The sequence below is a fragment of the Vicia villosa genome, linkage group LG1 (genome assembly GCF_029867415.1).
Source record: "Vicia villosa cultivar HV-30 ecotype Madison, WI linkage group LG1, Vvil1.0, whole genome shotgun sequence".
Lineage (NCBI taxonomy): Eukaryota > Viridiplantae > Streptophyta > Magnoliopsida > Fabales > Fabaceae > Vicia > Vicia villosa.
The window spans coordinates 246,629,082-246,700,315 of record NC_081180.1 but is presented as its reverse complement, the minus strand read 5'-3'; the positions used below and the strand labels follow the sequence as shown (position 1 = coordinate 246,700,315).

Below are 71,234 nucleotides of genomic sequence, written 5' to 3'. Positions count from 1 at the left end.
TGATAATAGCTTTATAAGAAGCATTGTAACTCTTAAAAGAATTTGTTTACATTAATTTGTAAGTTCTAGAGTGATCAGGTTGTTGATCAATATACTCTAGCAAGTCTTAGAAGTTGTCTAAGCAGTTTGTTCCTAGAGTGATCAGGTTGTGATCAGGATACTCTAGAAGACTTAGAGTGTTTCTAAGTGGAAAACCATTGTAATCAAGTGTGATTAGTGGATTAAATCCTCAGGTGAGGTAAATCACTCCAAGGGGGTGGACTGGAGTAGTTTAGTTAACAACGAACCAGGATAAAAATCATTGTGCAAATTGTTTTTATCTTACAAGTTTTAAAGCTACACATATTCAAACCCCTCCTTTCTAAGTGTTTTTCTATCCTTCAATAAATACCTTAGCCGATGGAACGTTCTGCAGAGTTTGTAGTTGGGATTCACTTGAACCTTATCCTCAAGGTTCTAAAATAATATCAAAATATAATAAAAATTAATAATATAGAGAGAACCTCTTCTTCTTAAGATATGCCACGTGAAGAAAAATTGAGGGACCATATTTAAATTTTCTAAGATAAGACATTGTCACAATGATGGGGCCAGTTAAAGTATGGAGAGGAAGCATATTTTTTTTTCTATTGTTATTAAAAAATAAGAACCATAATGGTAATGAGGGACGGGAGTATATGAGCTTTTTTTGTGTTTGTATATCGTGAGAGAAGGGTAAAACAAACAAGGACAACAAGTGGGTGTAACTTGTGAGGACCATGTAAGGTGGCACTAGCTAGCATATTGTGGGCCACCATGTAACCAACTTTAACACTGTGTGCCGTGTGGTATCGTGCTTTGATTGAGATAGGTTAGAAAAAGATTTTTTTTTCATTCTTCTCTCTCTTCTTTGTTTCTTTCTTTCTCTACCTCTTCTCTTTCACATTTTCCCTCTGCTTCCTCTTTCTCCTCTCTTCAAACAACATGTGATAAAAATATAAATAATGGAGATAATTGAAAATGGATGGGGTTTTGGTGGTGGTTTTAGTGGCGGACGGAATTGGGGATTAGTGAAGAGTGGTGGATCTGTCGGTAAGAGTTGTAGATTCGTTGGTTTTGTCGGTGGAGGTTGAGGAGATGATACCGGAGAAGATGTCAGAAGTGTCACATAATTTTTCTTCAGGAATAACGTCAGATTTTTCGCCTGAAAAGTCGCCGGAGGTATGGGGGAAACCGACGTCGAAAAAGTGACCGGAGACAACATCAGAAACTCCGCCGAAATTGTCGCCGGAGATGACTTCAGATTCGAAAAAATTTTGATTCCTTCTTTTTCTTCTGTATGTCTCTGAACAACATATTTTTCTTTCAATTTTTCTTGTGTTTTTTTCAATGAATCTGAAATATTTTGAATATGTGTTTTCAACTCTTCTCTATATTTGTTTTTGATTTTGTAAGTTTCAGTTAAATATTCTTTTAGAGTTTCTAGTTGTGAGTAAAAATTTTAAGATGAAGGTGGTGAAATAGGGTTAGGTGATGAAGGTGTTATGTGTGTGACAATGGACTCATAAGGATAAGAGAAGGTGAATGGTGGATGTTGATGTGGAGCAGAAATGATATGTTGTTGTTGGTATGGAATACCGGTTGAAAATGGAGGATTTAAGGATGGGTAATAACATATAGGATATGGTTTACGGATGGTGGAACAGAAATGGGATAAAATTGATGGTTGTAACAATAATATGCCATGGAAGGAGATTGAGTGCATTAATGAAAGCACCAATATTAGGAAGCTGATTTGAAACCCTCACAAAACTAATAAAAGCTGGAAAATAAAAGGCAATAAAAACTAACTAGGAAAATTAAATTTCATTTCTTTCATATCTCCAATGTGTCACACTACATTATATAACATTCATAATGGATAATAAAACTAAAAGCCCAAATATAATTAGAGCCCAATAATAATAATAATAATAATACTTATAAGTAATACTATAAATACTATTATACCCCCTCTATCAGGTAGTCTCTCCCATATAATATAATTTTCTACTTAAGCGTATTTCATTTTTCTCATACTGAAGAAATCATATCGGACATTGATATACCAAGTTCACTATCTTTATTTAAATCACTTCTCTAAGTTTAGGAAGGTAAAAACAATTTAGGTAACAATTCAAAATGCAGCCTAACTAAATCAATATTTATAATATTCTGACCTCCTTCATTTCAGTCCTTCTTGTCATTGATTATATTGTTATCTAAACTAATAAGATTCAAAATGTTAGAAGGTTTTTCTTCCCACATATTTTGATGTCTCTCTACAAAAAACGCCATGTCTAATGTTTCATAAAATCATTAATTCAAATTAAAAGCGATTAAAAGATAACCCTGAAGCAAAATGTACAACGAGGAATAAAGGGCCACAAGCAGATCTAATTACCTTCGATTTCAGAGAAGTTTGCCACAACATTCTTGATAGATGTTTCCTTTGCGCCGGTTGAAGTTTACAACCGGTGCAATATATGAGATCCTAAACCTTTACGCCTGTCATACCCCAAAATTTTCCCACCATATTTCAAAGTTATTTTAGTTCAAACAGTCTCTTCAGACTCATATAATCAAGCATGCATATCTTCTCCTAAACAAGGACCTTTGAATTAGGGTTTTGCTTTCCATTAGAGATATGGAACCTCTAAGACTTCAAGTGGACTTCAGGGTATCTTATATGTCTTAAAGCATCCTCATACCAAGTTCCAAGCTCCGATTCACAAGATTGCTCAGTCAACAACTCAAATGATCAACAGTCGACTAACTTGACCTAAAAGTCAACTATGGTCAAACCACAGTCAAAATTCCTGATTTTTGGTCAACATCCTTATTTTGAGGTCACATTCATTATTTGATCAAGGGTTGATCATGATTTACCAAAGAAAGCTCATAAATCATCAAAAAGACAAGTTTCTAAATTAGGGTTTATAAGCAAAAGTCAACCAAACTTTGGCTGGTCATAACTCTCACCTGGTTCCTCAAAAATTCCTCAACCAAAGCTCATTCTCAAGGAAATTTGATTCTCTACAACTTTGATGTTAGGACCAAGGTCAAGAAATGCTTCCGCATAAGAGATATAGGTCAAAACATTACAGGTCCTTCTAGAAGCCCGCAAAAAACTATTTTTTGTCAGGAGTCATATCTTCAAGACAAAATCTCCAAGTGGAAAAAAGGTTCCAAAGTGGCTTGTAGAGGACATCCCGGGCTTTCCAAAAAGTCCTAGAACATATCCATATGATAAAAATTGAATGATTTATGACTGGTGCAAGTTGGGCGAAATTTGAAAAATGCATAAAACCCGAATTGGTGATTTTCACACTTTTAAGTATTGGGCTTATAATCTTGAGTTATCCACGTGGTAAAAAGCTTTCAAGAGGCCCATGAGTCCATATTTATTTATTATATGGTTTTATTCCAATTATTTTTTATTTTTATTCATTTAAAATCAATTTAATCCAAATAAAATCCTAATTAAATAAAAGGATATTCTATGAATCATTCTCATTCACCTATTTCAGATCCAAGTCATTATCCAATGGCCAAGAATCAATGGAAAAGAGGTTTAAAATAGAGTGGAGCTTAAAGTGGAAAGATTTTATACATGAATCAAAATCTAATTTTTTCCAATCAAGTATTTGATTCTTTCCCAAAGTTATCAAAACCTAATAGCTTCTCTATATATTCTCACTATTCTCAGCATGAGCAGCGACGAAAAGACAGCCTCCAAGAGCTTTCAAAAGCTTCACGAAAAATCAAGAAAAAGGGGTAAACCGGATTCCTTGTTGCAGCCACTTCCAAACACTTATAATCTTCTCATTATATTCCCAAGATTCAGCGCATACACAACCACGGTGCACCATCACAACGTGAACCATTGGATTCACACCAAAGCCAGATCTGGAAATCCAAGGAGCATGCCCACGGTGAACCCTCAGGGAAGGAGCGCCCTGAATCCAACGCAGCTCCTGGGCCTCCAAATCGCTGGACCACACACTGCATTTCTTGATTGCACCCCCGAGGCCCATGTTTTCTTTTTGCCTTCTTTATTTTTACTTCTTTTTTGTTTCTTCATTAATTTATTTTAATTATGTTTTTTTTAAATTAACCAATTAAAAAATGCTACTTAGGATATAACTTAATCGTAGGATTAATTTTGTTAGTTAACTTAATTTAGTTAATTAATTTAGGGTAGTTAATTTAAGAAATTTAATTTCGGTTAGTTATTTAATTTGATAATTAGGTTTAGATTAATTCCAATTTAATAATTAATTTAGGACTAGAATCAACTATTTAGTCTGGTAAATAACTACAGATTTGAGTTTTTACTCTCACTTCTTTTTCAAGATTAATTTCTATCGTGATTCTCCTCTCATCTCAGTTCCTATGAATGTCGCATGTTTGTTTAATTTTCGTCTTTTATTTAATTATTTAATTTATGTTTTATTTCAATTCTAGAAATCGATGTATAGGTTGCAAAAGGGTATTTTTTTTGTAATAGCGTAGATTTATTTTTCGCAATTTACTTTCCGCACCATATAAACTGCGATATACTTGTTTAGATGTATGGCTAATAGGATTGCATGGAAAGACTAAAACTGAACCGTTAGCCCACTAAAAAATTAAAATATCTGAAAATTACACACTTCTTTTACTTGTGCACACACTCACCTTTAGGGTTTCCCCTCTTACGTTGCCTTTCGAAAAATAATAGTCAAGTCCCTTTGAGCGTAGGGATGCCTTAGCACTTACTGCCTACGATTCGAAATCATCATTGTCCCTTCGGAATAAAACATCATAGTCCCTTCGAGTTGCCTACGATAAATGATTTTGTCCCTCGAGTTGCCTTCGATTAAATGATATAGTCCCTCCAAGCGCTAAGGTATCCCTACATGTTGCCCTTATGACTATTTACAACGCATAGGACTTCCTACCCTATTTATAGTATGGATAGTCTCTATGAAGATTCGACGACCCTTCGATAACCCACACATCCAATGTATAGGACTACCTACCCTCAAATGGTATGGATAGTACTATCTCCCAAGGAAAACTTTAAAGTATGGGAAAGACCTTTCGAACTTAGGGTAGGTAGCTCTTAAGTGCTTGCTCACTACAATTCAACTTCAAATGCTATTCATACCATGTTTTTTTAACATTGTCTTTTTAGACGTTTTCAAAACAAAAGTGTTTTTCTAAACACGCACTACTCTTTCAAACAAATCAAACATTTCAAACAAAAGTGAGCCAAGCAACTAAGAGCCCGTAGATAACTACGGATGAAAAGGGTGCTTACACCTTCCCTTTCCATAACTTCCCCCCGAACTCAATCTCTTTTCAAAGAAGGTCTTTCCTGTTCTTTTATACCTTTCCTAATTGGATAAAATAAAATTCAGTGGCGACTCTTGCTCATCGCAACATTACTTGCTTAAATAAATAAAGTCAGTTCACCATATTACAGAACTGGAGACTCTGCTGGGGATGCTTTCAATTAAAAAGAGGGGTTACCTTAAAGTTTAGGATCACTTTAAGTGTTTGATTTGTCTGCTTTATATTTCAAAGGTTGTTTTGGGTATTTACTTGTGTGAAAGATCCTAACCCGGATCTGAGTACCTTAGGTAAATGGCATGAGACCAAGGAGATTGCACAGTGTATACTGATGTGGTTGATATGGTGGCCATCGTTAGTGCGACGCATTGGTTTGTCCTGGTGTTCCTTGGGATCCGACTTAAGGAAACACTTGGCTGCTGCGTGGTGTCATAAGCACTAATTTGCCCTGGAACCTTAGTTGAACTTGACTTTGGCCTATTAGAAAGTAGCGAGATGGATGGCTTTTGTTCCGACTGAAGTTGGTTGATACTCGAAGCTACACTCATATGGACTGGACTTTCAGGACCTTCTCGGTTGGTGATTCGATTGCCGAACTGAGATAAGCGCCTTCGAGAAAGGTCAATGATATGAGCTCCCTAGAACCCGATCTTTATATAGGACAGGTTGAACCAACTAAACTTCAGTGGGGAGGGTACTTACCTACGAACTTCAAAGCAAGCCTCTAAACCTAAGGGCACTTGTGTGACTTGTTTGTGTTTGCTACTAACCTTTGTTTCCTTGCAGGTTTGTTAAATGACTTGTTTGCCTTTACTATCTCACGCTGTGCCTAATGAACTGCATTCGCATAACATTCATAACATCATGACATCATAAGCATAACATGATTTAACTAACCCTTTCAAGGATCTTAGGGATTTAGGGTGCACAATTTCAGGTACTCTTATCAAGGACCAAATTCCTAATCGAGGGGCAAGAGGATTTATTTTCCTCTTGCCACATACCTTCCAATTCAGAGACTCAGTACCTATCAAGGGAGAAGAGGATTTATTTTCCTCTAGCCATACACCTTCAAATTCAGAAGTATCCCGAATCAGAGGCGATGACCTTGTCGCGGGGAAAAATCGTATCTTTTTTTCAGGATGAGACACCTGATGCCTTCTTTGGGCTCGAGTGCTCAAAAAAATGATTTTTCTTTTGTTCCGACCAAACTTTTTATTGTTTCCAAAGTAGGAAAAGGAAAAAAGCTGCAATAACCTTAAAAGTGGGGGAGAGATCTTTGGGTAAGAGGGTTGGTTATACGAAGGGAAGGTATTAGCACCCAATGTATCTATAGTACTCTATAGGCTTCTTTTCTATGTTTTTCATTCCATGTTATTGAGAGGTTCTGTTGAAAGAGGTGGGACCTAAGGTGTTTGTTTGATTATGCTCGCAAAGATCATCGCGATCCTCTGCATACATATCCCTTAGAGGGAATCAGAGCATCTGTAGCTCGGGGTCTACGGGTGCTAAGGTTTGAGTGGTTTGAGGGAGAAGTTTTGCTCGCCAAGGATACGACCTTGTGCCTACGTATTCTCAAAGGGATGTTGAGAAAGTCAGAGCAATCGTAGTTCCCACTTATGCTAGTGGAAGCAAAGGATAAGAGACAAATGTCATCTCAATGTTCGATGTATCTAATCTATATCATCACATACATCTGTTTGATTTTTGTTTGAAAATCTTTTCATTATAAGCCCTGGGCCATGCCACTTATGGTGCTTAGAATGATAAAGATGCTTTTTTAGCCAGCCTTGTGGCAAAAACTTTCAATGAAGTCAGCCTTGTGACAAAAAGTTTTGATTAATCAGCCAGCCTTGTGGCAAAAGTTTCAATGAAGTCAGCCTTGTGACAAAAACTTTGATTAATCAGCCAGTATGGTGGCAAAAAGGTTTGATTGATTAGCCAGCCTTGTGGCAAAAAAGTAAGTTGATTATTTGTGATGATATAGAAGAGATATTCCTATCATAGAGATGATAAATGTCTAATCTCCTAGGGTATTTGATTTGGATATTGGGGATGCTTATAAGAAGCCCGTGGGTCCTTGTACGAAGCCCAAGAGGAGGCTATCCGAGGGTCCTTGCATTGTAAGCCCAAGAGGAGGCTATGGGAGGGACAATCGAGGGTCCTTGCATTGTAAGCCCAAGAGGAGGCTATGGGAGGGTCACTCGTTTGTACAAAGCCCAAGGGGAGGCGTGGTATAGTTGGTTTGAGCTCTTAGAGCAATTTCACCGAGAAACCATACTCTATGTCCTAACCTAAACTAGGGAGATTCTTTGCACGAAGCCCAATAGGAGGCTATGGGGAACCTAGTGTTGTACTAAGTTGAACAAGTATATATAACACAATCACAAGTATGAACAAGTACAAACAAATATGAACACGTACATGAACAATTATGAACAGTTATACATATATATGACAAAGTGTGTGTATATAATGGAGTTTATGAAGGAAATATACCTGTAAGCATGATCCATTTGTATACACGGGGCTCGGGACTTATACTCGGGGAGAGACCCACTTGAGTTTATTCAAAGCTATGTAAACAGGTATTTACAAGGGGCTTGGGACTTATACCTACATGGAGGCCCGTGGTATTTTTGGGAAGATTTAAAGAAAACCCTCATTTTTTGATTTGTTGTTCGAAGTTAAAAAAACAAATTGAACGAGATATATACAAAAAGGTGTGTGTACAATGAAATACCTAATTTCATGTACAGGAATGGGACTTATACCTATGTGGAGGCCCCTGGTATTTTATAAAACATGGTTGATTGTTTTGTTAAAAACGCGAGGTTTCGTCGTTTTGAAAGCTGTTTGAAAGTTTTGTTTTGAAAGAAGTTTTCTGTTTAAAGAAAAACTGTACAAAGAAAAAAGGAAAGGGACTTATACTCTCTAATATTCGAGAGGCCCATGTTTTATTTTCATAAAACATGGTGGATGGTTTTGAAAAAGATATGAGATTTGTTGTTTAAAAAGCTGTTTGGAAGTTTTTGGAAAAAGTTTCTTGTTTAAAGAAAGAAAAAAAACTGTACAAAGAAAAGGAAAGGGACTTATACTCTCTAATATTCGAGAGGCCCATGGTGTTGAAAAGATTTGAATGATTTGTAAGTGAATTGATTACTGTTGTGAAAACAGTTGATTGAGTTTTAGGCTTACCTTGAAGAATGAGAAAATTGGATTTCTGAGTTTGAGGTGTTACCGTGATCTTCAAGTGATACGCGTGAAGCCTTGGATGAATTGAGAATATTCAAGCAACGTGTAATGGTAATCAAAATGAAACTTACACAAATATTATATGACAATATCAAATTCAAAAGAAAATAATCTAAGAGAAGATATTTTTTTGTGATTTTTTGGATGAAGTTAAGTTAATTAATAATGCTAATTAAACAAATAATTATACAAATAATTAAACTTAACAAGAAAAATAATTCTTTTTATCTCTAAAATTAGATTATACAAATATAAACCTAAATATAAAAAGAAAATATTTTTTTGGATTTTTTTATAGGTTGAATGATAATTTAAAAAGCAAATATTCACATGAATACTAATTAATTAACAAAATATTTTAATTATGAAGAAAACTAAAATATTTTTGGTCCAAAAATTAAATTAACATTTTATCAATTTAATAATAAAAGAAAAATAATTTTTGGGGTTTTTGATTGGTTGAAGATAAAAAATAAAACAAAAATTGAAATGAGATAAAAAATAAACAAATAAAATGCTGAGGGGGGTGTAAGCCCAAGACCTGAAAAGCAAAAGGAGTTAGTTAAAACATGGAAAACGGGCCAGAAGCTGGGGCGTGGATAGCAAAAAGAGAAAGGCCCAGCCCACCAATTTCAGGCGCCAAACTTCATCTTCTTCGTTTGAAAATTACAGACCCTATAGCCACGGTTTTTTTCCGTTGCTGAAGGCTATACCTACGGCCTCTTCGTTCTCCATCAAATCTCCATGGTTTTTGACGAACCAAATATGCAACCTGTCTAGAATTTCTCCACGATCTCAACCATGCCATTAGTTTTACTCATAGATCAAAGAATAACCTGAATCAAGCAAAATTCAAATGAAACCCTAAATATCAAAAACCACGATTCATACACATATTGAAAAATTGGGACATGAGACATTAGGGCTTTGATTCAGTGGATCATGGGCTACCAATTTCAGTTACCAAAATTCATTTATGTCATGTCTAGCATGTGATTCGACTGTACCCGAAATCACCTCATTTTCGTGATTTGAATGGTATTTGGATGATGTTCCAGATGGTGTTTAACGACCCAGATAGCTTGAGTGGATGATAGTGAAGCTATTCCAATGTTTGAAACGTTCCAAAAGTCCATGGATTAGCCCCTGCTACTCAACCTGAAATATGAAAAAAATGGAACTTGAATTCGTGGTTAGGGTTGTTACAGTTGGGTCTTTGTGATTTGGATAGCTTAGATATGATGTACTAATGGTGCTTGATGGATCAATTGGGTTAGAAAGTGGTTGTGGTGCGAAATTCATGTTTATGAGCTTGAAAATATGTTTATGGAGGGTGAAGAGTGATTATGTGATTTGGGTGCTTTTGAGAGGTGTGAATGGTTCAAACAACTTCCATATGATGTTTAGGAAGTGTTAGAACCAAGAGTTTGGTTAGAACTTGCAAGGTTTGGGATTTTGCAATTTCACCTCTTTTGGAACTTATGAAACTTAACACTTAAGAAAGAAAGAAAAAACCATTCTTTTGGGAGGTTTTGGTGTGCTCTTGAATGTGATTTCCATCTCTATTTATAGGCCATGAAATATGGTGACAAGGCTTTGCAAGTTGGTTTTGCAATGATGGTTTTTGGCTTAAAAGATAAAGAGAATATTTGCATTAAATGCAAAATGGTTAAAACTTAAACCATGGTTAGAACTTGCCAAGCTTCTTATCTCTTTCCAATCTGTCTACAAACCAGAAATATCTTGCAATTATTGGTGGTTCATGTCGTTGCTTGCATCACAAGGTGAAATGGTTCATAATTTTGGCAAAAAATGGCTTGTAATTTCAAGTGAAATGCTCACTAATGGCAAAATTCAAAACCATAGCTATGATCCATATTTTTCCATGCTCTTGGACATTTTGGAAAGCTCATGTTATGTACTTCAAAACCCTAGTTGGAAGTTTCTTCAAGACCTTTAAGGAAATGGGTGAAAAAGATCCATGAACTTTGAGAAAAGTGAGATTTTAAGTGAAATTTTCAAAAGATACCAACTTTGAAGCTCCATATCTCTTAAATGGTTGATCTTATGGAAACAAATTATATGTGAAAAAGTTGTTCATTGGATCAAAATCTACAACTTTCATGTTGGAAGTTTTTTTCAGTTTGTAGGTGAAATTTTGAGAAATTCCCTTCCAAAGTTTGGAAAAAATCATTGAAAAACACTTAGAAATTTTTCTAAGTATAAAAGTCAAACTTTTGACTTTTTGATTCTTGATTGATTTTCTTGATTTTCCTTGATCAAATGACTTCATATATCATATATTAATGATTTGAAACTTCAAAAGTCATGGTTGACCAAAATTTCCAAAAAGTCAATGGTGATCTTGTACAGTTGACTTTTTCAGATGAATCGCGTTTCTGGAGATTTCAAATGAACCAGGCTATCCTCACCAAATGAATGGTATGAATGGATAATATTGAGGCATTAGAGGATATTGAGCCATGGTTTGAGTTGTGGCACCATGTCCTGATTAAAAAGTCAATGGTTCAGGTGAATTAGGTCAAAAACCCTAATTGTCGACCTGATGAGATTGATGACTGTGGATCTTGAATTGAGATGCAATTCCCATTGGATGCTGTCATAGGGATTATTTGAGGATGATTGAAACCTTTGATTGACTTCCTGGGGATTTTTAGGGTTTCCCAAATGTGATCCCTGATTTCAGTCCCTGATAGTTCAAAACCCTAATCTGATGATTTGAAATTTCACTGTTGATCAATCCTTGTGTAGGAGATGTCTTGAGCCAATAGATTAGGCCAAAATGATGCCTTGGGGTCTTGAGGTCATGTCCTAAGTCATTAGGTCAAATCCTGAGCAAAAGTCAGGGGTGTGCTATCTTCAGTCAAAACCCTAATCGGGTTGATTCAGAGCCTTTGAGTTTGTTGAAATGAATCTCTGAGGACCAAATGTTGATTGTTGATGAAGATGATTCATTTGAAATGAAGGGGGAATAAAACCCTAATTGATTGTTGCTTGTACTGATGAGTGATTTCTTGATAAAACCCTGCTGAGTCACAAGTAGCAAACACAAACTATGCAATTTGTTAGAGATGCAAATGATACATATGCTATGATATGAGGTGGTATCTTAGGTCAAAAATTGGGGTATGACAGACCCACTCGATATGGTGAGCTTGATTCTCAAAGAAGGACGTTCAAAGGCAAAAGTCAGAATTCTTCAGACAATGACGCGACTAAATCATTTTCCAATGTTGCTAACTAAATTTCCTAAAGATCCTTGAAAATATTGCATCCGCATTCATAACATCGCATCACAGGTTTCCACCACAGGTTTCTCACCTCCTCGCTGTTTATTTCAGCATTATGAATCTCGAGAAATCAGTCAAAGACCTTCAAGTTCAGAATGCCCAGTTTCAAGATCTGATCCTGAACTTATCCAAGGGGCAAGATGAATTGAAAGCACTCCTGACCAAGAAAGAGAAAAGGCCTGCAAGATCTATGGGTGTCTTTAACATGGGAAGAAGACTCTGAGGTCCACTCAAGAAGGCTAAAGAAGTCCAGAGCCCTGAAGACAATGACAATGATCAGGACGACGATGCTAGCATCAAGACAGATGCAAAAAGTAATCATGACTCTGTCCAACCCTCTGAGAAAGAGGAGGAATACTACTATGAGAACGAATATCCTAATGAGAAATATCAGATGCTGGAAGAGCGCATGAAAGCTATGGAGATTCAGAAAGTACCTGGTCTGGACTTTGAAGAATTAGGCCTCATCTCAGGGGTTGTCATTCCTCTGAAGTTCAAGATTCCTACCTTTGCTAAGTATGACGGAGTTTCCTGTCCCAAGCTGCATTTGAAATCCTATGTGAGGAAGATTCAACCTCACTACTGACAAGAAGCTTTGGATCCATTTCTTTCAAGAAAGTCTGAGTGGAACACAACTTGAATGGTACTATCAACTGGAGGGTACCAATATCCGTACTTGGGAAGACTTGGCTGTTGCTTTCTACGCAATAACAATACAATGCTGATCTTGCGCCAACTCGTACACAATTACAAAGCATGTCCATGGGACCTAATGAAAGCTTCAAAGAATACGCTCAAAAATGGAGAAACTTAGCTGGCAGGGTCCAACCTCCCTTGGCTGACCGAGAGTTAGTTGACATGTTCATGAATACACTGAATGGTCCCTTCTACAGCCATTTACTTGGTAGCTCCTCATCTGGTTTCACCGACCTCATATTGACTGGAGAACGTGTTAAAAGTGGCATCCGAAGCAGAAACATTCAGGTGACTACTTCTTCTGGTACTGTAAAAAAGCCATACAATCAGAAGAATGTATCCAACACTGTTGGGGCAGTCCTGGTCTCTAGTCAGGCCCCAACACAACAGCAACAGAAAGATCAACATAAGCAACAAGGTGGCTAACGTACTTGGAAATCCAAACCCAAAAGGTCATTTACCCCACTACACATGCCATTGGCTCAAGCTTTGCAACACTTGCTCGATCGGAGCCTGATAACTTTGCTGCCTCCATATTCAGCTCCAGCAAATCCTGCTCCTGGGTACAAGCATAATGCAAGATGTGCTTATCATTCAAACAGCCCTGGTCATGATACAGAAGATTGTGGGCCGTTGAAGCATAAAATTCAAGACTTGATTGATAAAGGAGATATTGAGTTCGGCCAGCCAAAAGAGCCTCATAAATTCTAATGCATTGATATCTAGACGGAGGGCTTTTCAGATCATTAGTTTATTTGCATTCGCAATTTCTTTCCCGTTGGTTTAAACATTCGTCTTATGTCAGACTCTATTTATTTTATAATAATCATTAATGCATTGCATATGTTTGTCTTGACTTATTTTGTACCATTATTTTAAAACTTTGTTTTTATTGGGTTTTCTTTATGATATTCAACTCTCGCTAAAGTTGTGAACCTTTTGAGGGAGGATGACGAAAATGATACCGCAACCTCATACAGTATGCTTTTGAGCAGACTGTGCTGACGATGTACAGGCATTGTTTCAATTCCTAAACAGTGGATGTAGCGGGGAAAATCTGATATCGAAGCCATGGGATTGACTCGAATCAATATTTCGTTTGAAATCGCCACCGCACTTTATTTTTTCAAAGGAAAAGGGAAAAGAACATAAAACCCAAAGTTTTGTTTTTAAAACAAGAAAGAGATCTCAGGTACGGGTGTTGATTTTATAAGGGGAAGGTTTTAAGCACCCCTCATATCTGTGGTATTCCACAGGAACCTTTTTGAAAATCTGTGTCGTGTGTGCTAAAAAACGGGTTTGTTTTATCTTTAAAATAAGCTCGGCAAGACATTAAGCCTTGTGCCTACATACCTCCTCGGTGCAATGGAGAAGTCAGAGCTAATGTAGTTCCGCTTTAAAGGGAAGACATTTTTAAAACAAATAAACACTTTATCATCGTTGGAGAGAAATACTCAGCCATTGATCTTGAGCATGAGAACAAACGAGTTCTTTGCATCGCTAATGAAAGAAGGGCTCCAACTCGGATAAAATCGACGAATATGCCACTAGCTCTCTCACGCGGAAAAGATCTCATTATATCAATCAATTTCAAAATCGTGGGGTATAACCACTCGTTTCGACAATTAACAGTGTCTAAACTTTTGAAGAAAAAGAGGAAAAGGCCGCTAAGGGCAAAAGATATTTTAAAGAAAACATTTTTGAAAATGATTGCAAACATAAGAAGGTTTTTGAAAAAGGGAGAAGATTTTGAAAATTTAAGAATGGGAGGAGATGAAGAGGCTATCCTATTGCGTAAAATAAAAGCTAAGGAAAGAAACGGTCTAACCGAAATAAGAAGCCAACACTTGACATTATGAGTCAAGGTAGATTTCCCATCCTTTGGAATATCAATACTAAACCATCACATTACCACTTGGGGATCCAGATGAACTTATTATCTTAGCACCATTTCGCATTAAGCACATTAAAATTCTGGCGAAAATCCGGCAGAGTAACGGCTGTTTTCGGGTAAAATCCTTATATCAATGCCTTGGAATTAACCATCAAGGGCTTTCAAGGAAGTACCTGCACATACAAACAAACAACAATCCAATGTCAGACAGACAGAATAACAGTAGAGTAACAATATCATGAGGGTCCAGAGGTACTAAGTCCATAAGTCCGAATCTCTAAAATGCTAGGGATAGTAACCAATAGTCTAAAAGAGAGCCTTATGTGTTTTTTTAGATTTTTGTTATTTATTAGTGTTTTAGCATAAAAGTAAAGTATGGTCCAAGTGGACAAAAGAAAAATAGCGGAAGCATAAACATAGCGTCCAAATGGACAAAGAGAAAATAGCGGAATGTAAATATGATGAAATGATAAAATAAAGCGATAAAGCGAGAAATATAAAGAGCAATATAATAAAGTGCGGAAATTAAAGTCAATTGTTAGATGTTAAAGATAACCATCTTGAAACTTGTCAAGTATGTTATCAAAGTTAGTAATGAAGATCGATGGTGAGTGAAGGATGTACTCGGATTTAAATTCAATAGAAATTTATCAGAAGCTTGATAAAATCATAGCGACTACACGATAAACCTCCATAAGTCTTAAATCAACCGCATACAATTCTCTTCCATATTTGATCTTTTTTATTCAGGACACGAAATATTGCGCTATGTTACGCAGATCGCCAAGTGATTTATGTAGAAATCACCCTACAACGAGGTCGGTCAAAACTTTATGTGCTAATGCATGCGAGAGAAGTGATATGTAGATCACTCTCCGAAAGCAATACCGCACGAAAAGAAAAATGGTGAGTGATCTAGTCTTTACCAAGAATCCATAAGAATTCTCAAGGTATTAAGACTTTCATCGATCAAAATAAAGAGAAACAAAAGATGGAACCACATTAAAAGCTCCTTTCATCCATAATTTCAATCACTTAATATTGCGGATTCGGATTCTCATCCTATCGACGCCCTAAGTCCATTGAAATTAGAGAGAAATTAGGCCTCTAACTTGTGATTCAAAGAAAATGTCAAAATAATGGAGTAGAAGATGAGTTAGAACCAAAAACAAGTCAAAAACCACAAAAACAAGCATTCTGCCCAGATGTAAATCGATTTGCACGGAGTGTAAATCGATTTACATAACTCTGTTTTCAAATATGCGCAGTTTTTCAGTTGTGTAAATCGATTTGCACCAGATGTAAATCGATTTGCACAACACAGTTTTCAAAAAAACAGCAAATCAAGAGAAGAAAACTTGTTTAAACATAAAACCAAACACCTTGTGATCTTGGATCAATTTGTGCACGAAAATGTATCAAGTAAGCAAGCAAAACTCATCAATGTAGCACCAAAGGTGCATCAAGCATAAACAACAATGGATCACATCTTGAATTATGGAATGGATCTAGAATTTTACCAAATCTTTCACAAACTTTGAATCTTCTTCAAGAACACACAACCACAAGCCTTGATCTCTCACAATTGATGAAGAAAAAGCAGTGTTTATGTTGAGGTTTAGCTCTAAATTAGTGAGGTTCAAGAAGTGACTCACTAATTTGTGTGGAAGAAAAAGAGTTTTGAGTGAGGGGTTTGGAAGAGGTGAGGAGAGAAAGAGCAAGAGTTTTCTTGGCTATCAAAGCTTGAAAAATGATGAGGGGAATGCCTCAATTTATAGCACTTAGGCTTGGGAAATTTTGTGGCTTGAAGTTAGGATTGGAAAATAGAATTAGGCTTGGGAAAAGGATTTGGAGCCAAAAATGAGATCCAATGGTCTTGATGCAATCACATGAGGGTTTATGATTAAATGATGTAGGTAATCAAATACAAGAGCTAAGTCATGCTTCCCATGCTTGCAAATGATGTCAACACTTTCAAAAGCTGAAATTTGCCTTCATTTTTTCAAATTCGCACTGGTGCAATCGATTTGCACCTTATGCAAATCTATTTACATAGCTGAAAAAGGCAAAATCTGGGGCAAAAACAGTTATGCAAATCGATTGCTGTCTAATGCAAATCGATTTGCACTGATGGCAGAAGCAAATCTGGTGCAGAAACAGTTGTGTAAATCGATTTACACCTTATGCAAATCGATTTGCATAGTGAAAATGTTGAAAAATGCTCCTTTTGATGGATGTTTTGACTTGGTACCTACAAAACACAAACACACCAAAGCACAAGGCAATATTTTTGGTATTTTGGTTAGTAAAACAATATATACAAGACTAAACATGGGTGCTTGATGATTCCCTTGCAGATGAATTGAGCATAACATCACAAGTAGAGTTCTAAGTTAAAACTTCTTGATTGATGATTGGTATGCAAATGATGTGTGATCTTAGGGTCAAAAATTGGGGTATGACAGATGCCCCTATTTAAGTGTCTTCAATTCGGAGATATGATGATTGGAAATCTTCGTTTTGACGCAATCGAAGAGACTTAAATATATAAAACACAATTTTTGAACCTAAGATGCTATGCAATGTTTAATGAATGCATATGATGAGGATAAAACACGGTAACACCGGGGAGGAAATGGAATTCCACTAGGGAAACAAATGTCTTGCGGGCAGAACTCCACTGGGGAAGGCAAGACTTTGTTGGAGAGACGAAACTTTGGTGGGAAAAGAAACTTCTCTGGGGAAAACATTTCGCACCAGAGAGGTTAAAGCAATCACCTTTCGCTGGAGATGATAAAGGGGGCATCCTCTTTCACTGGGGATGAGAAAAATATGCATCCTGAATCAGAATGCCAATCTTTCGTTAACAGAAAACACACCATCGTACCACTGATGATATGAAGAGATGTACCGCTGTACCATTGACGATAGCATATACCAACGTTCCACTGAAGGTATTAAAGAGAAATTCATCGACGTACCACTGACGATGAAGAGATGTACCGCCGTACCACTGACGATAACACATACCAACGTTCCACTGAAGGTATGAAGAGATATACCACCGTACCACTGATGATATAAAAAGAGATAATTCATCGACGTACCACTGACGATGAAAGAGATGTACCGCCGTACCACTGACGATAACACATACCAACGTTCCACTGAAGGTATGAAGAGATATACCACCGTACCGCTGATGATATAAAAAGAGATAATTCATCGACGTACCACTGACGATGAAAGAGACGTACCGCCGTACCACTGACGATAACACATACCAACGTTCCACTGAAGGTATGAAAGAGATATACCACCGTACCACTGATGATATAAAAAGAGATAATTCATCGACGTACCACAGATGATGAAAGAGATGTACCGCCGTACCACTGACGATAACACATACCAACGTTCCACTGAAGGTATGAAAGAGACATACCACCGTACCACTGATGATATAAAAAGAGATAATTCATCGACGTACCACTGACGATGTAAGAGATGTACCACCGTACCACTAACGATAACACATACCAACGTTCCACTGAAGGTATAAAGAGATATACCACCGTACCACTGATGATATAAAAAGAGATAATTCATCGACGTACCACTGACGATGTAAGAGAACAAGATACACCAACGTTCCACTGAAGGTGAGCTACCAACGTTCCACTGGAGGTAGAAAAGAGAAATACATCGACGTACCACTGACGATGAACAAAATACACCAACGTTCCACTGAAGGTGAGCTACCAACTCAATAGTTGAAGGTAGGAGAAAATTGAATTACCGCCTCAATGGTTGACGATAAGCTGCTGAGAACAATAAGTTGCTGCTAAGAGTAGGGATCAACTTCTTCTTTAATCAAGGACATGGCTTGAGAAAAGGAACTGGATGCAAACTGTCACTTACACTGAAGCGACTTACCATTTGCTGAGCTTCTTTCATTTGGAATCAAGAAGTTCATAAAGCTTGAGAGATTATCACTTGCTGTGAAGATAAGATTGATATGTAAAGACACACAGACTTTCTCAAGTAAAGAGGCTTGCATTTGTTGTCAACAAAACATGCTAAGGACAGAACCTGCCCCTTGCTTTCAAGTACAAATTCCAACGGAGTGCAATGACAACACTGCCGGGAAATAAGCCTTTCAATATCTGATAAGAACATCAATCACAAATGAATTTTCCATTGTTGAGGAAAGCATAATCCTTAAGAGGTGCAAAATAAATGCTTCCTCAATCTAGGTTTCCCAGCCTAGAGAGGTTCAAAATAGTATTGCAAGAGACCAAAGTTCAACTCCAAGAACGAACTGGATAGAAACGGCCAAACAAAGCTTTGCCCCTTGAGGAATAAACTCAACTGGGGATTAATTCCATCCTGACAAATGAGTTGAGGAGGAACACCGAAGCAAAATTCTTCCACGAGGAACAAATTCAGTGGGGATTATCAATCTCTGCGAGGAATTTACAGATCATCTTCTTCTTATCAAAAAGATTGGACAACACATCAAGCTCTATTATGGGGAAATCAGAGAAAATTTCTTTGGAGAAAAACACCATTCCGAACTTGCAGAGGAAATAAGAAGTTAGCATCAAAGCAAACAAGTTAACATGCGGGGGATTTTAGTTCAAAACTCAACACAAGGTGAGAAAGAAAACCCAACAGTCAACCGTTGTCTCAAAACTTCTTGGTAGAGAGTGACATACTCTGGACTAATCATGGCAACAACCTTTGTACTTCAAGCTAATGAGGTGATCAAGGTAACTTCTGATTCACAACTTGCCCCAGACTACATAGTCTATGAAAGGAAACTACCTCAAAAATGGTTCATAGAGATCCTTGGCATCATGAAGACTTGGAATAATCTGCCCCAGATCAACAGATTCTTGGAGAGATTTGTCAAATCTCGACGTAGCTTCCCCAGATTGACTCAACTTGGCACATTCTTTTACTCGACAAAGTCTTCGAGCTTTGCCCCATGATGGTAATCAAACTTGCAAAAGCATTATACTGGGAAAAAAACATGCCCCTGGCAATGTTTTAGTTTTCTACTGATGATCATATGTAAACTTCCTGGATGTCAAACAAATGTTTACAAGCAGAAAAGTGTTTATTCTGAGAATGATAATGAAAATGCAACAATTATGTAAGTCTTGAAGTTTAAAAAAGATGTCGCAAAACCTTGTGAACGAATCACTGGTTAAGGAATGACATTGATTTTTGTATGCATATGATACCAACACAAGTTTTCAGCCTAACCGATAGGAGTCAGGAACGCTTTCTTATTTTAAGTATGCTCTCGAAATAAACCCTGCTTCAATTAGGACTTTTGAGGGTTGTAACGTGGCCTGGTTCACGGTTTTCAGAAAAAAAAGATTTTAGGCTCAAAGTTTATTTAGCCCACCCCGACTTCGTGATGTTCTCCAGTCCTATGTTCAGTCAACTCAACATGAGTATTCATCTCTCAAAAGGATTTTGTGCCATTAAGGACCTAATGAAGCTTTCTTGGAGTAGCAGTCACCCTTTTGTCTTCATTTTTGTATTCACAGAGATTTGTTCATTTTGAGGACTTTTGCTTTGTAGTCCTTTCTTTTCACTTTTCACTCTTTTCTCTTTTTTTTTTTTTTTATTTCCCTAACTTTTTCCTGGACTGATTCTTTTGAATTGGTCGTCCAGCGGGATGCTCTAACTTTTGCCTAAGTCACTTGTTTTCAAGTTTTTGACTTGGCGAGCTTTTTTCTTCTTTCTTTTTTTTTTTTGCTTTTTATTCTTTTGATTTGAACAAATCGTATGACATCGACTTTGTCTTGACTTGTTGAGAGGGTTGTGACTGCCTCATTCTTTGGCGGATGGAGGATAACCATTGTGGTTTCACATTTTCCAGCCTTTTGATGCGCGGGGAATAACCATTGTGGTTTTCCATGATCCAACCATTGATGTGGATATGACATGCTTGACCTTTGGATGCACAATCCTTTTTGAAATCTGAACACTTGGTCAAATCAACTGAACACTACCCTGCCCCAGGTTAAAAATTAGGGTTTTTTCGTTTAGAAAAGAAACTCCTACTTCAAGGCTCAAAGGGGTTAACAAGGGATTGTCTTCCTTATATCTCCGGTGTTTGGGAGTTTGAAACAATGCCTGTACATCATCAGTAGGGTTTTTTTCAAAAGCATACAACCAGAAATTTGGCATTTTCAGATCATCATCCTCCCTCCAATCTTCGCCTAAGCGAAAGTTTGGCAAAAGCAATTGGTATCATAATGCATAAAAACAAATAAACATGAGTGAAACGAATGGATTACTTCAAGACAAACATTATCATTTTGTTAGCATTAACATTCAAAAATAAACAAGTTTCTACATGCAAACAATGCATTGAAAAACAAGAAATATTACAAATGGAAATCAATAAGAATACTAAAAACTGAGAAAACTCTCTCCGTCTGGGTTTGTGCTGAAGGAAACATCTTTCAAACTTCATGGCTGCCACTAATAGATCTTCATTCATGCTTTGGCAAGGGATTGTTTTGAACATTAGGGCCAATGTCTCGGAAAGCCAAAATACCAGCACGAGTCAATCTTTGAACTTCAACCTTTAGAGCCCAACAATCTTCTAAACTGTGTCCGGGAGCATCCTGATGAAAAGCGCAAGTAACATCAGCATTGTACCACCATGGAATATTCTCTGGAATTGGAGGTGGTGACCTTGTCTGAACCAAATTCTTATGAATTAGAGCAGGGAACAATTCTGTGTAGGTCATAGGGATAGGATCAAAATTAGGCTTTCGAGATTGATTTTGCTCATTCAGTGGAGGAGCTCGTTGACGAGTACTCTGCTGATAATCTGGAATTGCATGAACAGAATTGGATACAGGAATGACATAGGAAACATGCTGATGTTGGTGATGATTGTTTCCTCCCCTGATTCTCTTCTTTGAAAAGTCATTACCAAACTTCTTCATACTACCAGCTGAGTTACCTTCTTCAAGCAAACATTCCTTTCGGAGTTCCTTTTCTAGAAGCGCATTCATATCCACCTCTCCACGGGAGTCAGTAGGTGTACGGACTACTATCCCCTCAGGAAAGGATGAGTTCAGAGTTTCAAGAAAGACCTTTGCCATCCTTTCTTCCATCATAGAAAGGTTGACTTAGGCAGCAACTAAAGCCTCAACTAGAGCAGTCAGATGCTCCATACCAGCCTTCAAAGTAACCACCTCTTCACGGAGCTCAAGAATCTCTTGTTTGATGCTTTCCATTTCTTCTTAGCACGAGTGTTGTACTGATGATACCAGGAGAAAGGAAATAAGGCTCTGGAAAACTTCTTTAGAAAGCAGGATCAAATGTAGAATGATGCATGCAATGCAGATGATTTGTTTTTTATTTATTTTTTTTTTTTGAGTTTCAAGGAATTTAAGATATTAACTTGTAAACACACAAACATTGGATCAAAGTATTAATCAAGTTATCATCAAAATCAATCATCCATTTTGGTGGATTAGGGTTTTCACCCCATCAACACCCAAGATCCATTGAGTTTGATGAAACTTATGATGTTTACAAGGAAAGACCTCTAAGCTCCTTGAAAATCAAAAGAAAAAGAGTTTTCATGGATGCATGAATGCATGATTTATGCATCAACTACAACCAAGAGCACGCAAGGTCACATAAGATCATAGTTCAAAGGTTCGACGTCACGAGCATGGAGCCATGGGACCAACCATCCCAAAAGGTATTATCTAAGGAATTTTGTACCTGCCAATCGGGTTCTACAAAGGTTCCCAGAGTTTTCAATCTTCTATCGGATATTACCGGCACGCACAATTGCTCATGGGCGCCAATAATATGCCTAAAAAGACCTCGTCTGAGCGTAGTATCGCATGACAACAAGCTCAAATTGGTACTTGATCTTGTTTCTACACTACATCCTAAAAAGGCTTAGATGGGTTAAAAGGTTCTAGGCCATTCAGCTTCTACGGACACTCACTATTGAAAGTAATAGCGTTATCACGATGGTTCGTAACAACATCTACCACCTTCCATGAGACCTCCACTGATTGGGGTTCCACCATATGACGCTCATGGTAAGGATTGCTCCTGACATGCGACTATTGGCCTTACCACCTCCTATCTCAAGTTACTCACCAAAGTCCGGGTTAGGACTTTATCTCATCTCAAAGGAACCATCGAGCACCAAAAAGAAAAAAGAAAAAACAAACAAAGCACACAACAATATATACAAACAAAAACACACAGATAAACAAAAATAGGCTTAGCACACTTAAAACTGGATCCCCAGTGAAGTCGCCATTTTTCTGTAGCGGGGAAAATCTGATATTGAAGCCATGGGATTGACTCAAATCAATATTTCGTTTGAAATCGCCACCGCGCTTTATTTTTTCAAAGGAAAAGGGAAAAGAACGTAAAACCCAAAGTTTTGTTTTTAAAACAAGAAAGAGATCTCAGGTACGGGTGTTGATTATATGAGGGGAAGGTTTTAAGCACCCCTCATATCTGTGGTATTCCACAGGAACCTTTTTGAAAATCTATGTCGTGTGTGCTAAAAAACGTGTTTGTTTTATCTTTAAAATAAGCTCGGCAAGACATTAAGCCTTGTGCTTACATACCTCCTCGGTGCAATGGAGAAGTCAGAGCTAATGTAGTTCCGCTTTAAAGGGAAGACATTTTTAAAACGAATAAACACTTTATCGTCGTTGGAGAGAAATACTCAGCCATTGATCTTGAGCATGAGAACAAACGAGTTCTTTGCATCGCTAATGAAAGAAGGGCTCCAACTCGGATAAAATCGACGAGTATGCCACTAGCTCTCTCACGCGGAAAAGATCTCATTATATCAATCAATTTCAAAATCGTGGGGTATAACCACTCGTTTCGACAATTAATAGTGTCTAAACTTTTGAAGAAAAAGAGGAAAAGGCCACTAAGGGCAAAAGATATTTTAAAGAAAACATTTTTGAAAATGATTGCAAACATAAGAAGGTTTTTGAAAAAGGGAGAAGATTTTGAAAATTTAAGAATGGGAGGAGATGAAGAGGCTATCCTATTGCGTAAAATAAAAGCTAAGGAAAGAAACGGTCTAACCGAAATAAGAAGCCAACACTTGACATTATGAGTCAAGGTAGATTTCCCATCCTTTGGAATATCAATACTAAACCATCACATTACCACTTGGGGATCCAGATGAACTTATTATCTTAGCACCATTTCGCATTAAGCACATTAAAATTCTGGCGAAAATCCGGCAGAGTAACGACTGTTTTCGGGTAAAATCCTTATATCAATGCCTTGGAATTAACCATCAAGGGCTTTCAAGGAAGTACCTGCACATACAAACAAACAACAATCCAATGCCAGACAGACAGAATAACAGTAGAGTAACAATATCATGAGGGTCCAGAGGTACTAAGTCCATAAGTCCGAATCTCCAAAATGCTAGGGATAGTAACCAATAGTCTAAAAGAGAGCCTTAGGTGTTTTTTTAGATTTTTGTTATTTATTAGTTTTTTAGCATAAAAGTAAAGTATGGTCCAAGTGGACAAAAGAAAAATAGAGGAAGCATAAACATAGCGTCCAAATGGACAAAGAGAAAATAGCGGAATGTAAATATGATGAAATGATAAAATAAAGCGATAAAGCGAGAAATATAAAGAGCAATATAATAAAGTGCGGAAATTAAAGTCAATTGTTAGATATTAAAGATAACCATCTTGAAACTTGTCAAGTATGTTGTCAAAGTTAGTAATGAAGATCGATGGTGAGTGAAGGATGTACTCGGATTTAAATTCAATAGAAATTTATCAGAAGCTTGATAAAATCATAGCGACTACACGATAAACCTCCATAAGTCTTAAATCAACCGCATACAATTCTCTTCCATATTTGATCTTTTTTATTCGGGACACGAAATATTGCGCTATGTTAAGCAGATCGCCAAGTGATTTATGTAGAAATCACCCTACAACGAGGCCGGTCAAAACTTTAGGTGCTAATGCATGCGAGAGAAGTGATATGTAGATCACTCTCCGAAAGCAATACCGCACGAAAAGAAAAATGGTGAGTGATCTAGTCTTTACCAATAATCCATAAGAATTCTCAAGGTATTAAGACTTTCATCGATCAAAATAAAGAGAAACAAAAGATAGAATCACATTAAAAGCTCCTTTCATCCATAATTTCAATCACTTAATATTGCGGATTCGGATTCTCATCCTATCGACGCCCTAAGTCCATTGAAATTAGAGAGAAATTAGGCCTCTAACTTGTGATTCAAAGAAAATATCAAAAGAATGGAGTAGAAGATGAGTTAGAACCAAAAACAAGTCAAAAACCACAAAAACAAGCATTCTGCCCAGATGTAAATCGATTTGCACAGAGTGTAAATCGATTTGCATAACTCTGTTTTCAAATATGCGCAGTTTTTCAGTTGTGTAAATCGATTTGCACCAGATGTAAATCGATTTTCACAACACAGTTTTCAAAAAAACAGCAAATCAAGAGAAGAAAACTTGTTTAAACATAAAACCAAACACCTTGTGATCTTGGATCAATTTATGCATGAAAATGTATCAAGTAAGCAAGCAAAACTCATCAATGTAGCACCAAAGGTGCATCAAGCATAAACAACAATGGATCACATCTTGAATTATGGAATGGATCTAGAATTTTACCAAATCTTTCACAAACTTTGAATCTTCTTCAAGAACACACAACCACAAGCCTTGATCTCTCACAATTGATGAAGAAAAAGCAGTGTTTATGTTGAGGTTTAGCTCTAAATTAGTGAGGTTCAAGATGTGACTCACTAATTTGTGTGGAAGAAAAAGAGCTTTGAGTGAGGGGTTTGGAAGAGGTGAGGAGAGAAAGAGCAAGAGTTTTCTTGGCTATCAAAGCTTGAAAAATGATGAGGGGAATGCCTCAATTTATAGCACTTAGGCTTGGGAAATTTTGTGGCTTGAAGTTAGGATTGGAAAATAGAATTAGGCTAGGGAAAAGGATTTGGAGCCAAAAATGAGATCCAATGGTCTTGATGCAATCACATGAGGGTTTATGATTAAATGATGTAGGTAATCAAATACAAGAGCTAAGTCATGCTTCCCATGCTTGCAAATGATGTCAACACTTTCAAAAGCTGAAATTTGCCTTCATTTTTTCAAATTCGCACTGGTGCAATCGATTTGCACCTTATGCAAATCTATTTACATAGCTGAAAAAGGCAAAATCTGGGGCAAAAACAGTTATGCAAATCGATTGCTGTCTTATGCAAATCGATTTGCACTGATGGCAGAAGCAAATCTGGTGCAGAAACAGTTGTGTAAATCGATTTACACCTTATGCAAATCGATTTGCATAGTGAAAATGTTGAAAAATGCTCCTTTTGATGGATGTTTTGACTTGGTACCTACAAAACACAAACACACCAAAGCACAAGGCAATATTTTTGGTATTTTGGTTAGTAAAACAATATATACAAGACTAAACATGGGTGCTTGATGATTCCCTTGCAGATGAATTGAGCATAACATCACAAGTAGAGTTCTAAGTTAAAACTTCTTGATTGATGATTGGTATGCAAATGATGTGTGATCTTAGGGTCACAAATTGGGGTATGACAGTGGAGATATAAGGATGGTCATCCCTAGTCAACCCCTTTGAGCCTAAGGCGTAGGAGTTTTCTTTCTCATACATATTAAAACCCTTAATCATAACCTGGGGCAGGGTAGATTCTCAGTTAACTCAATTAAGTCGGTCGTTATTTAACACAATCAGTGACGGTTCCCCGTAATCATTAAATTAGGCAGTCAATATCCAAGAAAAAAATGTTAAGTTAAAACCTATGAAGGAGACTTATCAAAAACTAAAACATCCCGCTGACTGTAATCTCAAAATAAACAGTTCAGGCAAAAGTTAGGGATAATAAAGTCAAAAAAAGAGGTCACTACAAATCCTCGACAAAAGAAAAATAATTACAAAAAATGATGACTGCCTTTTCAAATAAACTTTCGGTGCTTCAACCATCATCAAATGTCAATATTACGACTTCAAGACCTGCTAGAACTTAAATGCAAAGTTAACTGAGCATAAGATCAAAGAACATCACGAAGATTGGGATGGGTACAAATAAACTTTGAGCCTTTATCCTTTGTTTCTTAAACCGTGAACCAAGCCACGTTACAACCCTTGAAAGTCCTAACTGAAGCATGGTTAGTTCGAAAGCGCATTATTACCAAAGGTATCCTGACTCCTTAAACATGTTTTGCTTTTTCTTATTTGCTGCCAAGGATATCTGCAACAGAAATTATCTTCTCCTTAGGTACCCACATTTGCTTAGGTCCTTTCTTGTTAGCCTTCCTCAAGTTCTGATTGAACTTGGGTTTAGCATGATAATTTACAGGAGGTACAGCATGATATTCCTTAGGTTGAGCAACATGATATTTTCTATTTTGTGCCACATGCTTCTTAGTGTGTGTAACGTGAAAGCTTTTAGCATGTGAAGTGAGCCTAATATCATGGGAGTGGCCATACTTGAACTGATCATACAATGGCTTGTATGTGATTTTCATATCATCTACTGATTCAAGTTTGTATGGGGTTTCACCCTCATAGCCAATGCCAACTCTCTTTTTTCCAGAAACAGCATATATCATAGAGGCAAGTTGACTTCTTCCAATACCTCTAGATAAGAACTTCCTGAAACTCAAATCATATTCTTTCATAATATTGTTCAGGCTTGGAATAGATTTTTCTAAACCAGAAGATGACTCAGCATCTTTGGATAGTTTTAAAACTTGTTCTTTAAGTTCAGAATTTTCTACAACAAGCTTCTTAGTTTCAGATGCAAATAGCTTTCTCAACTTTTTGTATTTGATACTAAGCTTAGCCTTGATTTCAAGAATTTCTGCTAAAGTGGAAGCTAGCTCATCTCTAGATAGTTCAGAAAATACCTCTTCATAGTCAGATTATGATTCTGATGTAGATTCTGATCCATCATCAACTGTGGCCATCAGCGTAATGTTTGCCTGCTCGCCTTCAGAGTCTGATTCTGATTCTTATGAATCTGAATCATCCCATGTTGCCATAAGACCTTTCTTCTTATGAAACTTCTTCTTGGGTTTCTCCCTTTGAAGCTTTGGACACTCGCTCTTATAATGTCCTGGTTTATTGCATTCAAAGCACGTGACCTTCTTCTTGTCATTTCTTCTGCTTCCAGAAGATTCTCCTCTTTCGGGCTTTTTAGAACTTCTGAAGTTCTTGAACTTCCTTTGCTTACTCTTCCAGAGTTGGTTTACCCTTCTGGAGATCATGGACAGTTCATCTTCTTCTGATTCTGATTCTTCAGTGTCTTCTTCTTTTGCCTGAAAAGCGTTAGTGCATTTTTTATTTAAAGATTTTAATCCAATAGACTTACCTTTCTTCTGAGGTTCACTAGCATCCAGCTCAATTTCATGACTCCTCAAGGCGCTGATCAGCTCTTCCAAAGAGACTTCATTCAGATTCTTTTCTATCTTGAATGCAGTCACCATTGGGCCCCATCTTTTGGGCAAGCTTCTGATGATCTTCTTGACGCGATCAGCCTTTGTATATCCCTTGTCAAGCACTCTTAATCCAGCAGTCAAGGTTTGAAATCTTGAGAACAATGTTTCAATGTTTTCATCATCCTCCATCTTGAAGGCTTCATACTTCTGCATTAATGCCAGAGCTTTAGTCTCTTTGACTTGGGCATTTCCTTCATGAGTCATCTTTAATGATTCAAAGATGTCATGGGCAGTATCTCTGTTTGATATCTTCTCATATTAAGAATGAGAAATAGCATTCAGCATAATAGTCCTAGACTTATGATGATTTTTAAATTGTTTCTTTTGATCATCACTCATCTCTTGTCTTGACATCTTTGCTCCACTAGCATTCACTGGATGTTTGTAACCATCCACAAGCAAGTCCCACAAATCACCATCTAGACCCAGAAAATAACTTTCCAATCTATCTTTCCAGTATTCAAAGTTTTCACCATCAAATACTGGTGGTCTAGAATATCCGTTTCCATTTCCATTGTTGTGTTGATCATTTGAAGCAGATGTAGTAGTGGGTGTATCAACCATATTGACTTAGTGTTTTTCTTACCCTGAATCTTTTTCTAACACGGTTAAGTGCTTGCACCTAGAACCGGCGCTCTGATGCCAATTGAAGGATAGAAAAACACTTAGAAAGGGGGGGTTTGAATAATTGTAACTTTAAAAACTCTTAAGATAAAAACAATTGCACAATGATTTTTATCCTGGTTCATTGTTAACGAAACAACTCCAGTCCACCCCCCTTAGAGTGATTTACCTCAACTAAGGATTTAATCCACTAATCAACCTTGATTACAATGGTTTTCCACTTAGATACCCTTTAAGTCTTCTAGAGTATTCTGATCACACCTTGATCACTCTAGGAACCTTTTACAAATCAATATAAAACAAATTCTTACAAGAGTATAGAAATGCTTCTTAATAAGCTATAATCACAACTATGATATTTCTCTTAAGTTCTAAGCTTAAATCTCACTAAGATATTACAAGTGAAGTGAGGTTGAAGATGAAGTTTGAGAGCTTTTGATTTTGACAGCGTTTCTGTATTTTACGCAAGAGTTGTGTATTTAGATTCTCATCAGAACTTCTATTTATAGGCGTTATGAGAAGATGACCGTTGGGAGCATTTAATGCGTTGCGTGATCCGTACAGATTTGCATTTAATGTTTCACTCTTTTGTCAACTACCTCGAGCCTTGTTTTTCCTGCTCTAACTGACTTTGCCTTTAATAGCTTCTAACGTTCCTTTTGTCAGTCAGCGTGGCCTATCATCTTGTACTTGCTTCTGATCTGATCTTTGTAGATACAACGTTTGAATATCAGAGTCATTCAGCTTGGTGCAGAGCATCTTCTTGTCTTCTGACTTTGAAGTGCTTCTAGTGTGATACCATAAGAACTTCAGTGCTTCTGCTTCTGAACTCAAGTTCTTCTGATGCTTCATAGACCATGTTCTGATTCTGCTTGACCATCTTCTGATGTCTTGCGAGACCATGTTCTGATGTTGCATACTTGAACCTTTTGAGTCAGTGCTTCTTGCGTTGAATTGTGCATACTCTTTATATATTTCCTGAAATGGAAAATGCATAGGATTAGAGTACCACATTGTCTTATACAAAATTCATATATAATGTTATCATCAAAACAAAGAATATTGATCAGAACAATTCTTGTTCTAACAAAAGTGTCACATGTTTATTTAATTGATGAGGAGAGAGAAGCACATGGAAGCATGTGAGGAGTGTGGAAAATTGGAGACAGTTGGTATCCATTTCAATTATACCTGAGCATTTCTTTCTCTTCTTCTCTTTCTTGCTTCTTCTCCCTTCTTTTTTTTTTAGTAATACTAAATAAAAACAAAAATAATGGTACCAGTTCATAAATGGAGGTGGTTTTGATAGTTTCGGCAGTGGGGATAACAAATCCGATGGTTTTTCCGATGAGTGCAAAATGAAATTTTTAAACAGTGATAACAGAACCGGAGATGAAGATAAAACTGTGTATGGTGGTTTTAGATCTTGTTGTTTTTTTGGAGGAGATGGTGGTAGAAATGTTACCGGATTTTTCAGAAGAAAAAATGTTGTATTTGTCGTCGGAATAGTTGCCGGAATTATCGTCGGAATAGTTGCCGGAATTGTTACCAGAAATGTCGCCGGATGTGGGTTTTGTGGATCTGAAATTTTTTTGATTTCTTCTTTTTCTGGATGATTTGTTATAGTTCTTCTAGCAGAATATTTTTCTCTCAATTTTTTTTGTGCATCACAAATTTCTTGAGACTTTTTTTGAGATATGTGCTTGATGGAAAGAATAGAAGCTTGATATTTCTCATAAATATATCTCTTTTGATCCTTATATTTTTCTTCTGCTTGAGATGATTTCTGAAGACATTCTTGAAAAATTTCTTGAAAATGATTTGGATAAGTTTGAATTTGTTGTTGGGTGAATGGTTGGTGTGAGGTCAAAAGTTGTTTTGGGGTATGGTGTATTTGTGGTTCATGACAATTGTTATAATGATTTCGATAAATATGTGAATGATGTGTTACTGATGGATATGAGTTAGGCATATGTGGTGAGTACCCAGAATTTAAATATAAATTTGGTGAAGATGCTGCAACATGGGTGTTGGAATAGTAAGGTGTAAAAATTTCCCATGGGAAAGATGGAAATGGGGAATTGATAGGAAATGTAGGAGGGGGGTTTATGGGATAGGTTGGAGGAATGCTCCATTGATAAATTGGGGGTGTCAAGTTAGAATACTTCATGGGAGAGATTGAGTGCAAGTATGAAAGCACCAATTGATAGGAAGTTATCCTACCAAAATTATCAATTTAGGGTTCAACAATAAAAAGAGAAAGACATTAAAATAAACTAAGGAAATAGAGATAAAAATAAACTTTGATTTCTTTGATTGATTTTCAAGTGTCAAAGACACTACATATATATAATAATACTAATGGATAATAAACTAAAGGCCCAATACTAATTAAAGCCCAATTCAACAACATTTAAAGATCCTAAGAACATTCTAGAGAACATTACAAAAATAAAATACTAATATAAATTCTACTCCTAATTTAATATCTAAAATATTTATTTCATCATAATTTTTTACTCTATCATTCGTTGTCTTCACTGCGATGGTTTCCTCTTAGCTTCGTTGTTGTCACTATTTCGGTGAAATGAGAGTGAGCGAATGAGCGGTGCGGTGTTGGAGAAGAAAAGAGCTTCGTTTTTCAGTGAGTAAATGGTGTCGTCACAACAAGTTGAAGGGTATCTGTTCCTCTTTCCAATCAAACTTCGCTGAAACCCAAAATCAGCATTTCCTGAAGCAACGCGAAATGCATGACTGGAAAAGGATTTTGTGAAATGCATGCGATGAAGTTCACAACAAGTTGATTGAAAAATGGTTTCGTGAAAGAGTTAAAGAGAAAGTACTGTATTTTATTATGTTAATGTTTAAAGTATAATGTTCCACTAATAAAGAATTTTAGTATAATGTTTAATGTATTTTATTTGATTAATAAATTTAGACTCATTAATATTCATTTATTAATTTGTTAATAATGTTTAAATTATTTATAAATATGACATATAGATTACATAGTTTGAGTTATAAAATTAAATAATTTTTATGGTTATATAAATTTACACCCGTTTTTTTAGTTTAAAGAGTAATTGAAAATTGACTATAATAATATTTTTAATTTAAACCCGTTTTTATAAAATAGGGTGTATATTGTCACATGATAATGCTTAAAATGATATTTTATTTACAAAATTGCCACCGCATTTCTTATTTACACCTTTTTTAGTATATTGGGTTTAAATTTTAAAATTATATATATCTTTTTGTACTAGTGTGTGTGAAATAGAAAATAATTAAGAAACCTTTCCATCGTGTAGAAAGAAATATCAACTTGCTTATCTTGTGCATTCGAATTTATGTGAATTTAATTGCATGTTAACCCGTGGAGAAAATATGTATTTCGTTACTTTTATTGATGAGTGTTCTAGATTCACGCTTATATATCTTTTAAAACTTAAATATTATGCTTTTAATTAATTTAAATTTTTAAAGCGGAAGTAGAAAATCAATTAACTAGAAGTATTAAAGTCCCTATGAGTGAAATGAGCAGTGAATATTTTTTTACTGAATTTGATGCATACGGTGAAGAATATGGTATTACACATGAATGTTTCACACCTCGTACACCAAAATAATATGGTCTAGCCAAAATAAAGAATATGACATATCAAGAAATGACACATGTCATGTTAATGCATTATGAATTGTCATTTAATTTATGGGGTGAAACCTTGCATTCTATTTGTCGTATAATGAATAAATTTCGTTTAAGGAAAATCGATATTTCTCCATATGAAGAACGGAAAGTTAAAGTTATTTTAGAGTGTGGGGTGTGTAGCTTATTATTATAATAAGGATCCTAAAAGGACTAAGTTGGGTCCTCGAGGAATCTAATGTAGGTTATGAACCTAACAATAAAACATATAGACTTTTGAATTTTGAGCCTAATGTAATTATTGAATTCCGAGATATGTATTTTTTGGAGAACCTTATCATGAAGGATAAGGAATATAAGATTCCCACAAATGAAGAACCTCGTGAGGAATGTTTTTCACGGATTGTTGAAACACAACACAAGCTTAGGATAAGCAAGGGAGCCTGAAAGGCTAAGGATCTAGGACCGAAGAAAATCAATTTTCGACTTATTTCTTTTTATCTAGTAGAAGGAAATAGTGAAAATTGTGCTCCTAATATTCCTATTATTCTTCAAGTGGAAGCTGGTCCTAAAATTTATAAGGAAATAGTAGCTTCAATGGACTCCTTCTTTTAGAAGGATATTATCAAAGACGAAATGGAATCAATAATGTCAAACTAAACATGGGAGCTTGTCAATCTACCTAAAGGATCAAAATTCATTTGATGTAAGTGGGTGTTTAGAATAAAGTATCATAGTGATGGTATAGTAAACACCTAGAAGGCTAGATTAGTAGCCAAGGGTTTTAGACAAAAAGAAGGTGTTGATTATTTTGACACATATGCATTGGTATCAATGGCGACGACAATTAGAGTATTATTTGAATTATCTTCTTTGCATTACCTTATAGTTCATCAAATGGATGTCAAAATGGAATTCCTAAATGGAGATCTCGACGACTACATGGAGCAACCGAAAGGTTAACTATTTCCTCGTAACGAACAAAAGGCGTGCAAGCTTGACAAATTCTTGTAGGGATTAAAACAAGCATCAAAACAATGGAAGCAAGAGTTTAACTTTTACATACATTCAAATGGATATGTCCTTAATTCTTGTGACAAGTGCTTAATTTACACAAAAGACTGAGAGAATTGTGATATTCCTTTGTCCCTGTGTTGACGACATGTTAATCTTTAGTAATGAGATTAATGGAATTTTAGAAACAATTAGGTTTCTAACTTCCACGTTCAAGATGAAAGATCTTGACTGGTTGACACTATTTTAGGGATCAAAGTAAAGAGAAACAATGGAGGTTTCGAATATACATTTTTTACACACATTTTAACACAACTGTAGAGCCACTTATATTTTGCGAGGAATTGGGTATGTTCGAAAATGCATTTTCAAACAAATTTTTTAATAATATGGGGTGGATAACCTCTAGAATTTGCTACTACTAAAAATAAAGGATGGAATCAAAAAAGTATATTCTTTTCTGTTTCTCAAAGAATATTCTTTCTATATTTATCGACAAACAGTCACAAAATCCATCAAACAAATTGAGTTGAAGGGTACATAGCATATCCACGTTGAACAATAACAGACCAAAACATCGTACTTGTCTTTTCCTAGTACTTACTGTTCCTATTTTGACCCTTAATATTTGTAGTAATAATCACCTTTCAAATTTCCATTACTACAAAAAAAATGGGGAAGAGGAAGAACGCGGCAAACGCGGACGGTGGCGCCGCCGCCGCCATGCCGCTTCCTCTTCCGCCGCTCCTCCGAACCCTACTGTCCTCCCTATTCACCACCGCCTCTGAAAACTCCTTCCTCTTACCACCTCTTACGTACAAACTACTTCAAACCCTTCGTTTCATAATCCTCACGTTCTACCTTTTTCTCCTTCGTTTCATTCCTTCTATCTTCTTCGTTGACAAATACGAAGACGCTGTTAAATTCAACAACCATAAGTTTTATGATAATAAGTACTCACACGATGCACGAAACGACACCGCTATCGGACGCGCGCTTTCTCAGCTTCTGTCTGCGTTGAACGATATTCCGGTGAGTTCGAGAAAATACGAAGTTGTTAGGTCGTTGACGGAGAAGATTATCGATGATAATCATCTTGATGGTGTTCCTTCGTTGCGGGAGGTTAATCGTGTGGCGTTGTCTGGTGCGTTTGGGAGGGCGTTGAGGCAGCTGGAAGGGAAGGTGGTTGAGAGAGAAGAAGAGGTTGAAGATGGAGGGGAGTACTATAGGGTGATGAAGAGGAGGATATGGTGGGTGGTTAGGTTGGTGAGATGGAGGATGAGAGGAGGAGAGGGTGGTTTGGATGGTGTTCCGGCGGAGAAGTTGGCGGCCGAGTTGGTTTGGATGGTTAAGAAGATGGTGGACTGTGGTTGTGTTGATGAAGCTATTCGGCGATGGGCTGCCGCGTCTAATTTGGGGTTTCTGGCCCTTTCTGCTGATCCTCGTTTACAGACTTCGCTTGTCAAACTTACTGGTAACATATTCATCAGAGCGCTGGTTTGAATCCGCGACATCTCACTTATTCATGTTTGTATATGATTTCTAACCGCTTCTTTGAATTTTTCATCAGCATTCCTATTTAAAGAAGCTAAAGACTTTGGCGCGGACGAAATTGAGGAAAGCAAGATGAAGCAGTGCATGCAGGTAAAGTTAAAGATGTTACAGGTATGGCTTCCGTTGTTATGCAGGGCTAGTAATGGTGTCGATGCCCCATCGTTGAGCATCAATGAGAGGACTGAATTAGAGAGGGTATTGGAAGGCATTATAGAGGGGTTTGAACAAGAGAAGCAAGAACAGGTTCTTTCTCTTTGGCTCCATCATTTTACACATTGTTCGTCCTCTGATTGGCCGAATCTCCATTCGTGTTATGCTCGTTGGTGCTGTAAATCTCGCAAGCAGTTGTTGCTTTTGAGTGAAAATTGATTTGTTTATACACTTTGTTTTCATGTAGAATCAATTACAGTTATCCTAGTAGTTTTCGAAAGTTCTATGCCACTTAAATGTCTTGATTAATAATGTAAAAATCAAACAAAAATAGATGATGATGATGATGATGATTATGATGTAATTCATGATATGTAAGGGAAAATCATTATTCATAAGTGCTTTTTTGCACAGTGAGGTAGTAGTATTACAGTACTTCCCATGTTTGAAGCCAAATCTGTATAAAACTACAACAAACCTTTATTTTCCTTTTCCCAAATTGACACTGTTTTATTTTCTACCAACAAGACCAACCTTGCTGTTATTCTTATTCATTTTATTATTCTATGCCACTCCGAGTTATGTGTCGCATCATATTGCAATAGTCTTCGAATAAATATCGAATTTCTCAGAAGATGACAGTTGTGGATCCTGCAAACAAAATTCATTGTAAATCAGTTTCTTATAGGTTATTGTTATTATTATAGTATTGATGTCAAGATGTTTTGTATGAGAACTGATGTATTACATGAGCATACGTCTGTCGAGTTTCCATGACATGCTGTTGCTGATTCGGGCCAAACATTCCTTCTCTAGCGCCACGAATCGAAGAACGCATGGCGTTAAGAAGTTGACCGTAAGTCAGTTTGCGTTCGACTTGCATGGCTTGGATGAAACTGTAAGTCAATGCGCCAGCACTTTCCATTCCACTAAATGCCTAAAATAAACCGATCAGAGGAAAATTATATTCTCTGATTCACATAAATCGGTAGCCGAGAAAAAAGATGCAGTAATAATACTACTAACCGATGTGTCGGCTGCACTTCCATCATCATCACAAGCGGAAATGCAAACTGCTAGCCCACCTCTTGTGCCTTTGTAACCAGCTCTGTGGCTTCTATGATCTTCCCATCCATAGTAACCTTTTCTGTTTTTATTACTCCAACAAAAAACAATCACATCTATGTTTATTTTGAGATAATTTTTTCTGCTTGAAATTAATGATTCATGACAAAATATATGCATATATATACAGCTTTGATTCTTAACTAACCTGTTCATCCTGCACATGAATGGTAAATCAAGAACTGTGCCACTAAAGCATGTATCAGTGACAGCATGAAGTTTGGCACCATAAGGTAAAGGCCTAACAATTGTAGCATTGATTTCATCGTCAAGAATCTTCCCTTCACGCTCATAATCAACAGGGCATATAGCTTCGTCATAGCCATCAACCTCATCCATGCCATGGTCCACTTGCCTTGATCCATGACCTGAGAAGTGAAGCACCAACGAGTCCCCTGCTTGGCAGCCTTCAACCAACCACTTCATTGCCATTCGCATGTTATACTTTGTTGGGATTCTCATCGGGTTTCTCTCCCCTGGTTCATCTGCATGTCAATTTTCAATGTTATTATGTAGAATTATAGATAGAAATATAATAGAATGAAAGGAATCAGATTAGGATCATTTTTTGCTAGCTTGTTCGTAGTAGTACCTGTGAGCATGCGAACGCAATCAGTAGGAAAACCTAACTTTTGTGTGAGAAAGTACTTCATGCTGTGCACATCATTGAGAGAACCCTTAAGGCTGGTAGCACTATTACCATAGCTAATCCCAAATAACACAGCCCTTTTGTTACCATATGGAGAAGGAGGTGTCATTGGAGCTTGTGGGCCCATCAGTGTATGTGGCCAAGACGGACGTCGCCCATAGGCGGCCGGAGGAGGAGGTGAGTTGCTGTTGTTGTTGACAAAAGGGCAATTAGGTTGCTGGGAGAAACCTTGAGAGCGGCAACCAGAACACATCATGGCCATGGAATTGGCATAGCCATAGGCTTCTACTTGTATAGCCCTTCCACACTGACAGCATCTTCCTCTTCTGGTTGCCATCTTTCGGGGAATGTTTTGTTTCGTAAAATTATCAGTCAAGAAGGAAAATGAACTGAGAAATGTGTTGATGATGAGATTGAGTTGAAGGTGTGACCCTTAAATCTAGTGTGTTGGAACCTTTTTTTTTAATTTAATAATATGAACATATTGAATCACATTCTATTTGTCTTTCTTGGTGGACAAGGCATATATTAAAACCAACGGTTACTAACCAAATTTTCAGAATATATTTCTTTCTTTTTGGTAAAAAATTCAGAAAATGCTTCTATTGCATATTCTTCACTAATTGATTACTTCTTTTTTTATATTTTTTGATGAAGTGGCTAATTGATTGCTGAGATGAAGATGACAGAAGGATGACATTGGAGGGTAAATTTTTTATAATATGACTCAGTAGTAAAGATTATTAGTTACAATTAACAGTAACTGGTTTTCTATGATTATGAACTGTTACAGGAAAGAAATAAACTAAGGAGACGATGACAGAGACTGATATTAACCAAGTTCATATTTTTTAGCGGTTTTTTTAAATATGAATTTTAGTATGTGGTTCTAGATCAATCTTTGCCCAATATCCAATATCAATAGGTCGGTCCACTCTCGGTCTCAAGCCCATTCATCGTATATAGAGTATCTTCCAAACGAACGTCCTCAACGACCAACTGAAATCAGTTAGGTCGTTAGAGGTCATTAGTGTCACGATAGTGATAAAAAAAAATACACTCGGTTAGCAGATAACAATTCTCTATATAGAGGATAACTCGTCTCTTATAAAGGTCAATTTACATACTGACTCGAGTATTAATTGCTTGTACATACATGCTGCTGTCACTAGCATTACAGTTAGTTAATCTACTTTTTAGGATGGTCTGGGATTAAGGCGAAACCCACTTTGCACCTTCCATTTATAATGGAGTTGCATCATACTATTTTTTCTTTCTTGTTTAATCCTATTTGATTTAATATTTTCTGATTTTCTACATTTTTCCATTTGACATATTTTGTTTCTATTGTCACCTCTTAAAAACCTGTTTGGGGAAACAAATAAGTGAAAATCAATTAGTTTTAATATAAATAAAAAATAAATGGTAAATGGTATTGTACATTCTGTAAAACAGGAATTTAATATAAATAAATAAATAAATAAATAAATAAATAGGAATAATAGTTATACATTGTGTCAATCAGTATTAATATAAATTAATTAACTTTTTTATCAATTAGTATTAGTATTAATATAAAAATCAATTAGTATTATTATTAACAAATAGTAAGTGATTATATTGGATGTAAGTAACTGATTACGTTGGATGTATGTCATTAGTAAAAATAATAATTGAATTAAAATAATTAATTGTATTAACCATTTAACTGAACCAATAAATTGTATTAACCATGGATTGTTTTAATAGTATAGAGAAATGCAAGTTTAGGTAACGGAAGAGTTAGTCAATATTTGGGAGTAGGTATTTAACGGTGCATTTAACATGTTTGGCAAGATTAATTTGGAGGTGGAGGAGAATGTGAAGGCGATTAATTTTAGGAACGAGTGTTTGGAAGTTGAAGGGGTGGATAATATTCCCGCCATCGTGTTAGATAGGAATGAGGCAAATGGTAGATTTTGGTTGAATTTGAGAATTAAAGAGAATATGATTGTTCAAAAATCTAAAGTCAAATGGTTGAAAGATGGGGATTGTAATAGTAGTTTCTTTCACAAGGCTATGAAGGAGAAACGAAGGCATAATCACATTGGTCCGCTTTTGTCATCGGGCTCTTTATTTGAGACGGTGGGGGAGGTGAAGGAAGAGGTGTGGCGCCATTTTTTGGATAAATTTTCGGAATCGGAGAGTATTAGGAGGGCGTTGGAGGGAATGTCTTTCAAGAGTATTAGTATGGAGGAGCAAATGGGGCTTGAGTATCCCTTTCTAGAGTCGGAAATTAAAGAGGCAATTTGGGATTGTGGGATCTCCAAGAGTCTGGGTCCGGATGGTTACTCTTTTTTGTTCATTAAAAATTGTTGGAGTTTTATCAAAGAGGACTTTATTCGTTTTTTCAATAACTTTCATTTCGGGGAGGTATTGTCTAAAGCGGTAATTTCTTCTTTTTTGGCTTTAAATCCGAAATCTTCTAATCTGATTTCTTTGGATGATTATAGACCTATTTGTTTAGTAGGTTGCATGTACAAAGCTATTTCAAATTTATTGGCGGGAAGATTAAAAAAAGTTTTGAACTCCATTATCTCTCCGTGTCAAACCGCGTTTGTGTCGGGGCGTCAATTACTTGATGGGATTTTAGTGGCCAATGAAGTTGTTGATTTTGCACATAAGGAGGGAAGGAATTGTCTTTTATTCAAAGTGGATTTCGAGAAGGCTTATGATAATGTGAATTGGAATTTTCTAAAAATTATGTAGCAAAAGATGGGCTTTGGGGTAGTTTGGAGGAGATGGATGGACTTATTGATCTTTCAAAGTAAGATGTCGGTTTTGGTCAATGGTAGTCCTACCAAGGAGTTTGTGGTGGAAAAAGGTTTGAGGTAAGGTGATCCTTTATCTCCTTTTCTTTTTGTCTTGGTAACGGAGGCTTTAGCGGGGTTGGTTAGGAAGTCTATGGAGATAGGTGAGTATTGTGGTTTTTCCGTTAAAGGGAGGTGTATGGTTGATATTCTCCAATTTGCGGACGATACTTTGTTAATAGGTGAAGGGTCTTGGAAGCATGTTTGGTCTATTAAGTCGGTGCTTAAAGCGTTTGAATTAGTGTCGGGTCTCGGTATCAATTATAACAAAAGCAAATTGATTGGCATTAATTTTAACTCTAATTTTCTGGAAGCCGCTTCGTTTGCTCTCTCTTGTAGGTTGGAGGCTAGTTCCTTTACTTTTCTTGGGATTCCCGTAGGCAAAAATCCGAGGAAATGTTCCTTTTGGGTCCCTCTCATGAACAAATTGAAGAAGTGTTTATCTGGTTGGAAGAACTGATTTCTTAATCTTGCTGGTAGGATCACTCTCTTGAAGTCGGTGCTTTGCTCTCTTTCTATCTTCACCATGTCCTTTTTCAAGATGCCGTTGAAGGTGGTTAAAGAATTCACGTCCATTCAAGGGAACTTTTTATGGGGTGGTATGGAGGAAAAGAAGAAGATTCATTGGGTGAGTTGGAAGAAGGTGTGCCTCCCTTTTGACAAAGGGGGGGGGTTAGGTATTAAAAACATCAAGGACTTTAATCTTGCACTTCTAAACAAATGGAGATGGAGAATTTTACAAGGTAACGATAACTTTTTTCAGAATTCTCAATCCATTTGGTGGAAGAACATTATCAAAATTGGAGCTCCAATCGTGAAAGATCCGATGGTGGCTTTTCGTAAGTACAAAGTAGGTAATGGTTTTTTTATTCCTTTTTGGGAAGCTAATTGGGTGGGAGATTTTAATTTAATGGAAGAGTTTCCGGATCTTTATTCCTTATCTTCTTTAAAAAAAAAGTTTCGATAGGCGGTATGGGTGGGTGGAATAATGATGTTTGGAGTTGGGGAGATTTTGGTATTAATGTTAATTTGTTGAATTCGGAGCTCACTAATTCCATAGTCTCTCTTCGTTCTATTTTATCGGAAGCGGAGATTGGGGTTCTTGAGGATGATAAGGTTGTTTGGTATGGGGAACCGGGTGGGATATTTTCGGTAGCTTCTTGTTACCATTTTTACGCAAATTTCTGCATACCTTACGGCCATCCTAATAGGGATGAAGCGGTGTTGGGAAAGATATGGAAGATTGGAGCGCCTTATAAAATCAAGGCTTTTAGTTGGAGACTCATTTTGAATAGACTTCCTACTAAGGACCTTTTAAGATCTAGAGGTATTTCTCTTCCTTTAACATCTTTAAATTGTGTCTTTTGTGATATTGAGGCAGAAAGTAGGAATCACTCTTTTTTCTCTTGCAAAGTAATGAAGATTATTTGGGATGACATCGCTTTTTGGATAGGTAAACTATTTGTTTTAGAGGAGGAGTTGTTCGGGAATTTCATGGATTGGTTTTTATTTTGTAAGAGCAAGAAGGTTAAGGAGGAGAAATGTGGGATTTTTTGGTTGGCAATTACTTGGTCCATATGGTTAACCCGGAACGGAGTTTGTTTTAGAAGTGACGGATGGAATGTTCATAATACGGTTTGTAATGTAAAGAATTTAGCGTGGAGATGGGAGTCATTGGGAGACATTACAAAACCCAATTTTAGCTTTTACGAATTTACTAAGGACCCATTGGGTTTTCTTTCGTAACTTCAATTGGTAGGTAATTTCTCGCCTATTTTGTGCCTTTTTGTTGGGACTTTCCCGTTTCTTTCGTGTAAAAAGGTTGGAGAACCCTTAGTTCTCCCGTTAATATTATCTTGATTACACAAAAAGAAATGTTGGTTTTCCAAAGACACGCCTATTTGACATTCATCCTGATCGTTGGGTATCATATGTAATTTTGAAGATACAAGCAAAACCTAAGCCATCTTTGAAACAATGGAAGGGAATTCTGCGTCCAGCAAAAACATGAACATCGACTCACGTCATCAATAAGTCTTTGCATTCATAACAGCTTAAGGTATTCTACTTCCTCCGACTGGTGCCATTTGAGCGATAATTCGTCGTGGCTTTGCGCATAAATCGTCGATTCAGTAATCTAAGGTTTTGTTGTGGTGTACATTCACATATTGTATACTTTTTTTTCAAGAATCAATAATTTATACGATTGGGACTGTTTTAGGTTATTTTCACGTTGCATGCAGTTAGATATTAGGTATAATTTCAATTCATGATATTTGTCATATCTGCTCTGCAGTGGCAAGGAGGTCGGAGATGACAAGGATGAGGGTTAGAAATAGCATATGACTTACATGGATGCCTTGGAGATAGAGGAGGCGCGGGCTTTGAAGAAAGGTAAAGCTAAGTTGACCGATGGACGATATGTTCATGGGAACGAAAAAAGTCGAATAGGGAATGTTGTAGGTGCGAAGGGTCAAAATTCCGCAAGGGTGATAAATGTCAAATTGTGGTGTTTTTGAGTGAATAATTGGCACTTATTGCCTGGATTCTTTAGTTTTTCTTGCAATAAACCCCAACTTGTTTGTAGTTATGTTTATATTGTGTATAATCGTGTTCTTGTGTAAATATCATTCGATTGATTGTTTTATCTTATTTTTTGTAGGTATTCAAGCAATGATATTATTTCATTGTTAGATAGATCATTGAATAAGCTTTTCAATGCTTCAAACTGTGCGTAAATCGGAGTTACAGTTCAAAAGTTATGGCGAAAACAAGTGCTGGATTTTTTCGGGACAACGGGTTTTGCGCAAAGTGCCCACAGAGCCGGCTAAGCGCGCACTGCGGATTTAAAATTTGTATAAATAGGTTAAAATCATATTTTTAGGTTATGGTTTGGGTATTTTTGAGCCATAACTTCATCACCTTCATTCTTTTGATGTTAGAGCTTAGAAAACAACATTTAAAGGTTGTAATCAGATGATCCAGAGTCGAAGCTTATTTGCTCGTAATTGACACTGCAAAAGATTTGTTTTTTGTCTCCATTCTTCTCTTTGTAAGCTTCATTTGCTAGGGTTTGTTTGTATGTATATTTATTGCTCATGGTATTGTATAAAATCTCTTTTACAAATCAATGTTCACCTCCCCTCTTAGGCACAATCTGAACTTATAGTTTCTTTTTCGAGTATCCTCGTCATTGGAAACATCTTCTAGAGGATGATCTTGTTGCAGGTTTGTTGTTTTTCATTTAATCATGGTATATTTTCTTTTGTTTTAGGCTTAGACCCATCTTTCTTCAAAAAAAAAATCATATAATGAAATTTTTTTAAGACCTTAGACATATTTAACCCTAAGTACAATCGACAAAAATTAACCTTAAAATAGAATGAGAGACCAAACCTTAGAAGAAACTAAAATCAATAATCAAAAGTTTAATTTTAAAATGCATATACAAACTTTATTAATTATTTTAAAATATAGAATCAAACTATAGTCAAGCCTTTTATTTATTTATTTATCTATTTAAGGTAATATACCTAAAATAAAATGAGAGTTATTATTAGTATATTGACAAATGAATGTATGTTCAAACAACTTGTACTGGTATTTGGGCACTGTGGATCCTGCACCGAGTTATGTGTCACATCATATTGCAATAATCTCTGAATAAATATTGAATTTCTCAGAAGATGACAGTTGTGGATCCTGCAAACAAAAATCATTTCAAATCAGTTTCTTATAGGTTATTGTTATTATTATTATTATTATAGTATTGATCATGTCAATATGTTTTGTATGAGAACTGATCGATGTAATACATACACGACCACACTGCTGCCGATCGTCCATGACATGCTGTTGCTCATTCGGGCCAAACATGTCTTCTCTAGCGCCACGAATTGAAGAACGCATGGCATTGAGAAGTTGACCGTAAGTCAGTTTGCGTTCAAGTTGCATGGCTTCTTGCATGGCTTGTATGAAACTATAAGTCAATGTACCAGCACTTTCCATGTCACTAGAGGCCTAAAATAAACCAACCGATGGAAGTTTATATTCTCGAATTCACATAAATCGGTAGCATAGAAAAAAGATGCAGCATTACTATATTAGTACTAAGTACTAACCGATGTGTCTGCTGCACTTCCATCATCATCATCATAAGCGGAAATGAAAACTGCTAGCCCACCTCTTGTGCCTTTGTAACCAGCTCTGTGGCTTCTATGATCTTTCCATTGACAATAACCTTTACTGTTTTATTTACTCCAAAGAAGAAAAAAAATCACATCTAGGTTCATTATGGTCCATTTATGTAGTTTTGATTCTTAACTAACCTGTTCATCCTGCACATGAATGGTAAATCAAGAACTGTGCCACTAAAGCATGTATCAGTGACAGCATGAAGTTTGGCACCATAAGGTAGAGGACTAACAATTGTAGCATTGATTTCGTCATCATGAATCTTCCCTTCGCGCTCATAATCAACAGGGCATATAGTTTCATCTATAATATGGTCCACTTGCCTTGATCCATGTCGCGAGTAGTGAAGCACCAATGAGTCCCCTGCTTGGCAGCCTTCAACCAACCACTTCATTGCCATTCGCATGTTATATTTTGTTGGAATTCTCGTCGGGTTTCTCTCCCCTGGTTCATCTGCAGGTCATTTTTTAGTGTTATTATATAAAATTATAGATAGAAATATGATAGAATGAGAAGTGTAGAGAATTGAATATTTGGTAAAATGCTTGAGTTCCTAATGCACTCAAGTAATTTGATTATATACACACTAGAAAGTAAATACAAGATAAGATTTTCAAGGATGTTGCTAGTTCCTAGATACATGTATGTAATTTTCTAGGCATAGACTCCTAGGTACATGTATTGACTCCTAAATAAAAATTTATAATTCCAATATTTTATAATTCCACACTCCCCCTCAAGCTGGTGAATGGATATCAATCATTCCCAGCTTGCAAGTCAATTGATTGAAACGATCAGGTGGCAAGCCTTTTGTTAACACATCTGCTAGTTGATGCCTAGAAGGAATGTAGGATGTAGCTATTAAACCACTGTCTAGTTTTTCCTTGATGAAATGGCGGTCAATCTCAATGTGTTTGGTCCTGTCATGCTGAACAGGATTATGAGCAATACTGATTGTTGACTTGTTGTCACAGAACAACTTCATAGGCCCTTCACATTGTATTTTCAGATCATTTAGAATGATCCTCATCCAAAGTAACTCACAAATTCCTTGAGCCAAAGCTCGAAATTCTGCCTCAGCGCTTGATCGAGCCACTACATTTTGTTTCTTACTTCTCCATGTGACAAGGTTCCCACACAAGAGGGTGCAAAAACCCGAAGTGGATCTTCTATCACTAATTGATCCTGCATAGTCAGCATCGGTGTAGGCTTCTATAGTTAAACTTCCACCTCTTTTGAACAATAGTCCTCTTCCTGGAGTAGCCTTGAGGTATTGCAAGATGCGATCAACAGATTGTAAGTGTCACATTCTCGGGTCATGCATAAATTGACTCACTACACTGACTGCATAAGCCAAGTCAGGCCTAGTGTGTGCCAGGTAAATCAACTTCCCTACCAACCTCTGATATTGGACTCTGTCAACTTTGGCAGTTTCTTCTTCAAGGCTCAACTTGTGGTTTTGCTCTATGGGAACACTTGAAGGTTTGCATCCTAGTTTCCCAGTTTCCTGCAAGAGATCGAGTATATACTTCCTTTGAGATATGAAAATGCCTTGGTTTGAGTAAGCAACCTCAATTCCCAAAAAATACTTGAGTTGTCCAAGGTCCTTCATCTCGAATTCTGCCGATAGTTTTTCCTTTAGCAATTGTTTCTCTGCCTGATCATCTCCTGTAATAATAATATCATCAACATAAACAAGAAGGATAGTCAGTTTTCCTTCATGTGAGTGCTTAAAGAAAAGAGTGTGATCTCCTTGACTCTGCTTGTAGCCTAAGTACACCATTGCTTTTGTGAATCTTCCAAACCATGCTCTAGGAGATTGTTTTAGCCCATATAAGGCTTTCCTCAATCGACACACCTTGTTGGATCCACATGAAGGGCCAAATCCCGGCAGGATTTCCATGTACACCTCTTCTTCTAAGTTTCCATGCAAGAATGCATTTTTGACATCAAATTGTTGTAATTCCCATCCATAGTGAGCAGCAAGAGATAATAAGATTCGAACAGTGTTCATTTTCGCAACTGGAGCAAAGGTTTCCTCATAATCTATGCCATATGTTTGTGTGTATCCTTTTGCTACTAGTCTGGCTTTGTAACGATCAAGAGTACCATCTGATTTGTGTTTGACTGTATGGATCCACCTGCAACCAACGGGTTTCTTGCCTTCCCGTCTATCAACAATCTCCCAAGTTCCATTTTTTTCAAGAGCTTTCATTTCCTCATCCATGGCTTGGACCCAATTTTTATCTTTCAATGCCTCTTGGAGACAAATTGAGATATAGGGTATTTGGCACATGACCTTTTCCCTTTCCTTAAAGCAATAGGCAAATCATCTGTATTAGTGTCGCAAGTGTCAGAGCTATGGGAATCACTAATAGGATTATGAGTTTCAACACTTACCTCCGGTTCTGGCAATTGGAGTTGTGTTTGGAGCAGGTCGGGCTTACTTCTTCTTTGATACACCAAGGTTGGCTCACCAGCCTTAGTTTTTGTTGGTATGGAAGATGATGGTTCCTGCAAAATAGACGACAAAGGAGGGACAAAAATAGAAGCAGGCGACTCAGATTCTGTATTTGGAGAAGCAGGATCAATAATAGGAGGATCAGTAATAGGACTTGACACAGGATTCACAGCCGACTCGGGAGACTCAATTGTAGGACCGGTAATAGGACTTATGAGAGGAGTCATGGGCAACTCTGGTAGGACTAAAAATTCGGAATCAGATTCTACATTCTGAATGCTCTCCCCCTGAAGCTGAGGACGAGAGAAGTAAGCTAAATTCTCATGAAACGTGACATCTTTAGAGACAAAGTACTTACGACTAGGAGGATGATAGCATTTGTATCCTCTCTTGTTTGGGGGATAGCCAACAAAGATGCATCTGGCTGCACGAGGGTCCAACTTACTTCGGTGTTGTTTATGGATATGGACAAAGGCAACACAACCAAATACTTGAGACTCGAGACTCTGCAAAATAGAAACAGAAGGAAACCGTGAAGTCATAAACTGAACAGGACTGACATTACCTAACATGCGAGATGGAACTCGATTAATCAAGTAAGCAGCTGTCAAAACGGCTTCTCCCCAATATGAATTGGGAACTGCCATTTGGAAGAGAATGGCTCGAGCAACTTCAAGTAAATGACGATTCTTTCTTTCTGCAACACCATTTTGTTGTGGGGTGTCGACACATGTAAATTCATGAACTATTCTCCGTTGACTGGTAAAATTTGAAAGGATGTGATTGGCATACTCTTTGCCATTGTCAGAGCGGATTCTTTTAATCCCCTTGCCAAATTGTGTTTGTACCATATTTAAAAAACTAATAAACAATTCCGGTGTTTCTGATTTATCCTTCATCAAGAAAATCCAAGTTGCTCGAGTACAATCATCAATAAATGATACAAACCATTTAGCACCCGAAATATTAGAAATAGGTGTTGGTCCCCATACATCAGAATGTATGAGATCAAAAGGTTCAACACTTCTATTGGAACTAGGAGTAAAAGAGACACGATGATGTTTAGCTAACTCACAAACATCACATTTAAAAGACTCAACTGAATGATGTAAAAATAAAGAAGGAAACATAGACTTAACTAAAGAGAATGGTGGATGACCAAGACGTTTGTGCTGAAGCCAAATTTGTGTGGCGGAATGAGAAGAGGACACCGAAGACTCAGTCTGCAAGTAGGAAGCCAACACCTTCGAACAATTTGGTTCATTAGATAGGTAGTACAACCCTCCCTTTTCCTTAGCAACTCCAATTGTCTTCCCCGTGGTAAGATCCTGAAAAACACAATAAGAAGTGAAAAATATTACTTTACAGTTCTGATCACGGGTGAGTTTACGAACAGATATTAGGTTGTGAGAGAGTGTGGGAACATGTAGCACATCCTGTAATTGAAGTGAAGGTTGCAAGTTAACACTCCCAGAGCCATCAATACGAGCATAAGAACCATTAGCAACCGTAACATAACGGTTCTTCTCAGAGGAGGTGTAAGATGAAATCCAACTGGGATTGAATGTCATATGGTCGGTGGCACCAGAGTCCAAAATCCAAGCATTCTTAGGGATTTTATCGCAAACACTAAAGGATTGAGAGCATACGCTCAAGCCGGTCGTCGGTCGAGAACAACTACCAAAAGGCTTACTGACAGAGTCAAGTATAACCTTTAAATGATTCACCTCATCCTCGGTGAATGATAAAGAGTAATCAGCATAATTTTTTTTAGCCATTAGAAGCAAGCTAAAAATAAAAATAACAAGAAGATGAAATATTTCTCAAGAGAGGCCTACAAGACAGCAATGAAGGGTTGACAGATGAAAGAAATAAAGAGGGGTTTGAGTGAGGTGTTTCAGACAGTGTAACAAGGCTGCAATGAAGGGTAACAAGGCTGCAATGAAGGCAGAAAAAAAATTGCAATGAAGGGTAACAAGGCTGCAATGAAGGCGGAAAAATTGTCACGATGGAGGTGACTTAGGATTTACCGAAATGAAGACGGCTAGGGTTTATGCGGAAGCAAGTCTCTCAAGATCAAGAGCTCTTGATACCATGTAGAGAATTGAATATTTGGTAAAATGCTTGAGTTCCTAATGCAGTCAAGTAATTTGATTATATACACACTAGAGAGTAAATACAAGATAAGATTTTCAAGGATGTTGCTAGTTCCTAGATACATGTATGTAATTTTCTAGGCATAGACTCCTAGGTACATGTATTGACTCCTAAATAAAAATTTATAATTCCAATATTTTATAATTCCAACAAAAAGTTAATCGGCTAGCTAGTGCGTAGTAGTACCTGTGAGCATGCGAATGCAATCAGTAGGAAAACCTAACTTTTCAGTTAGAAAGTACTTCATGCTGTGAACATCATTGAGAGAATCTTTACCATAGTTAATACCAAATAAGACAGCCCTCTTGTTACCATATGGAGAAGGTGGTGTCATTGGAGCTTGTGGGCCCATCAGTATTCGTCGCCAAGACGGACGTCTCCCATAGGCGGCCGGAGGAGGAAGAAAGTTGCTGTTGTTATTAACAAAAGGGTAATTAGGTTGCTGGGAGAAAATTTGAGAGTTGCAAGCAGAACACATCATGGCCATGAAATTGGCATAGCGATGCACTTCTAGTTGTATATCTCTTCCACACTGAATGCATCTTCCTCTTCTGGTTGCCATCTTTCCGGGAATGCTTTGTTTAGGAAACTGAGAAATGTGTTGATGATGAGATTGAGTTGAAGATGTGTGACCCTTAAATCAAGTGTGTTGGAACCTTTTTTTGATTTGATAATATGAACATACTGAATCACATTCGATTTGTCTTTCTTGGTGGACAAGGAATATATCAAAACCAACGGTTTCTAACCAAATTTTCAGAATGTACTTCTTTCTTTTGGACAAAAATTCAGAAAATGCTTCTATCGCATATTCTTCACTAATTGATTGCTTCTTTTTTTATATATTTTTATGAATGACATTGGAGGGTAAATTTTTCATTTTACTGTTCAGTGTTGAAGCTTATTAGTTAAAAATAACAATAGTTGGCTTTCTATGTTACATGAAAGAAATATGTAAACAATATGTCTCGTAGCCCTTGAGCGTGAGAGCAACCAAGAACGCAAGACATGATTTCACTTGATATATTGAGCAACCTACATTGTTCGAGTATTTCACCTGAATTCTACAACATTTATATCATGCATTCATTAATTCATCTACCTTGCTTCTCAGCAAAATATTTGATCTACCTCAGAAAAGAACAAACAATAATAGAACCAAAATTCAACAATGTAAATAAAAGAGAATAGTTATTATCAGGAATGTCTTTATTTACATCATGTTTAGGAACAGCCAGTGGTTGGACAGAACAAATGAGTCACTACAGAAAAGTACTTCCCTTATTCCTACACCCATTTTCTTCATCAGGACTGTTATTTATGTGTCATATTTGAAATAACTTGGTAGAAACATCGAACTTCTCGGAAGACGAAAGTTGCGGCTCCTGCAAAAAAGAATAACACATTTAGAATCAACTTCAGGTAAATAATTGATGAAAGCTTTGGCCTTGAATGTAACTGGTCCATTACATGAGTATACTGTTGTTGCCAAGTGTTCCTGGCAAGATCTTGGCCTTTTAGCTCATACTTTCCGGCTTTAGCCCAATGGATTGTAAAGAGCATCGCGTTGAGCAAGCGGCCGTATGTCAATTTCGGTACGTCTTGCATGACTTGGAGGAAACTGTAAGTCAAGGCCTAATTGATACATCAACCATTAGAATAGGAAAAATAAAGATGCATAATGCATTACTAGTTTATTACTAACCGATTTGCTTGCTGCATTTCCATCGTCGTCGCAGGCTGAAATACAAACTGCTAGCCCTCCTCTTGTGCCTTTGTAGCGAGATCTCCGGTTTCTTTGATCTTTCCATCCATAAGAACCAAACCTGCTTCAACCCAACAAAGTCTATTGAGTCATTAAATCTTATATATTAGATATCAATATTTTGTAACTAACCGACTAACCAGTTCGTCTTGCACGCAAACGGTAAGTCAAGAATTGTCCCGCTAAAGGATGCATCGACAAGGGCGTGAAGTTTGGCACCATGAGGTAGAGGCTTAACAATTGTAGCATTTATTTCGTCGTCGAGTATCATCCCTTCATGCTCATAATCAACTGGACATATCGCTTCATCGTACCCGTCAGCCTCATCTCTATTACGATCTCTAACCCTTGATCCGTGTCCACAGAAGTAAAACACCAACGAGTCCCCTGGTTTGCAGCCCTCGACCAACCACTTCATCGCCATTCGCATGTTACTTTTTGTCGGGATTGTGTTTTTCTCCTCTGAATCATCTGCATGTTAGTTATAAAAGATGTTAAATATATACAAATATGCATTAGTACTATAATATCATATAATTTGAACAGAAAGTACCTGTGAACATGTAAACGGAACTGCTCGGAAATCCCAACTTGTCAATCAGAAATTGTTTCATGCACTTAGCATTGTTCGCAGAACCTCTAAGCTTCCTCGGAGCCGCTGTGTTAGCATAACCGATTCCAAATAACACAGCCCTCTTGTTACTAAATACAGAAGGAGGCCTCAATGAAGGATAATAGGGACGAACCGGTGTTCCATACGTAGTAGCAGGATATTGTATGCTGTAATTGTAGTTGTAGAGACTAATGTAAACTGATCCATTTCCATTTCCTGAAAGGCTCCCAGGTGAATTGTTAATCAATGTTTTTTCTTTGACTTTTCCTTCATCACCATCCTTTAATCCGTGATTAGCGGATATAATAGACTGCAGTTCCACATTAAGCAACTCTTGTTTTGTGCTAGTGTACATAGCAATATCATTATCTTGGTTTTGCTGATAAACGCTATTCCACATCATGTTTTTCATTCTAGTTTTTCCAAGGACCTGAATGTGACCTTGATATAGTGAATGTGAAACTATGCTGAAGCAAAATCATTCTTAAACCGCGCCTGTTTGGCAGCCAAAGACAGTGAAGGAAGGAGAATCTTTCGGTTGCGTTTAATATAAGATTTAGGTAAGTCTTTGAATTATGATCACTTATCATGAGGAACTAGATGCTGCAACCTTTATTCTCTATTCAGTTAAAGAAAAGGAAGACTATATTCTTCGTACGCAACTTGAAATTGAATATCATGGCAAATTTTGATTCCTAATTATATGGTAGGATATGAGATAGAGAGGAATCTGGTCTAAAAAAGGTTATGATGTGTAGATGTGATTGTAATCGTATTGTATTCTTCATTTCTTCTTTTTCAACTTCTCGCTCACCTTTATCACTGATTTGATTGGATTAGATTTTATTTTAGATTTTCATGCCAAAACAAATGTGATTAGTGAAACATCCTATGAAAGAAGTCGTGGACTATCTCGATGCCACCGCTTGCTTGCACTCCAAGTTTTCCTCTGGCAACGCCGTCTGAATTTCATATGACGCAAGAAACAAGAAGAGTATGTCATTGAACTATTTATTTACTTATTCATTCTTGTTCAATTCGTATTTACATGATTGTTTCTATTCTTTTAGTTTTAGTTGGAACTTAAATATATACATGATTTCTGGAATCACAAAAAGTGTTTGAATCGGTTTATTTACGATTGAAAGGTTACTTGTAGTGAAAATGCATTTCGAAACAACTTCATGTTATTTATGGCATGTTGTAAAATTATACATTGTGTTATAAATAAATTATATTGAAAAGAACTTTGTATAAATAATGTAATATAGGGACTGATATATAGTGCTTCCATTCCAAGTTTCCCTAATAAGCTTTTGGCTTTTCGTTCGAACTTCAAACATCCGCGCTTTAGCCTAATGAGTTGCGAGTGCATCTCGTTGAACAAATGGCCATATGTCAATTCAGGGCTTTGTTTTATTCCGGCGTAATTGCTCAAAGTGATATTCTCGTATTAACGTCAAATATCGCCGATGATGATAAAAGAGGGTCCTGCAATGCAATGTTCCAAACACTTCATGAATGAATGTATCCTGTTTCCTTAAAAGAAATACCATGTAAAAGACTATGGAAGCCTACCTGATCAATTTTACTTCGAAAAATACGTTTCAAGAGCCTGTTAAAATGTTTGTTTTGCCGAATATTTGGAATTTCTTCGTGCAGTTTTTCTAGCAAACCGGCATATGTAATTCCAGAATGGTCTCTGATTATTTTTGTTAAAAGATAGGTCATAACACCGTTCATCTGTTTTCCTCCAAAAGCCTGCGCAGATTCGTCAAAACTCAAGAAAAGAAACGAACAACAAATATGTATATTGTGCATTGCAAAAACAGATCAAAATTCTTACCGCAGTATCGGCAGCTATCTGATAATCTTCACAAGCACTGATGCAAATGGCCATTCCGCCTTTTGTAGATTTAGTAACAGATTCTGTGTTATTGGGATTGTTATCCATCCATTTCCAATTTCCACTGCAAACATATATTCATTCAATCATTAGTTCGCTTTCAATATCTGGCCCTACGATCGACTAATCCGGGGAACCGATCCCAGTGTCTACTAGCGAAGCTCCAATTGAAAGCTCTGTATGGACTGATCTAACACAAAAATTGTTAACACCAGCGAGATTCGAATCTGAGAGATCTTGAGAGTAGAACACTCTTAGGTCACGAGTCTTCCTCAACAGACTAACTCCGTGGGGCTAAAGTCGTCTGATATCTATTCAACGGTTTAGATGATAAACAAAAAATCAAAGGGAAGAAAATATGTACTTACATATGTTTTTTATAAACATGCATGAGATCGAGCGTAGTTCCGCTATGACAAGCATCGATAAAAGCATGAAGTTTAACACCATCCTTGAGTGGTCCAACAATAGTAGAGTTGATTTCATTATCAGTGATCATTCCTGATCTAATAAAATCAACAGGGCAAATAGTTTCATCAAGTCCATCAATTTCATCATTATCATGCGCCGGTTGTTGCATACCGTGTCCGGAGAAGTAGAACACCAACGAGTCTCCTGATTCGCAGTCTTTCACCAGCCATTTTAAGGATTCCATTATATTCTTCCTCGTCGGAGTGAAATTTGGATCCTTTTGCTCTTCTGCAATTCACAAGTTTCACAATAACATCAATCTCGTACCTCTCACCGTTACCACAAAATTTGTTGGTATGATTCATAATTTTCAAAATTTGAGGTCATGCACGTAATTAGAATCTTATCATGATAAAAGTTCGTATAGCAGATACCTGTGAGGACATGTATGGATTGAGTCGGGAATGCAAAAGTATCAACCAGTAGAGATTTCATGTTAACAACATCATTAATGGTTCCCTCGAGCCTATATCGACTTCTTCTGCTATAAGAAACTCCACAGAGAACCGCGCGTTTGTTACCGATTATAGTTGAGGAAAACGAAGACGATGAATAACCTGATCCAATACTGCTCGCACGGTCTAGTTTCTTCAGGTTGACTAATTTGGCTCCTAAACTGTTTTCTCTTGGTACAATTCGGCTAGCACGGTCTAGTTGCTTCTGGTTGACTGATTTCGCTCCTGAACTGTTTTCTCTTGATTGCTTATAACCTGAAACCAATTTGTTAACGCCGCTGCAGATGTAGCATCGGTATGTAGTTGTTTTTGTTGGTACAATACACTCTCGTTTGCAACCGCTGCAGACAAGTTTTTTTTCCATGGTATGCTTTGAACTAAAGAAGTTATGGTAACTTGTAGATGAAGCAACACTGTTTTTGCTTTGTTTGGCTTTTGATTTATCATTCATTGTTTGGTGAGGCTAAGTATATATGCAACCAGCATGTGCATGAAGAATATATATAGACAGAGAAGCTTTCAAATCAAATGGTTCATTGGATTTTAGCTGTGATCAGCTCAAATATGAAAAAAATCTTAACATTCCTGCACACTGCACACAGCTACCAACTAAGCTGGCATTCGAGCGCGTTCATACATTTCTTTTGATGAGTTGAAAATTGTGAACCGGTAAAAAAAAAGTTAGAATTTTTTTTTTTGACTATTAAAATGATGTCAAATGCGGAATCCAAACCTTCAATTGGAGATCTTGAAAGGTAGCCATTATGGATCGTTAATTGAAACTTAAAAGCTTAATTCATGTGAGAAGGGGTTTATATATAATAATATAAGAATAATACATGTTATTGGTTTGGAGCATCTCATTTGTGTTGAAGAGATATATGGTATATATGCTTTTATTCATTATTCTCACCTTAAGTAATCAAGAACCAGATGCTTTTAAATTTGGTATGTTCTTTTTCTTTTTAAAAAAAAAACATAATAACAAATCAACAATGGCGAAACACGTATCGTTGAGAAATAAAGAATCATAAATTTGAACACACTGAATATATTAAATGCTAAGTTTTTCATATTGATATATTTTTCCAACTTTAGTGCACATGTGGTTTTTTATTAGATTTAATGAAAATAATAATGTACTTTATTCAAATGTTTTTAAATGTTTAAATTATTTTTAACATATGTTAACATTACATAGATTGAAGAATGTCAAATAGAAATAAAGAATAAATTCATCATATTAATATTCTTTTTATAAAAATATGAATTCATCATATAGGAAAAAAATTTAAAAGCTAATTATTATAAAATTAGTTATGATAAACAATTATTTTTTTTATAAAAAGATTATATAAAAATTAAGTATAAAATTAAAATGAGAAATGAATTCATCATAGCTACAGAGTTGTCAAATTTGTTATAATAAACATAATTATTATTTTTATATATAAGCAAGTTAATACAACTGCTATTGTTTAAAAACTAAAGTACTTCTCTCATCTTCTTTATTTATCTTTTCATTAAAAAACTAATTATCTTTTCTAGTTTTTTTTAAGCTGGTGTGATCATGAAGAGAACACCCATTCTCATGTTAAAAGATCAGATTAGATTGGTAACATAACAGATTAGATTTAACAATTAAATCTAATCTTTTAACATATACAAATAGGTCTCCATCCCCCTAATGACAAATTTGATGTTTTAACATGGTGGATGGGGAATGGAGCCAAGTATCCTGTTCTTAGTAAATTGGCAAAGGATGTCCTAACTGTTCTAGTTACTACAGTTGCTTCAGAAGCAACTTTTAGTGCTGGCAAAAGAGTTATTGATCTGAAACGTGCATCAATGAGAACTAAGACAGTTGAATTGGTATTTTGTGGGGTGATTGGTGAAGGAGAAGTATGGGATTGAGAATGGCTACACTGCTTCTGTTGTAAGTAAATTTTACTTCTGTATTTAAATTTATTCTGTATATCGACTAATATGTTATCTTACTACGTGTTTTTGACTTGTAGCTTGAGGTACCACGAAATGAACTTTTGACATATCATTTTGGTGAAGATTCAAGTGTCGCTGCTTCGACAAATGCAAGTTGATGGATTTTATTCTCAATGCCAATGATGAGTTTGTTCCGAGACATCATTTATATGTAATGATATTTTGAAAACATACGTTTTATATCTTATGTTTATACTTATAACTTATGTTTTGAGTTGGTGTTGTAATTTGATAATGTCTCTAATCCCCATAAGTTCATTGGATGTAAATGTAATGTCTTTGTTGAAACTTGACAATAGGATTTTAGTTGCCAATGATGACTTTGTTCTGAGGCATCATATGTAATGTTACAATTTTGATGACATTGTTTTGGTACTACTTATAAAACCTAAGTTTTAAAACTTCTGTTTTAACTCATAGTTGGTATAGTGGTACATAATTCAAATGAAGCATCTTAGGTATCAATAACTTATATTTTAAAATTTTTATCATTTTGTTAAAATTTGTTTAGAAAAAATTGTGTTTATGTTTCAACTTATGTATCAAATTAGTATGTATCAATAGAAAAAAAAATCAAACATCTAGATGGACCGATTACCCGGACCGAAATGGACCGGACCGGTTCTGGATAAAAAAAAATGAACCATGGATAAAAAAAAATGAACCAACATTGTTATGGTCCGGTTCCGAATTACCCGGTTACTGGATCAGTCCCCAAACCGGAAATCCTGATACCCGGACTGGATCAATCTCATTTATGGCACCTTGCTCCTTAAGCGTGTTTATCAATTATCACACACACTATGAATGATGATATGATCCCAGCAAAATAAAACATTTGCGCAACCTACTCAACTCTTTTCAATTGTAAAAGGGCATGGGATATTATAATCAATATTTAAGCTAAGTAAGGCTAAGAGAATACTCAATGTAATCCAGTTAAATATAAGAGAATATAGGTTGTGTAATTCTTCGTGAATAAGAATCTTTGAAGGTGCAGCATTTGAGCAAGTTGTCTCAAGTACCATGGTAAATCTTGTAATTATGAGGACTAGACTAATTCACTTTAGGTGAACTAAGTTAACTTTTGAGTGTCTTTTTTGTCTCGAGCTATTTACTTTTTTGCTATAACATTTCCTCTCTTTCACAACCTTAAAGCTTCAAGTTCATATAATCGTTTTAGCATTTCATCTAGAACTTTACTCTTCTGCTAATATGGATTGATATAAATTCTTTGATAGACACCATCATTGGAGGTTGTTGAATAATAGATTTTTTTACCGTATACCATTTTTGGATCAAAAATATTTGATCATAAATACCATTTCTCGTATATAAAAATATTTAGATCAATAATAGATTCTTTTACCCGTATACAGACCTCATTTTTGTTTAGGTATTATTTACAAATATATTTGAATCAATAGTAAATTTCGTATATAAAAATATTTAGATCAATAGTAGATTATTTTCCCGTATATCATTTTGGAATAAAAATATTTGGATCATAAATACCACTTTTCGTAAATAATAGTTTTTTTCCATATACAAATATTATTTTTGTCTAGGTACAAAGACCAAAAATATAAGAGTTGTATTATTTTAATAATAAAATTAAGAACTTTATGGTACAAAGACCAAAAAACCACAATTTTAATGTGGTGGCAAAAAATCAAATAAGGGTATTTTGAACTTTTCCACAACCATTAATTTTCTTATATTATAGATTGATAGATTTTTTTTGGAAGAAAGAAGTGAGAAAGTGATGAAAGAGAAAAAATATAGTATAGAGAGAGATTTGATAAGTTTGATAAAATATAAGAGTTATATTATTTTAATAATAAAATTAAGAACTTTATGGTACAAAGACCAAAAAACCACAATTTTAATGTGGTGGCAAAAAATCAAATAAGAGTATTTTAGACTTTTCCACAATCATTAATTTTCTTATATTATAGATATAGATTGATAGTTTTTTTTTTGGAAGAAAGAAGTGAGAAAGTGATGAAAGTTAAAAAAAAAATAGAGAATAGAGAGAGATTCGATAAGTTTAATAAAGTATAAGAGTTGCATTATTTTAATAATAAAATTAAGAACTTTACGGTACAAAGACCAAAAAACCACAATTTTGATGTGGTGGCAAAAAATTAAATAAGGGTATTTTGGACTTTTCCACAACCATTACTTTTCTTATATTATAGATTAAGAACTTTATGGTACAAAGACCAAAAAACCACAATTTTAATGTGGTGGCAAAAAATCAAATAAGAGTATTTTAGACTTTTCCACACCCATTAATTTTCTTATATTATAGATATAGATTGATAGTTTTTTTTTTTTGGAAGAAAGAAGTGAGAAAGTGATGAAAGTTAAAAAAAAATAGAGAATAGAGAGATATTAGATAAGTTTAATAAAATATAAGAGTTGCATTATTTTAATAATAAAATTAAGAACTTTACGGTACAAAGACCAAAAAACCACAATTTTAATGTGGTGGCAAAAAATTAAATAAGGGTATTTTGGACTTTTCCACAACCATTACTTTTCTTATATTATAGATTAGTATGTATCAATAGAAAAAAAAAATCAAACATCTAGATGGACCGATTACCCGGACCGAAATGGACCGGACCGGTTCTGGATAAAAAAAAAATGAACCATGGATAAAAAAAAATGAACCAACATTGTTATGGTCCGGTTCCGAATTACCCGGTTACTGGATCAGTCCCCAAACCGGAAATCCTGATACCCGGACCGGACCGAACAGAGGCCTAGTCTTAATTACAAGATACTCTAAACCTTTACATTACATAATTAGTAAGTAAGCACTTCTATAAAGATCATGTTATTAATAGGCATTTTTTATTTGGCAATGAATAAAAATGTGCTATTTAAACTATTCTTTGCCTAGTTCATTTTTTCACTTGATGTAAGCATGGAGCTATGGAATACACTCTCACTAAACACTACTAAGTTGTGTATTGGAGTTCAACTGAAAGACCTCTAACACAATTACAACACTGATACAGACTGCAAAAAACAATACAACATGATAATATTGGTTCTCTTGCGAATAAACAGGATGGTGGGTGATAATAATAATAATACAACATACAGCGAGTGGAGGAGAAATTAGTTGAAACCACGCTACGATAAATCTATGCAGACACCATAATTGAGCACTCTATCAAACCCCATAAGCTGGATTTTCTCTTCTACATCAACTTCTGCTACTGATTTTCAGCTGCCGAAGTTTAAAGGAAAGTAAAATATTAAATTTGAGAACACAAATGATATGATAGGAAGACAAGATAATAGTTAGCAGACAAGATAACAGAAACCATTTTTATCAATTCATCTATGTATTAAAAAATGAATAATTACCAGTCTAAAGATGGCCAGCATTTGGTGAACCGCTATCCAACATATTGATTTGACCAGATATTTTTGCCTTGCAAACTGGACACATGAATCCAACAGAATCCGATTGTATTTCAGAATTAACAGCGTCATGGTTAAACTCTATTCCGCACCATACACATGCGGTTGTGAGTAGATTATTGTCATCCACATTTAACATAACTTCTTGTGACGCAGACTGAGCTGAGGATGCACATGTCCCTTGCACCACTAGGTGATTTGCTAATTCAGCTGACACGTCAAGAGAGCCTTGAACACTTGCAAAATCATACTCGAGAGAACCTATATCTTCTAACCTCAATTCCTGGAACCCCTGTCAATGAGCAATAACAAGAATAGTTTTTCAGAGTAAGATCAGAACTACCAAGAGGAAGAGCTTTAATCGCTGGTTCAATAAAGGCTTTGTAAATAATGAAAATTTACAGCAACAAACCAATATAAAATAAAATCTGAATACATTAGAAACATATTCGGAGGTAAGCACAGTAGACCACAGGACATGCTTATTGGGCTTCGAATTAACCACTTTCTAAGAGGACCCTGGTATAATACATACATGTAGGAACATTCGTTCTATTTTGCAACATATACGAAACCCTGGCAAGGATAAGTTATGCATTGTACCTTGTCTGAGCTGAAAGCAGAAAAAGAATACAAAGATTGTTCTGGGGATATAGAGGTGTTAGAAACCCTAGATTGGACCACATTTTCTTTAGAAGTTGGAATTGCTGTCACTTGAACATTAGCAACACCAGGTGCATCCTTGCAGCTATCTAAACCAATTTTCAAGTCACTCTTAGTAGTATTGTCTTCATCAAGTTTAAGATCCCCTTGGGTATTGGTGCAACCAGAATTTTCACTCTTCTCGGGTTTCATGTGATTGCCAGATGAAGGAAACAGCAGGCTTTGAGAAACTCCTTGCAGATTAATCCCAGAATGATCAAACCCCTCAACAGTCAGCGGAACATCACCTTTTCCTTTAGAAGTATCAGGTGCATCAACATTATTCTTATTTACAGATAACAAGCCCATGTTATCTTGAAAACTATACATCTTTGCATCAACAACTTGGTTATTGTAGTCAGTTTTCTCTACTATTCCATCCATGGGTAAACGAGGACTACCTTGCTGATTTGAACAGTGAACTACATTTGTACCAATCAAGCTCTCATCCATTTGTTGTTCATTGATCGGAGACTCGACTTTTATGTTTCCATCTAAGTCACCAACCACAATTTCTGAAACAGGGACTGTATTTAGTTTAGAAGAACAATCTGGTTCAATGACAGAATCCTCCATAATAGAGTTTTGAGCAATCTCGACGAGGGCATCCATCTTAGAGATTCTAGAGGGCATCTCATCCGTGACTGGAGACTTGTCTGTGCTCATGACATTGGGCTGACTTGGTAAATTTTCAGCTCTCCTCACATAATTCCTAACATGTATCCCAACATGACTATTGTAGCGACGCTTTTCCAAAAACACTTTATGACAGAACTGGCACTCAAATTTCCCATCTTTAATTATAACTCCATCTGAAACAGATGCACCAACTCGATACCGTTTCGTTGTCCTTTGATGAATAGACAACAGGTGCTGCAAATACGCATCCTTCTCATCAAAGGTCATGCTGCACTTGTGACATTCAAACAGATCATGTATTTGCACATCTGCAAGGTTCTCTGTCTCCAACAAGGACACTTCTTTCAATCGTTCATTAGAGACTGACATACCAGACACATCAGAGTTAGTGGCAACAATCTGCCGTTGATCCTGCTCTTCGCGAGGAACACCTGCAGACTGCAACACAACCCATTAACCTCCAGAATAATATCACAAAAGATCAGCACCAGCAGGGTTACTTACATTATCAGTAGTAACTCTCTGTTCCTGAAGTATGTTTTCACTCTTGTTACTGATTTGTAACTGTAAATCAGAGGGGCCAAAGCGAGACTGCAAATAGGAAGAAACTTCTTTGCAAGACACAAACTGCTGTCCACTAGGGCTGGAGAATATCAAACAAGAGAACAAATAAGCTCCAAAAGGGAAACTAAAACAAACAAACACAAGAAGACGTATTAAGGGCGTGTTTTGATCGACTTTATTCGACCTTGCCTATTGACTACTCCATAAGCAGAAGCAGCCGTGAGATTGTTTGAAAGAGCTTAAGGATTTGTTTGGGAGTTTGGAGGGGAGGGGAGGGAAAGGCATCCGAAAACGAATTTTTAAAAAAATATAGGAAAATATTTGACATTTTTTGAAAGAATGATATTGTATAGAGTGATAAAAGAGTGTTAATCATTACTATATTTTAATTTACGTAATATTATGACAATATAAAATAAATTTGAAAAATTTATGTAAGTCCTCCAAAACCCTCTTTCAATACAAATTTTGAATACTCCCAAATTAAGGGGGTTTTGGTGTTATGAATAAAATCAATCCCTCCAAAACCCTCCCAAAATCTTTCAATTCTTTCCACTCAATCCTTCCTTTTTTTCAAAGTCCTCCCCTCCCTTCCCCTCCAAACACACCCTAAGGAAACCGCTTATGACATGTTCATAAGTTGTTTTCAACTTATTTCTATAAAGTCTTCAGAATAGCTCATAAAAACAGTTCATAATTTATATAAAAACATCTTGACTTCATTTTATCTTATGTTATAGAAATAATTTATACATAAGCAGTCATGTGATGATTGATTATGCTATAAGTGCTTAATTTATTAAGCTATTTATCCAAACATGGGTTACTCCGGAGGAAGAGTCCTCGCTCCTTACATATTAATGTTTTGCAAACGGCCATCCAAAAAGGGGTAACACCACAACTTGTTGTCCATTTGTCTTTTATTTCGGTATAAACTTCATCAATTCAACTAACAAATCATATTACTCAGAAATGCAAATGCGAATGATATAAATGTATTATCCTATCCTAAGGTTGAAGAAAACAAAATAGTGCATTAAACCTTATATATCTGCGGCAATAGATCCAAGCACGACCATCTTTTCTCTTCAAACTAAGAAGAAGCTTCCAATCAAGAGGCAACACGTCTCCGAAATCGGCAGCATCAACGATCCTCCTCTTCCTCCTCCTGCTCCCCCATTGCCCAACCAAATCACTCAAAAACCCTAACAGCTCTTCCTCACTATTCATCCCCTCCGTCCGTCTCGCCAGCTCCGCCGCAAACGGATGCTCCACATTAAACAACGCAGCAAGATCAATCGCAACGCCATTCTTATTCACAATCCCCATCCCTCTCTCATTCAAATGCATCTTCACTTTCGGTTTCCTCCCTCTCTTCCTCTTCCTCACTTCACCATTAAACACTTCACCGCCAAACAAAACCGGCGGCGAAGGAATTGTCGGCGGAAGAAGCTCCACCGTGTCGAACTTCGGATCGTCTCTGATAAACTGCTTGAGGTAATCGACGATGATGCGGTGGTCGGCGGGGAGAGCGGGAGTAGGAACAAGCGGCGGCGCGACGCGACATAGACGGCGAGGTCGGGAGTAGGTTTGACGGTGGGAACCGGCACTGTGGTTGAAGGTGGAGGGATCGATTTTGGGAGTGATGACTTCGCGCGTGGATTTTAGGTCGAAGGAAGAGAGTGAAGAGAGAGAAAGCGCGTGGAGTTCAGAATGTGAGAGAGTGGTTGAATCAATGGAAGATAACCACTCCATCTTCACCGTTGATTCTTCTTCCTTCATCTTCTTCTTCTGAAAATTGAAAATGCTCTTCTTCTTCAATTCAACTCAGCACAGTTTTTAGCAGAAACTTTTTTTATTTTTTATTTTTTTTACAGAATATTTAGCTTAAAATTTTTTTGTTTTTCTCATTTACTTTTACTTGACTCATGTTTTTCTTCTTGTTTTCTGTTTTAGAATTCAGAATACATTTATTAGAATGTTTTCATTTTTAAATTAAAATTACTTTTTTTGGTTTAATTAATTTTAAGAATTACGTTATTATTATTTTTTGTTTAATTAAATTTTAAGTTTATTTTATTACTTTTGGAATTTTATTTTATACAACATTTTGATTTTTTATATTAAAATTATTCTTTTTTTTGGTTTAATTAATTTTTAGTTTATTTAATTACTTTAAGAGTCTTTTAATAAATTCTCAATCTAAAAGATTTGGTAAGGAAAGTACAATCCTACATCAAATACAAAAGAAAAGTGCTAAAGAATGTAGGGTCAGGTCGGCCATTAGATAAAGATTATGGGTGGTCTAAGGAAGAGAGCGAAAGCAACTCAAGGTTTGACGAGTCGTCCATTAGATAAAGATTATGGGTGGTCCAAGGAAGAGAGTGAATGTATACCCTGCCTAAGGTTCGACGGGTACACTCCCTTGAACATTTCAAGGGAGAGAATTTTAAAGAAGTGCGCCAACACTGAATTTAAGGGGACCGAGATAAAGAGTCCATATCTAGTCAGGGAATCTACATTATCTGACAGGTTTAAATATTGTTGTTTCTAAAATAGTCACGACAACAACACCAATGATTGCATTCAACTTAAGGATAAAATTGAGGGGGGGCCAATTAAGAAGGGTGGTTGTTCGAGTACCCAAAGATGGCAAATTGAGGCAAGAGGAATCCCTTAAGAGGAAGCAATCCCCTAAGAAAGTTGTTGAAGCAATGGTCGAGAACAAAGGCAAAGAGGCAGGGGGAAACACTACTACATTTCTTCCATTATATGAGGTGTCTCAAGAGTAAGTAATTTATCCAAGAATACGGTAAAGAGAAATATCATTGAGTTGATGACCATCAAGTAAGAAGGAATGGGGTACCTCTACCAAGCGCCCGGGGAGATCTATCCTTAAAGTTTGAGATAATGAGAAGGTCGGGGGAATTCCTAACGAGATATTTCCTCTGCTCATAATAGTTGTGATCTCCAACTTCGATGTATCTAGGATATTGATCAAGGGTAGACGTTCATATGCTATTATGTACTCGAATCTCTTTGAGGAGATGGAGTCGAAGAAATAAAATTTATGGTCTAAATTTGTTCCTTGCATAAGCATTTACAGTTGTATCATAGAAGGCCCTCCACGGTAACTATGGATGCAGTGGCTTCCCTAGTTCACCTTAAGCTTATGTACCACAACGTGCATGAAGAGCCTACAACAATCAGCGCAGATCATTCTAGAGTGAAGAGGATCTACAACGCCTCACAGTAGGACCAAAAAGAAGATGAAACTAAGGCCATGGAGATCAACGTGGCTTTTTTTATCAGACAATTAAAATACATGGCCATCTAACCTCTTACGAGTAAAGCAAGTCGTCTTGGCCAGACAAGAACAAGTACTTGATCTTGACTGAATTAAACAAGAACAAGTACTTGATCTTGACTGAATTAAACAAGAATAACTGCCACAAACTCAATGACCAACAAGCAGCGGTTATGCCGCTCAGTTATGTTAAATTCAATTTTCCTTTATGTAAAATCAAGATGTATAACAATCGTTCACTAAAGAAGAAGGGAATTTTCAGTCACTAAATCATCTCTTTCCTTTGTGATTGTGAAAGGTGATAATGAGTATAAGGTACGATCAGAGAGATCAAATGCCCATCACAAAGAATCAAGGGTGTTGTCACAAACACCACAAGTGTGCGACTTTTATTGAGAAATTTTGATCCATAAGTGTTGCACCCCAAAATTTGCCCATCCATTTTTCTACTAACTGGCTTATTGTTTTTTAACTTCACTTGCATTTTAGGCCATTTACACATCATGCATTCATCAAAAATAATATTGGTTCATTAAATCAGTGGGGATGGATTGAAGACATCAATTTGATCATGGTTTATTTCCATATTCATCTGATAATCAAGAGAATCTTCCCTATGAAGTTGGACATGATTATTTAGTGTACTTCTTGAATTATATGTTATGGTGCAATACTTGGTGAATCCACCTGGACAAAGATGGTAGCCTATGACAAGTCTTGTGAAATTGAGATTCTTATGGTGTTGGTTTGAAAAGGAAAAGATTCATAAGCACTTTTTGGTTATTGATGCATATTATTGGTTATTGATGCATATTAGTGAGAGGAAACCTGTGAAAGCTATTTACAAAGACTTTGTCTTTTGGTCAAAATCAACCATGAGATTGACTTTTGACTAAAGGCATATTGATCCCATATCTTTGGTTATCATTCTTATTGAGTTCTCTTCATTCAAGATTGCATATTGAAAAAAAGAGAGATCTTAGATTTTTATGAGATAAAAAGTAGGTCAGTGTGTTCATTACAAGTTCAAGAATCACTACACGACCACTTCCAATTCCATTCAACATCACTACAAATTCAAATCCAATTCTATCACACACGTAGAAAATGACAACCAAAATAGTCAAGTTCCATCAATTTGCCATTCAAGCCATTACAACTACAAAAGTTCAATCCATGTCACATATTGTACGAGAAATTATTTACAAAAGTACACAAGAAAAAATCGACCTCTATTCATCACCTCAATTATCAATCCATTCATCCTTCATGTGTAGACTCACAATCAAACACAAATTGCATACTAGCCTACTGACAGTACATGTTCAAGTTCATTATCTATTACAAATTCCAATCTTATTTACACTATACTAGCTACTGCACTGCACGGAAAGGTTGCTGCTAGACTTTTTCTCATACACTCGACCTCGTCATGCTTTCAAGAGTGCTGTCATGCTATTGCTTTTGTCCAAAATCACCATATAAAATCCCTGCAACAAATAAAAACCAACAGCCATTAACGAACTTTCTCCAACCATTACACTGCCATAACCACAAAACAGAATTTAACTATCAACCTAGTGTCTCTAACTAACTCTTCTAACTTTGTAACAAACTTAACTAACTTGCAACAACTTCCAACTAATTTTATAACAAGCTTTTCCAGCCATAACAGAATTATCCAACAGACCTAACCATTTTTAACAGAATCAATAAATTCCTAACAGAATTCAGTTATTACCAACAGAAGCAACTAACAGATTCTACAACAGAAAAAGAGAAAGGTAACTACCTTGCAATTGATATATAACAGAGCTTCACTCTTCAATTCATTTTTGTTCATCACTTTTCACCCATCCACCACTTCTTCACCATTTTTTCACACTTCATCTCAGAACATTCATTCATCTCCACCTCTCGACTCTTTCTCCATCTTCATCTTCGAGAGATGGAAATCAGAGATATAGGGACTGAGACGAGAGTGGACAAGTGGAATACGTGAGTTCACGGCGGCGGAGGAACCTTCGATCGGAGACAAGAGCTAGGAGGCGCCGCTGCGTTTGAAGAGAGAGAGGAGATTGCTTCACGAAAAAATCCAGAGGTCACAATTCCGAACCCTAGTTCCTCTTTCATTTTCTTTTTTTTTTGTTAATTTTTTTTTTTTATTATTCTGAATAATAATATGATAATAACATTAATCTGAATAAACCTCATGGATCAAACAAACTTCTGGGCCATTGCTGATTACACCCCCTATGGCCCGTCACTACCATTTTTGGCTAAAGAAAATCTGGATAATAATAATCAATCTGAATTAATCTCTTTGGGCCTGCCACGAACAGCTGCTATTCGCACCCCTCGAGGCCCATACTGTCGTTTTTGGCAGAGTCATTGTTGTAACAATAAAACTCTGTTGGGCCCTGCGCCCTATTACTTATCACACATCTGTTTTCAGATCGCACCCCCCTGTTTCCATTAATATTTGTAGGTTCTATTAGTTTTTTTTGCCATTTCTTTTTAGTGAATAAGAACTAATTTTTCCCTATTAATTTTGAGACTTTAGTACATAAATTTTAACATATAAAAAATGACCACAAAAATATTAGTTTAGGCTTTTATTTTAATTCTTTTGCTTGATTAAAATTCTTGTTTTTGTCATATAAAAAAATCATAAAAATAAATAGTATCTTTTGATTCATTTTGTACCATATTTTGAATCATTTGTTTTGATGTTTTGTGCTATACTTTCAAGTCATTCTTTTAGTCATTTTTGTACTAATTTTGTACCATTGTTTACTTGTAATTTTTACTTGTAATTGTGGTTTCACTTGTGTGTTTCCTTAGATTTTAGGACCTATAATCCATAACTTTTAGGCTAATTCCCTTAAACCCTATAATTTTAGGTAGAGCTTTAACTTGACAATTTAGGACTTAGAATCATCTTTTAGTTCATATTAGATTAGGTTCTTTTCCTTTTTCTTTTCAACTTCAAAACATTAATAAAGGACGACGCGAATCATGCTAATACTTTTTTTTAGTGGGAAAGAAATGATTGGAGCATAGGCCCCGATGTATGTTCTTTCCTACTTAGTGAAAGAAATGATTGGGGCGTAGGCCCCAATGTATGTTCTTTACCACTTAGCGGAAGAGAAATGATTGAGGCGTAGGCCTCGGTGTATTTCTTAACCGTTGTTTAGAGAAACGATTGTGGCGTAGGCCTCGATGTGCATTCTCTAAATATTCAAAACTTTGTATTTCTTAACCACTATTTAGAGAAACGATTGTGGCGTAGGCCTCGATGTGCGTTCTCTAAATATTCAAAAAAAAAACTCTTTTTAAGGCATGATTCAAGTCACAAATTAATTTCCCTTAAAAGACACCCAACCAAAAACACATAAAATATCTAATAAAGGCTCGGACCTAAACAAAGTAAGGAAGTGATGTGAAGCCTTGTAGTGGGTTTTCGTCCATCATGGAATTACACCTAAAAGACACAAACCAATTTTCTCTCTTCTCTCTCTTGCCTCCGAGGCATTCTTTCTCTTGCCTTCAGGGCATTCTTCCTCCTAATCGGACACGTTATTTCCGCTCCATTCCCAGCTTAAGACTCCAGAGGTCAAGCAGCGGAATGCGAATGTAACTGTCCACTAAAAAACACAAAAACAAACAAAAACTAAAGAGCCGAACTACGGCGCTCTGATTCCTGAAAAGGATACGTAGGCATTAGGTCGCGGGGCCTAAGCGAGCACAATTATTTATAAACCTTATTCTCCCCGTGTTTCTTTTTCTTTCATTTGCATGCATTCCCTTAGCATTAAGCTTTAGATTTACACACCCTTGGAATAGAACAAACATAAGTGGATCCTGTGGAGTACCACAGACGTGAGGGGTGCTAATACCTTCCCCTTGCGTAACCGACTTCTTACCTGATCTCTGGTCGAAAGACCTCTTCTTATCCTTCCTTATTCCAGGTTTTCTGATATTCCTTTCCCTCTTTGGGATAAATATATGAGTGGCGACTCTGTTCATTTTTGCGAGCATGCGACAGCTGGCGACTCTGCTGGGGACGTTAGACCTATTGCGGGTCCGTATTTAGCGAGTCGATCCTAGCCTTTGTTTGTTTGTCTGTTTTTTGGGTGTGCTTATATATTGCTTATACTTCGCTTCATTTATTTTATGCTTGCATATCATGACTATTTATTGCTCGCATATCATGTTTATTTTCTCGCATTCTGGACTATATTATGGGTCCCCGTGGGGGCCACATATTTTCTCTGTTTGCAGGTTGGGTGGGTTGTTTCTATGAGGTAAAAGGCCCAATACTCAGGCCAGAGTTGACACATAGGATACCTAGGATAGAGTGGATAGTCATGATGCCGATGAGATATCAGGTCTTGTCTAGTGCGATCATGAGACCCACGCCCAGTCGAGGTTCAAATGGGGTATCACCGTTGGCATGTAGATGCAACAATCGTGGTATCTTAGGAGAACTGATAACGCTAGTTGCCATATTGACCTACCCTGACCTAGACTACACCCGTGAGTGGGGAGGGAATCATATTCTTAACAGGTACAGGTACATGTTCTGTTGGTGACTATTGGTCCTCCTGGTACTCAAAAGAACGTCGAACCTTTGATCCTGGAACATTTGACTTATATAGAAGCTATACATCAGTTATCTATCAGAATCAACGTCGAACCTCTGAAATCTGGAGGATTCGACCTTATTTGACTTATGCAAAGGTTATCTATCAGAATCAACGTCGAAAATCTGAATCTGGAGGGTTCGACCATCTTTGACTCATGCACGAGCTATTTATCCAGAAAGCAACGTCGAACCTCTGAATCTGGAGGGTTCGACCATATCTTATGACCATGAAAAGCTGTTATCCAAGAGGCCTTGATCCTTGATCCTGATTTATGATACATTTGCATCTTCATTAACATTTTTGCATTCATGCATGTGCATCCATGGTTACCAAGACTCTTACCACTCTTCCTCTCCATCAGATCAGTCAAGACGATTCCTCCACACCGATATCTGACAAGAGCTCATAGACGAAGAATCATGGAGAACTATGAACAAGATCAAGCTGCTATTAGAGAAGAGATGGACCAAATGAGAGGTAAGGTTGATGCAATTTTGGAAGCCCTCCAAGCTTTGAGAAATGAAAGGGTTCCTGTTGTGCAAGAGATTCCTGTTGTTGCTAATCAACTTGCTGCTAGCCAACCCGATGGCATTCAACATGTTGTCATTCCACCTTCTGCTAATCCACCTGAGTTCCAACCAAGGACTAATGCTACTCTTGGGATGCCATTTAGCTTCATGACTGCTGATACTCTTGGAGCTTCGAACCAAGGAGGATCCATGCCCGTAACTTCTGGAGTACCAACTATGAATGGGCCTGCTTTCCCATTTCCTACTCCACCTCCTCATACAGAGATTCCTCATCCTGCTTTCTATGGTCCTCAGTTTGCTAATCCAGAAATGCATCCTGTAACACCCCTTTTTATACCCCAAAATATTTAACAAATAATCAGAGAATAACATGCATATAATTCAAAAGGGCGTCACATTGATGCTTTTAGAAGAACTAAAAACCTTACAAAAAAAACTGACAGCATTTATCTATACAGCACAATACTCCTGGTCATTTTTAATAACACTCAATATCAAATCACAACTTAACCTGGATATGCATTCACAGCGGAAAATATATGATACTCATGTGATTTATAATGATTCATGTCCCATACCATGATCATACATCGTCTAGTAGTCTCAATCCAACATAAAACATAATCAAAAGGTTTGGCTTGTAAGCCTCTCAAAAGACATGTAACCAATAAATAAGTTCACCAGTCATAGCATAATACATACACAAACATACATGAGTTCAATACACCTAGTCTACCCAGTGTTACATGACCAGAGCATCGACTCACTACCTAATCTCCAATAACCAAGGAAGAACCTCCGGCTAGGTCACACGCGGCTACTAAACTCCAGAGCCTGCATGTCGCCAAACGAGGGCAACATTAAAACAGAAGGGTGAGAATACGAACCATTATGAAGAAAGTATAACAAAATATAATGGTTAAATCAACACTTCAAGTAATTAGTTATACTATGTAAAACGAAATAGATAATAGTAATCAACACATATTTCACATGTTATCGAGTATACAACAAGCTTCAAATAGTATAATATTTCAATTCTACTATTATATTCTCAATTAAGTACACAATCATAACTCTCACATATTCACACATCTAATCAAATAGGCATTCAAACTTCACTCGTTTCAATTATCAAACTCATACACATATCACAGTTACATCAACTTCACATACTCAATTATCGCATAATTTTAATGTGACTCAATGCAAGATATGTGACGCTATGCATGTGGTACCAAATTGTGAACCCAAGGTTTCACCGCTTTCCGATTCAATATCTAGAATCCAAGTCACGCTTCCGATCCGGACAAGACCAAAGCCCACCAAACGTAAACATATAGTTTACCGCTTCCGATTCACTCTAGAATCTAAGCCTCGCTTTTGTTTCAAAGCAAACCACCTTTGTTTCAAGGCACACCATGATATGAATGTATGTACAATGTTAACAAACATATGCAATTAAGATCATCTCTACCATCTTAACTCTCCACATATCACAATAATTCAACTCTATGAATTATCCACCAATGTACATAACATTCACAACACACACACACATCATTCACGTATAAGAGGACAATTAATCAATTACGATTCACACAATCCAATTAACACTAGTATCCATACTATCTCATGTTAATTCTCATTTTGCCAATTATACATAAATACACACTTTCAGCATCGAGC

The 71,234-nt window shown here is 36.5% G+C and overlaps 7 protein-coding genes across 7 annotated transcripts; 3 read left to right on the top strand and 4 right to left on the bottom strand.

Annotated features, from left to right (window-relative positions):
• The first annotated feature begins 33,910 nt into the window (after positions 1–33,910).
• On the top strand, positions 33,911–35,358 carry LOC131645088 (uncharacterized). The gene is made up of 2 exons (XM_058915748.1): positions 33,911–34,837; positions 34,934–35,358. The coding sequence occupies exons 1-2, from the start codon at positions 34,036–34,038 to the stop codon at positions 35,284–35,286; spliced, it is 1,155 nt and encodes a 384-aa protein (XP_058771731.1). The 5' UTR covers positions 33,911–34,035; the 3' UTR covers positions 35,287–35,358.
• Positions 35,359–35,476: 118 nt separating this feature from the next.
• On the bottom strand, positions 35,477–37,269 carry LOC131645089 (metacaspase-1-like). The gene is made up of 5 exons (XM_058915749.1): positions 36,785–37,269; positions 36,341–36,677; positions 36,094–36,214; positions 35,816–36,004; positions 35,477–35,718 (listed from the first exon to the last, which is right to left on the bottom strand). The coding sequence occupies exons 1-5, from the start codon at positions 37,176–37,178 to the stop codon at positions 35,659–35,661; spliced, it is 1,101 nt and encodes a 366-aa protein (XP_058771732.1). The 5' UTR covers positions 37,179–37,269; the 3' UTR covers positions 35,477–35,658.
• A 1,396-nt stretch (positions 37,270–38,665) lies between these two features.
• Positions 38,666–39,589, top strand: LOC131598567 (uncharacterized). The gene has a single exon (XM_058871154.1). The coding sequence runs from the start codon at positions 38,666–38,668 to the stop codon at positions 39,587–39,589; it is 924 nt and encodes a 307-aa protein (XP_058727137.1).
• A 1,073-nt stretch (positions 39,590–40,662) lies between these two features.
• Positions 40,663–41,436, top strand: LOC131598560 (uncharacterized). The gene has a single exon (XM_058871149.1). The coding sequence runs from the start codon at positions 40,663–40,665 to the stop codon at positions 41,434–41,436; it is 774 nt and encodes a 257-aa protein (XP_058727132.1).
• Positions 41,437–43,153: 1,717 nt separating this feature from the next.
• LOC131598554 (uncharacterized) lies at positions 43,154–51,538 on the bottom strand. Its single transcript, XM_058871142.1, has 10 exons — positions 50,821–51,538; positions 50,408–50,738; positions 50,208–50,328; positions 49,973–50,137; positions 49,855–49,887; positions 48,689–49,136; positions 44,019–44,337; positions 43,812–43,935; positions 43,510–43,710; positions 43,154–43,392 (listed from the first exon to the last, which is right to left on the bottom strand). The coding sequence occupies exons 1-10, from the start codon at positions 51,290–51,292 to the stop codon at positions 43,333–43,335; spliced, it is 2,274 nt and encodes a 757-aa protein (XP_058727125.1). The 5' UTR covers positions 51,293–51,538; the 3' UTR covers positions 43,154–43,332.
• A 495-nt stretch (positions 51,539–52,033) lies between these two features.
• Positions 52,034–54,493, bottom strand: LOC131645087 (metacaspase-1-like). The gene is made up of 5 exons (XM_058915747.1): positions 53,632–54,493; positions 53,155–53,485; positions 52,727–52,850; positions 52,459–52,641; positions 52,034–52,371 (listed from the first exon to the last, which is right to left on the bottom strand). The coding sequence occupies exons 1-5, from the start codon at positions 54,161–54,163 to the stop codon at positions 52,315–52,317; spliced, it is 1,227 nt and encodes a 408-aa protein (XP_058771730.1). The 5' UTR covers positions 54,164–54,493; the 3' UTR covers positions 52,034–52,314.
• A 4,108-nt stretch (positions 54,494–58,601) lies between these two features.
• LOC131645086 (uncharacterized) lies at positions 58,602–62,945 on the bottom strand. Its single transcript, XM_058915746.1, has 5 exons — positions 62,102–62,945; positions 61,000–61,138; positions 59,758–60,933; positions 59,098–59,446; positions 58,602–58,957 (listed from the first exon to the last, which is right to left on the bottom strand). Exons 1-4 carry the CDS (start codon positions 62,839–62,841, stop codon positions 59,102–59,104), a joined length of 2,400 nt encoding a protein of 799 aa, XP_058771729.1. The 5' UTR covers positions 62,842–62,945; the 3' UTR covers positions 58,602–58,957; positions 59,098–59,101.
• Between the last annotated feature and the right edge of the window lie 8,289 nt (positions 62,946–71,234).

What these genes read in the sequence shown, in the direction of transcription:
- LOC131645088 (XM_058915748.1), top strand. Translation starts at nt 34,036, where the DNA reads ATGGGGAAGAGGAAGAACGCGGCAAACGCGGACGGTGGCGCCGCCGCC. An exon ending in TTCGCTTGTCAAACTTACTG is followed by an intron (nt 34,838 to 34,933) that starts GTAACATATTCA and finishes ATTTTTCATCAG; the next exon opens with CATTCCTATTTAAAGAAGCT.
- LOC131645089 (XM_058915749.1), bottom strand. Translation starts at nt 37,178, where the DNA reads ATGGCAACCAGAAGAGGAAGATGCTGTCAGTGTGGAAGGGCTATACAA. An exon ending in TTCATGTGCAGGATGAACAG is followed by an intron (nt 36,215 to 36,340) that starts GTTAGTTAAGAA and finishes TAATAAAAACAG; the next exon opens with AAAAGGTTACTATGGATGGG. An exon ending in CTCGACAGACGTATGCTCAT is followed by an intron (nt 35,719 to 35,815) that starts GTAATACATCAG and finishes TTTTGTTTGCAG; the next exon opens with GATCCACAACTGTCATCTTC.
- LOC131598567 (XM_058871154.1), top strand. Translation starts at nt 38,666, where the DNA reads ATGTTTGGCAAGATTAATTTGGAGGTGGAGGAGAATGTGAAGGCGATT.
- LOC131598560 (XM_058871149.1), top strand. Translation starts at nt 40,663, where the DNA reads ATGGGTGGGTGGAATAATGATGTTTGGAGTTGGGGAGATTTTGGTATT.
- LOC131598554 (XM_058871142.1), bottom strand. Translation starts at nt 51,292, where the DNA reads ATGAAAAACATGATGTGGAATAGCGTTTATCAGCAAAACCAAGATAAT. An exon ending in TTCCGTTTACATGTTCACAG is followed by an intron (nt 50,739 to 50,820) that starts GTACTTTCTGTT and finishes ACTAACATGCAG; the next exon opens with ATGATTCAGAGGAGAAAAAC. An exon ending in TTGCATTCGCATGCTCACAG is followed by an intron (nt 44,338 to 48,688) that starts GTACTACTACGC and finishes AATGACCTGCAG; the next exon opens with ATGAACCAGGGGAGAGAAAC.
- LOC131645087 (XM_058915747.1), bottom strand. Translation starts at nt 54,163, where the DNA reads ATGAATGATAAATCAAAAGCCAAACAAAGCAAAAACAGTGTTGCTTCA. An exon ending in ATCCATACATGTCCTCACAG is followed by an intron (nt 53,486 to 53,631) that starts GTATCTGCTATA and finishes TGTGAATTGCAG; the next exon opens with AAGAGCAAAAGGATCCAAAT. An exon ending in TTCGAAGTAAAATTGATCAG is followed by an intron (nt 52,372 to 52,458) that starts GTAGGCTTCCAT and finishes ATTGCATTGCAG; the next exon opens with GACCCTCTTTTATCATCATC.
- LOC131645086 (XM_058915746.1), bottom strand. Translation starts at nt 62,841, where the DNA reads ATGAAGGAAGAAGAATCAACGGTGAAGATGGAGTGGTTATCTTCCATT. An exon ending in TATTGCCGCAGATATATAAG is followed by an intron (nt 61,139 to 62,101) that starts GTTTAATGCACT and finishes GATATTCTCCAG; the next exon opens with CCCTAGTGGACAGCAGTTTG. An exon ending in CTGCTTTCAGCTCAGACAAG is followed by an intron (nt 59,447 to 59,757) that starts GTACAATGCATA and finishes GCTCATTGACAG; the next exon opens with GGGTTCCAGGAATTGAGGTT.